Source organism: Chelmon rostratus, chromosome 22, assembly GCF_017976325.1.
Source record: "Chelmon rostratus isolate fCheRos1 chromosome 22, fCheRos1.pri, whole genome shotgun sequence".
NCBI lineage: Eukaryota > Metazoa > Chordata > Actinopteri > Chaetodontiformes > Chaetodontidae > Chelmon > Chelmon rostratus.
The window spans coordinates 19,174,327-19,237,397 of NC_055679.1; the positions used below are offsets into that span (position 1 = coordinate 19,174,327).

The following is a 63,071-nucleotide window of genomic DNA, read 5'->3' on the forward strand; positions in this document are numbered from 1 at the left end:
AGCGGTGTGAAGTAGCACAACATGAAAATCCTCAGACACAGTAGAAATACCTCAAAATTGTACTTTCGTGCAGTATTTGAGTAAATGTACTTTGCAGCACTGGGATGAAGGACGAGAACTTTGAAAACATGAATTTGCTTCGTTATTGTCAGCTGGCCTTTAGCCGACCAATAAAACCGAGTACTTTTCTGCAGGTTATTTTTGTTGTTGTTGACTTTTTTATCTGAATTTATCATATTTTTGTTGTATTTTGTCATCTTTACTCAACCATAAATATAAATGAAGTCCAGCATTAAAAAGCAGTGAACTGTCCCTTTTACTCCAGAAACCAGCAGAGGGAAGAGCTGCCCTTTGTTTTCAAACCAAACTTTATTTATCTTCAGGTGCATTTCGTAACACAGTTTCTATACTTTGGCAGGTATAGAGGCAGATTAGAGCTCCAAGGTTCTTCACTGAGAATGAATCCTCTTTTTGAGCACAAGTATCTTGTGTTTAAATTAACAGCACATCCACACGTGTCCGACAGTCTGAGTGTAACATCCAGCATTAAACACTGTTCAGCCGTAACACGGCGACACGATCAACAACGACTCCTTTGGTATAAAAACATTCCGATCAATAAATCGATCAATAACTAATCAGAAATATAAATATTGAACTTTATATAAAAAATTTAAATATGTTCTCAAATTAAATAGATGAATAAATAAACGTATAAAAGTTGTCAGGATCAAAGTTTGATAAATATGGCGAGCAGAAGCGGCGTCAGTGAGCAGCAGCTTCGTCTGTCGAGTTCCTCGGCTGGATGCAGAAATCCTGCAGGTACGTGAACAGGATGTCGATCTCTCCCACCGCTTTGACGAGGCCTCGCTCGCCCCCCATCTGAAACACACGGAGGGAAGGATGTCAGCCACACATCTGCAGCGACACACACCGCCCACACACACCGTCCTGCTGCCACAAACACTCGCTACAGCACCGAATGTGGATTCATCCGCCGCTGAAAATAGTCCCAAACAAAAGCTCTGGTTCCTCCTGTTTGTGCGATAAACTGCAGCGAGCAGCTGTTTGAGGAAACTACTGCCGGTGTGACTGTCTGTACTTCTGTTTCTCTGAATTTATATACTTATATACTGTTGTTTTCATTAGCCATCGCTCTGCTTTCTCTGATCTATGGACTGAAACACAAAGATGTTCATCTTATTGTCACATAAAACAAAGAAACTCTGCGAATCATCAGGTCTGAGAAGCTTTCTGGTATTTTTGCTTAATTAATGAATGAACTGATCAATTTAAACTTCAGCCCAACTGAATGCATCTTGAAGGCAAATCTGCTGAATAAGATCAGGGAGAACTAATTGATTTCATATTTCAGCTCTAGTCGACAATATGAGAAAATAGAATAACAGCAGATGGTTTCATATAAATAAATGGTCGGTTTTTATATGAAATATAAATAATTCTTGACATACTGTAAGGCCGTGTATGGATATGAAGCATAGTTTAATAAAGTGTCATTATTGTCAGGAGACAGGTTTCTGTATTTTAGAATGAATTATTTATGTCACGACTCCTAAAGCCCCAAAACAAAGACAGCAGCCACAGCGGCTCTGTGCCTCTGTACCAAACTCTGCTTGAAAAAAAGACATTTATTGTGACGACCTAACTGGAGCAGCCTTATCGGTTAATCTTACCCTGGTGAGCTTCCTGCGAAACTCCACGGTGTGCTGATGGTCGTGGTAATGCGTCACATTCTGGAGAGGCAGACAGACACTGGAGGTTAGCTGTTATCACTTCAATCTATTCTCACTCTGTGTGTGTGTGTGTGTGTGTGTGCGCACTTTCCCTGACTTTAACCACTGAAAGTCATTATCAATTTTATGATAAACCACACGGCCACCACACACACCCACACACACACTCCAATAAACAACAAGACAGAATAAATAAGTCTACTTCTTTTTCTTTTCTCTGTTTGTGAGTTGCAATGATTTTAGCTTTGATCACTAACGGACTCATTATCATCGCTAACCGTCCATCTTACTGAATCTTAAAAGAACTGTTCCACATTTTAGGAGATACGCTAATTCGCTTTATTGCTGAGTGTTAGATGAGAAGATTGATACTAGTCTCGCAGTAAAAATGAAGCTACAACCAGCAGACGGTTAGCTTAGCGTAGCATAAAGACTGGATGCGGCTAGCAGTGGAAGCACAAGCGTAAAACAAAGTCCAGTCCAAGAAGTAGTCCGGCACATAAACCCCATAAAACTGTACACTTCATAGCTGTTTCCATGCTAGCCGTTCTTTATGCTAAGCTAAGATAACCGTCTGCAGGCTCTAGCTTCACATTAAGCACGCTGGATGCAAACCCGGCGACACTCACGCAGCCATGAGCCTGCAGGTCCTCGCTGACCCGGGTCAGGTCGATCTTCAGCCTGTGCATGTGAGGATGGTCGTCGTCACGGCGATGCAGGATGTTGTTCAGGTAGAAGTCGAGGATGTTGGCGTGGAGGCAGCAGATCTTCATGTGGTCCTGGAGGAGGTGGGGAGGTCAGAGGTCAGGTTGGGTTGGGAGAACGTCACCTGAATGTTGTTCTAACGGGACTCTGAGGTTGTTCTCACCTGGGAAGTGTTGACTCTGGGCATCAGTCTGGTGCTGGAGTCACTGTGCGTCTGCTGACTCTGAGCCTGAAGACACCGAAAACCAGATTACGATCACATATTAACAGGATGTCTGCGGCGACATCGGAGACGTCAGCAACACGATAACATTAGTGCCAAAGCAAGCAGTACTTTGCCGCAGTACAGTGTTAAACTACAATTCTTAGTACTTCACAGACAAGTATTGCACTCTTTACTTCACTACAGCTATTTGACAGCTACAGTTTTAAAATGTGATATGTTTATAAAATATGAAGCATTTTTACAGATTAAACCACAAAGCAGCAGATAAAGTAGTTAAAGTAGCTTCACCAACTGCTCACAGGTTCAGGGATAAATAGTAATAATCCAATCATACCATAGATAATGTCCTTTGACCTCTAATTAAAGTTGATTAATGTAAAAAATTGAATTTGTCTAACAAACATTTTAATTCAGACTTTAATTCAGGATGTGTCTGATTAGCCAGATGTAGCTAACGGGTTAAAGTTAGGAACACTTGTTTAAAGTGAGGACTCACGTGTTGTGACACTTCCCAGACAGCCTGGTACGTCTCCGGGTTTCGTAGCGGCTGGCTGAGCGGCCGGTCGACAGGGTGCGCCGCCACCTGCTCGGCCCAGCCAATCAGAAGCAGCGGCAGGAGAACCAGCGTGGCGACGGCCGGACGGAGGAAGGAGACGAGCGTGGCGAGCTTCATCGCTGAGATAAACGATGTTAATCCTTTCAGGGTGAGGAGAGAGTCAGAGTGTTTTCACCTGCGGGACAGAAACAGATCAGAAACTCTAACAAACTGTTTCCTGCTAAACTTCTGCAGTGAAACATGAAAGTGTTCAACGAATCAGCTGCTGAGTGCTCACCTGTGAGTGGATGCTGCAGTGAAGACGTCTCCGTGCCCTCTCTCTTTATACAGATCAACCCTCCGCCCCCTCTGCAGAAATATAGGACAGATAACCATCGAAAAAACCCCAACACACACACACACACACACACACACACACACACACACACACACACACACACACACACACAGGTCACTGCGGAGCTGGTGTGTGTTTACTGTCACTTACACAAAGAGGAAATTAACTGTCAGTCAAGTTGTGACGACAAACTCTAATAATGTTTGTCATCAATTTGCTAAAAGAGCATTTTAATTGTACTTCTGCAGTGACATCATTTCCTCTTTTGTGTGTGTGTGTGTGTGTGTGTGTGTGTGTGTGAATGTGTGTGTACTCCCTGGTAGGGCTGGAAGTCCACTTTGTTATATAAACTTTCCTTGAACAAAAGAAACTTGTGCAACCAGCTCGTGGCAGCAGCTCTGCTCCGATCAAATGTTCATTTATTTCATATTGTGAAACACTGAAAACAGTGTCATCATGTTTAATCTCAGGCCACTTCAAATGAACAATAATGTGTGTGTGAGGATTTATAGTTAGAGGAAATAATTTTGTAATATAAATCATTTAGAATTCGTGTTTTCAGCTGCAAATATTAATAATATATATAATATTTTTGAAGAGATTTCAATAATCTGGAACCCAACTGACAACAAGCTGCCTCAAACAACCAACCACACAGATACAGAAATAGAAACAGAGAACGATAACTGCTCAGAAACATTATTGATTAGTGAAGCTGTTTATTAAAAAAAAAAATACAATCTCAAGCTGCAGTTCCTTTAAAGGGCAACTACATGATGATTGAAGTGTATGGGAAAAGCTGCCTCTCCAGAAATCCAGAATTAATGTATTTTTCACACAGCTTTTAATTCTTTGTGATATTTGTTAGCATGTTAGCATGCTAATGTCTGCTAATTACTAAATACGAGCACAGCTGAGGCTGGTGAGCGTGTCATTGGTTTTTGCACAGAATTTCATGCTAATCCAGCCACCAGTTCTTGAAATATTTCAGTCTGGACCAAAGTGCTGGACTCACCGACATAGAGGCATAAAGCCATGCTGCTAGCATTGTACGTGTAGTGTAAAATTTGTGATAATAGCCACTTTAAGATAATTGACAATGCCGATCCCTGGACTACTGGCAGGGAAGCAAATAAATAAGGAATGAAAAATGACCCAGGATTGACCCCTGGGGGACTCCACGACAGAGCAGTTTGACCGGAATCAGTTACGTCAGTTACGTTCAGTGATATTATGGTAATGTTTGCGCCTGTGAGGCCATAATGGAAACGCCCACTCTGCTTATTGATGCCAACACAGAAACGTCAGTTCATTCTCTCTCCGAGCTTTTCAGCATCAGCATTTTCCTGTCAGGATTTTCCTGTTGGAATTTTCCTGGCAGTTATTTCCGGGCGTGAAGTGAGGTATCGAGTGGCCGGGTCCTTTTTAAAATAAATTTCTCATTTATTGTGTTGGATGTTGGTGTGTGAATCCCTCGAGACTGATAGCACGATTAAAGGCTTTACAGCTAGAATGGAGCTGTCATCAGCTGACACCTCAGACCTCCCGAAGGGGAAAAAAACATTTTTACTGTATTTACATGCAGCTTTTTACTCTGAATGAGCTCAATCTGAATTAAAATGCTTCAAGCCAACACCTCTGATTAAAAACAAATAATAGAATAATCTCATTTTGAATTGCTCACGTTTATTAGTCTCCCGTCTGTGGCAGCATTTTCTGATCAATCTGCAGCTTTTTGTACTGATGTTTTATTGGTTGTCATCAAACGTGGCGTTATATGCGTTGGACATCACTCGTGACACGTTGCAACATGTTGAACACTGCGAGGAAGAATCTGAAGAGGAACACCCAGTTAATGAAAAGGAAATAACTGCTGACGCAGACGATCTGAGAACTGAGCTGCTGGAAGATTTGACAGAAATCCCAACAGGAGATGTTGAGTCGAGCTCAGAGGATGTTTGGCTGTTTATTAATAATCAATCCAGTTCCAATATGTTTCATTTTCCATTTATTTGCTTATTTTATTGTAACATTTGTATTTGTGTACTTTTATTTGCTGTGCTGAACTTTTTTAAGCTTGTTCACTCTTTTGTTTTTCATCTTTCTGTCCTCTTTGAGCTGTGTGGCTTCTTTTCCTGTGCAAGTACATCGAGTGCAGGGTTTAATCTGGAGTTGAATTCCTTGTATGTGCACACATGCTTGGCCAGTAAAGCTGATTCTGGTTCGGTTTCATTAGTTGACATGACTTCAGCTTCATTTAGAGCTCTCAGAAAATTTAAATATGAAATGACAGAAACACTTTGATGGAGGAAAGATGTTTGAGTCGTTTTTCATTTGGTGTGAAGAATCCTTCCGAGACAGAAACTGAGATTTGAGGCTTTTAGGTCAGATAATAAAAACCTGAAGGACGACTTTATAAAACTTTTCAAAAGCAAAAAATCTAAAGCAAAAAATCTGAAAAAAACCCACAGTTACTGACTGAGGAATCCTATTCAAAGCCTTCTTTGCGAGGTCAACCACAGGCGATTGAAGGATTTAGTTTTTTCCTCTCTGTGTCGTCACTCTGAGCGAGCCGGACTTTCGCACATTAAGCTGAGGTGACAGCAGAGCTCACGCCCTCTCGCCGCCTCAGCTGTACACTGTTTGCTCTGACCTGCATATCGTTACGAGGGGAATTCACAGTGAGCTGGTTCAACAGTTCATACCTGGCTGCCGGTGTGTGTGTGTGTCGTGTGTTGTGTGTTTAAATAGTGTGTGTAGTGTGAGTCAGGTAATCTGTCCTCTTTGTCTGGAGGAAGTGGTGATGATGTTTGTTCTTCGTCCTCAGACCTGTGACATCAGCTCTTCATGATTTTTATTTAAAGAAGGACGCGGAGGGAAAATAGTAAACAGGAACTTTGTTGTTCCTGAATTTGTGAATTTCCAAATCAATAAAGCTGGTTGGAAAGAGAAAACAGCTGTTGAGGAACTTTTACTAATGAGTGCTGGAAAGTAACTGAGTACATTTACTCACATTCTTGAATAAATGTACTTAAGTTTGCAGGCAGGTATAGTACTTTTTACTGCACTGCAGACTCAGATTGATAACACAAATCATAGTCAGATAATACATTATGATGCCTTATTATATAAATAAAACTTTATTGATCCTGAGGGGAAATTCTCAAACTAGCCAGCAGTGTACGAAGTCATTAAGATGAGCTCCACCTTCACCAGCTGCAACATGAAAGTGATGAACACATGAACGCATCATTGATTATTAACCATTAATTAAATATATACTATTATGAAGTAGGTCATCTGCATAATGAGCACTTTTACTTGTACTAATACTGGTTTCATCACTGCACTCCTGACTCTTCATTAAAGCGCACAGCTGGACTCGTGTGGCTCCTGATGTTCACTGTTAACGTTTTCTGATATTTCTGCTGGAGGTGCAGAAACAAACAAACAAAAAGAGTTCATGGTTCAACTTCTGAAAAACCACATTTTTCTGAACAGACGTCGGCGGTGAGAAGAGTTAAAGTGTGTCTGTTCACGTCGTGTCTGTAATGACATCAAAATCAAAAATGAGCTGGTGTTTATGTCACTTTTATGACTTCATTCTCAGCAATCACACAGTGAGCAACATAATTAGAAAACACATAATTACTACAAACAAACATCTTTAACAAACTGCAGTGGAAAGATAATTATCATCACCTGACTTTCAACTATAAAAATAAACGATTCTTTCTATTAAAATTAATCTCTTACATCTATAAAAAATACATCAGTCCCACTAATTACTGTACAATGATTGATCCACTAAAACTCAAGCAAACAACACGCCGGTTTCCATAGTGACAACCGTGACCTGGCTGGGGTCAGAGGTCATCGCTTCCCCCAGAAGTCCTCTCGTCTCTTCTGAGCGCGCTCCAGCACGGCGGACGCCACAGAGCAGGAAGCTGCTGAACGCCACGACATCACTGACAGCCGGTTGTCTAGGCAACAGGAGGACAGATTTTTACAATTCGTAACAAAGTAAAATTGTGGGGGTTTTTTATTTTTTTTATTTTAATGTGCAGATAAGTTTTTAAATGTTCACCTTCATCAGAGCCGCAGCCTCCACCTGAACACTGCAGCTCCTTCAGCCTCACACCCAACTCACCTGAGGACACAGGTGACATGATTATATATCATGTCTACATTATTGATTAACACACACAGGGCTGGGTGGCGTGGATAAAATCTGTATCATAATCATGATAACATATATTGATATGTGATCAATGCTCTGGCAAACCAATTGATAAACTGATAATCAAACAGAAATATCTGCAGATCAGAATGAAAGAGGCTTCAGTCCTGCAAGCTGCTCTGTGGGGCTGTACTTTGAGCTACATGCTAATACCACCATGCTAACATGCTGCTGTTTAGCAGGTATGATGTTTATCATTTCAGCATGCTAACAGTTGCTAATCATCACTAAACACTGGGCTGTAAAGTTCACCCACATAATCAAATAATGCTGAGTTAGTTACTTTAAAAGTTAATGGGACGCACATTATGCTAAAGTTAACTTTTATTTTCAGAGATAATACTGGACTCAACTGGACATACTGCTTCTTTGACCTGATGGTGGCGCTAGATGAAACATCAGAAGATTATAATTCATCCTCTGGTGAACATGTCAATCAATCAGGGAGGATCACCGATCGATAATGAAACTGAGGCTCACCGTTGTGCTGGAAGTCGGGGTGTCTCAGAGTGCCTTGAATACAGTGGGGGGCTGGAACCAGAGGGGGCGGGGCTACTGGGGGTTGAGGCGTTCGCTTCGTCCTGATTGGTTTAGAGGGAGGACTGGCAGGTGGTTTGTGGTCGGGGGAGGAGCCAGAGGAGGAATGGTGGGAGTTATTATCTGGCCACGCCTCCTTCTGTTTGACAGGCACAGTGACTGAGGTCTCCGCCCCTGCTGCCATGGAAACGGCCGACCCAGACCTCTGAATGCAGAAACAGTCACCGCAGTGTCACAACACAACTCAACACAACACATATAATATAGAACAATTAACTGTGACATGTTTCAGTGTAAACTACCTGTTGTTTGGATGGAGAAGGTTCATCACTGAGCTTCAGTTTTCCCACCAGTATAGCGCCTCCTGGAGGGCAAACAGAGGTCAGAGGTCACAAATGATGAAGTACATTTTTCAGGAAAATGCCTGAAACGTTTCATGAGCTGAGCTTCATTTTTCACTTTTGCTGCAGTGAAGTGAATTATCGAAGTGTTGGCGGGACAAAACACGACACGTGAAGCTGTCACACAGCTGGTTCATCGTGACTGTGATGTGGATTAATCATCAGGAAATAATCAGCAGATTGATCCAGAATGAAAAGAATCACTAGTTAAAATGAAGCTCAACCAGCTCCAACAGTAAAATCCTGCTTTGAAATGAACGACTGAGTCACAGTAATCTGATGAGATCAGAGAGAACAGGAGAACAGATAGAACAGGAGAACAGTAGAGGAGGAGAACAGGAGAACAGTCACAGGGACGTTTTACTGCACTCAGTACTTTTACTTTAATACCTGATGTAACATTTTACTGATTATACACTTTTACTGAAGTAACACTGTGGTATCAGTACTTTCACTGCAGTGATGTGATGCAAATACTCCTTCCACCACTGGAACTGTGTGTGTGTGCGTGTGCGTGTGTGTGCGTACGTGTGTGTGTGTGTGTGTGTGTGCGTACCAGTGGCAGGTGTGGTGAGGTCATGGTGAGTTCTCTGAACAGGAAGCATCTTCAGCCTTGGAGTTGGTAACCTTCCCTCCTCCTCCTCCTCTCTAAACACACACAGTTTCAACTTTCTGAATTAAGAAAAAACATGAAATATGATTTTTTGTTCGCCTGCGTGGCGCAGAAATACGATCACGTCGGCGTGAAGACAGACTCTGCTGTGCTCTCTCACCACACATTCATCACACAGTCTGACACAGAATAAAACTGTGACGGCTGCTGTCACACCGTCTGAAGGCGTCTGTACTTTGCTGTTCCACAGGCTGGAAATCTATCCAAATATATTCAAGCAAACCATAACGAAACTAACTTCTGATGAAGATTAGATTGTGTGACAGAAAATTAGAAAATCAATCAGTCATTTTTTTTAACTATAAAGGTTTTGTTGTTTTGGCTGTAACAAAAATTCAGAGAGTAAATTTAAAAAATGCCCAAAAATGAATTTAAAAAGATGAAATGTTTGTTTGTTTTTTAGACAAATCAGAGTCAGAATCATTGAGTGTTTCTGGGTTAATATGTTCATGTGAAACAGGAAGAGTTTGACTCAAAGACTGAAGTGAAGACAGACACGTACTCGTCTGTGTGCTCTTCTTCTTCTGCCCAGGCCGGACGGCGTCCTGCAGGAGGACTCTGAGGGGTTCGTGCTTTTATCTGTGAGGTTTTGTTCATCTGGTGTGTTTGTCCTGAACCCACCACAGACGACCTCCTGCTGGAGTTACTGGAGTTACTGGAGTTACTGGAGTTACTGGAGTTACTGGAGCGGCTGAAACGAAACACAGGCAGAGCTTCAGAAAAGAGCTCAGAGAAGTTCTGAGTTCAGAGAGGTTCTCCCTCCACCCCCCGCGTGGCTCACCTGGCCAGGTCCAGGGCCTCCACACAGGAAGCGCTGCGGCTGTTTGGATGACGGCGGGGCTCAGACGTCAGGCGGGGGGTGGGGGGGTCTGTAGCTGAGTCTGTGGTGTCTGTTGGCTCCCACAGAGGGTTGTGTTCAGACAGCAGCTGGCTCAGATGGTGTCTGGAGAAGTTCGTGCCCCAGCCTCGACGGCGGTACAACGAGGCCTGCCGCCTCAGCTCCTTCACCTGGACGGCAGCAAACAGCAGGTCTTTACACGACTTTCACCAAACAGACTCGAGAAGAACGAATTAAAGTCAGAACCCAACAGTCTGCACGATACCTGAGGTGAGAGGGACACGTTTCAAAATCTAAGATTGTAGAATAACCAATCAACATGAAGGATCTTCCTCCTTTGTGCCTGATTGACGCAGTTTCTGTCGAATTTCCAACCGAGTCACCGCTCGGCCACATCTGAACACAGATTCATCTCATTCAGTCTGACTTCCAGTTTCTGTCACATGACCAATAAAAAGTGAGCGTCATCGCGTTTCAGAGTTTCCTGCGGTGTCGCAGCGATCCGGTGACAGTCGTCTGTATGTTCATGCTCACGCTGTGAGCTTACTTTTAATGGTGTTTGCCAACGAATACAGGCTAAAAACAGGCTCCAGCCGCAGCCCGCGGCTCAACTGACCGACACCACGGCAGCATTACACTTCATGTTGGAACAGACGAGCAGCAGGTTTGATGCAACGTGTCTTTGCTTCATGCAGGAAACAACACAGAGCCTCCGTGAAGCTGTCCGTCAGTCACTGCTGCATTAATAAAGCTCTGAGTCTGAAAACATCTGCTTCAGTCTGTAGCCAAGTTTCACTTCACTCTTCCTCTCTTTCACTCACTCGCTCACCTCATCCTGCTCTTTTTAGACTGGATGAGAAACTGACAACATAACGGAAAGGTCAATAAACACTACAGCAAACTCTCCTGCACTCAGCTCTTATTGATGCTAACAGCCGCTATGCTTAATGTGTGACTGAATGTGTACGCTGCTGGAGCAGCCTCAAAGTTTGTGTTAGAAAGTTCTGCAGTAAACCATTAGTTTGCAGACACCGTCCAGCTTCTCACATGTGAGGATTTGCTGATTTTCTCTTTCATTTAACCTGATGAAAGTCTTCGTCTCGGCCTGTTTGACCTCTCGTTGGACACAGACGTTTGTGGTTCCCAGAGGTTGATTCTTGGTGACTTCCTGATCTTTCCTCTGGTGCCACCATGAGGTCACATTTTAGTCTTTGGTGAGAGACGGTGACCACTCACAGAGCTTCACTGAATGATTGTAAAGCAATAAAGTGCTAATAAAAAGACTCAGAGGCTGCAGGCGTGCTGACTCGTCACTGAACTGAAGAGCTGACAGCTCACAGTTCGCCCTGACCCACATCAAGTGTTTAGCTGCTCAAACACCTGCCAAATGAGCTGAAGCTGAAGCGGAGCGAGGGAGGATGAAAACGTGCAGAAGCCATGTTGTTTTGTTGCATGTGACTGACTGAGGAGCCAGCGCACGTGTCGACACAGCAAATACGCCGAGATAGGAAACGCTGAATTACAAGATTTATGAGAAGACATGAGTTAAAAAGGTTTTCCATTTTATTTCTGCTGTCGAATCAACTCCGCCTCGAAACGAGTTCAATTTAAGGACAAATCATTCAGTCGCACTCTGCTCGACTACTCTGATCCTGTTATTTGTTGCAGCCTTTAGAAAAGCTCAGGCTGGAGAGTCTGATGACCCTGACGGTAGCCTGAGCCCGACCCCGGTCTAAACCCTGGATAACCCCGGCCCTCGACGCCGACTGCCAATCTGCTGAAGGAGCCTGTGAAGGTTTTGTCATTTCCTCTGAACATACGGCGCCTGACGTCAGCTCACAGCTTCCCTCCACACACTGAAACTCTTCACAGGCCAGAGTCACCGCGGGGACGGAAAGTTAACCGGACGATTGCACGCCCACAGACTCATTCACTTCATTTACCTAAAAGAGATCGTGTGCAATTACAAAAAGCTGCAGCATCGTTAGATTAAACCTGCCGTTGGCTCCATCGGGACAAACTCACGTTGAGCATGTGTGCACATGTCAAGAGCAAAAAGCTGCTGAACGTCACAAAAACGCACTCAGCTGGCTTTTCGTTCGGTACATCAGGCTGAAAGTAAGGAGGTCTAATACATAATCATCAGTTTCTGTTCAATCAATGAGGGCAGGAGGCAGCAGCTTTGTTTCAGAAGCTGGAGCAGGGTTGTTTTGAGGTTGTTCAACCACATAAAAGCAGTATCAATGCCATTTATTTACATATATTTAGACGAATTATCAATTTACAATGAATGCACTGATCCTGTAAATGATGTTTGGTGTCATTAAAGAGCACGAACATCTGTCACAACAATATAAAATAAATCAATAAGTCTAAATCCTTTCAGGCTGAAACAGTATAAATCACTGAAGCACACTGTACTGTACCTCACAAATACAATTACACAGGACCGCTTCTAAAATCTGCAGATTTCATTTAGAAAAGTCGAAAAGCGTCATTTTGCAGAAGCGGCTGCCCCCCTCCTCAGAGACACTTTCCACAAGAGTGGTGGGAATGTACCTGTGTGTATGTGACTAACAGTGAGTTGTTTCCCTGAAGTGAAGCTCTGTGGTTTCACCGCTGACACTCAGCACTCGGGTTTTCCATCAGCAACACACACAAACACTCACAGTTTAACGAGCAGGCATTGCGCAAATCCGCAGAATACCACTTCAATCAAAGTGATCAGGGGCAGACTGATCAGTCAGATCAAACGGTTTCAGGTTTTAGTGTCAAAGTGCTGCAGCGTTTAATTCTGGCAAATAAAAAGGAAATGGGTCAAATCTCTCGTGAAGATCATGATAACCACAAGAAAAAAGTGAAATATTGTCAACAAATCCAGTGAAAAGATCAAAACCAACACTGAATGTGTCTATTAACAATGACTGAGTGTGTGACAGGCTGATAGATCCTCCTCTGAGCCACAGAGCTCCATTAAAACACATCAGGGAGCCTCACACACGCTCCTTCATCACCATGAACACGATTAATCCGCCGCTGAAAATAGTTCCCAACAAAAGCTCTATTTCCTCCTGTGAAATATAAAGCTTCTTCTATATTTCTCAGGAGTGTGCTGCCATTTTTCCCGATGATATGAGACTGTTCACACCTGCCACCACCCGGATTCACCAGATCAAATCCTTTCACACTGTTTCGCATAGTTTGGTTTCCATGTTTGAGCTGTGTAGCTGAGCAGCTTGTTAGCAAACGAGACAAATATCAAAATCAGATTTTTGAGTTGTTTGGAGTATTTTCTCTCTTTAAGCTAGGCTTCCAGCATCCATGCTAAGCTAGGCTTAACATGACCTGGACCTTCTTCTGTACCGATAAGAAACTTCTCATCTGACCTGCAGCTTGATTAATAAAGACAGTGAGTGACCCCGTCCATCATTATGAGGCATGTTGAGCAACGCTGACCTGAGGGGTGTCGCCGTCCACAGCTCCGCCTTCCTCCGGGATCCTGCAGAGAGGAGAACGAAAGCTGGACTCATACTCTGTCAACATCCTGTCAGACAGACAGACGACTTCATAAACGCGATGAACTCACAATACACGATAACACAGAAACACACGAGCACAGACACACACCTGCGTCCTCTCTGCACCTGAGGAGGAGCAGAAGGGGGCGTGGGGGAGGCGGGGACATCATGTTTGGGGTGGGGCTTCTTTTCTGACTCCTCCCTCCTCTTTCTGTTGGTCTGGAGAGACAAAGGAAGGAGGAGGAAAGACAAACATACATCTCAGCGGCTCGAACATGAGAACGTTTATCATTACTAAAATAATTAAGTGATTATCAAAAAAGTTCCAGATAAATTTTATGATGATGGACAGTTAGTTGATGGTCGCCAACTAACTGCTGCAGATCTAAAGACAATTTAATGTGTTGTTTTATGATTCAAAGATTTAACAATAAAGGTAAATAAGTGTGTTAATAATGCAACAACTTGAGAATACCATGACTGTAACACGGCTCAGGAGGGACTTTTATTTCCTGGTCAGTGTTGGTCACATGTTGTCTGAAGAGAGTTATTGATCTATTTCTTATAGAAAGCCAAATATGTGATGTCACTTCCTGTCTAGCCTCTGTAGCTCAGATCTCTTGTTTCTTTCATCGGTCCACTTCAGAATTTTATATTAGAAACTGAAACCTTTGTGAGTTTAACTAAGTTAACCAACAATTTCTTTGCAAGCACAGAAAACCTACAGCTCCCATGAAAGAACTACAAGCATGGAGTGCAGGTCATTGTAGCTTCTGTGAAATTAAAATCATTTTTCGTTCGCTTCTCTCTGTCCTGCTGTTATTAAAGACTGTCTGAACTGACCACGACTGAACTAACTGGACTCGCCTCTTCTTATGGGAAATGGTGTTTGATAAAGGCAGCCAATGGACAGATATATTACATAAACTATGATATTTAAATGATATTAGACGACATACTCCTGAGAAAGACTCTGTTCCAGGGCTGGATGTTTAGTTATTGGTGTTGTTATAAATGTCAAAGGGATTCTGAAGGAGGTTTGGGACCAGGACCCAGAAGTTCTGGTTTCACTTCAGCTCTCTGTTATCCATAGAAATAACTCGTCCTGAGCTCTTTAGTTCAACCTCACTGTTGCTGTTTAATAAGGTGCATTCATTTAGAATGTAAAGGTGACCAATCAGACTGTCCGGTCACCGAAGGTTAATCCACACCTGCCAACCAATCAGAATTTAGAATTTATGTGGATATAAATAAAAAATAAATCAGCGCACAAACTTTTTAAAATTCCTGGCAAAACCAGGACTGCAGCTGAACACAAGAGAGTAAAAGGAAAGAGTACAAATATAAAGTGTGACATAAAAAGTATTTTTCAGCCACACTGAAGCTTAGAATATTACAGTACAAATTCAAGTATCCTGTGTTTGTATGACAGGACAGAAAAGTCAACAGCAGGGGGCAGTGGTCGGTCATTCCAGACACAAGTTAACTGTCAGTGTGTGTGTGTGTGTGTGTGTGTGTGTGTGTGTGTGTGTGCAGTATATACCATGTGTGTGTGGAACAGTGGGATCCTCTGATGTTCCAGATGTTTCCGAAGGCGGGGCTCAGTGGGTGGGACCTGACCCAGGAAGCTCCGCCGATACTCCGTTTCCATGGAAACAGGGTTCTTCTTAAAGGGGGGCACAGACCTGCTGCTGGAGTGGAGTAACTGCAGGGAGGGTCAAAGGTCACTTTGATACGAATCAATAAAATCAAAGAGCAATGCAGTGACACAGTGAATGGCTCATTAAAGCCCATTCATGACTCATCAGCTGAGTCATCACTTACATCAGTAAGAACTAAAGGCATCAGTTACTCTTCAGTGACGTTAAACCAGCAAATAAATAGTTTACCTCCACCTAGTGGACAAACCGCTGCACTACAGGTCTTAAAACTACACTCACTGGTCAGACAGTACTGCTGCTGCAGCAGGTTCACAGTAATACAGTTCTTAGCAGTATTCAGTATTGCAGCCTGACAGCCTGTACAGTACATACATGTTTGATAGCAAGCACTCGTCTTCTTCCTCAGCTTTGTTGGAGCATTGCTGTGTTTGTCAGTGTTTGTGAGGACATAAACTGTCGCAGGAACACCCCCGCAGACAGTCAGTATGGATTTCATATGTGGTAGTGGTATATTAGGTAGTATTTGGTATCATGTGGTAGCATTACCCAGTGCTCAGTTTGGTTATACTGTACCTGCTCCACTGTCAGTGTAAATAGAACGTGGTAGTATTTGTACATATTAGTTAGTAGTGTACCTGATCTGCAGTCAGTATTGGTGAAGCAGTGGCTGCAGGTTTCTTCCAGCTGAACTGTCTGTGGTACTCTGACCTTTGACTTCCTGACCTTTGACCTCCTGACCTTAGCCCTGCCCTCCACCGCAGAGCATGATGAACCTGCAACACGGGATGGAGGCAACACTGTCATTGACATTTTCAATTCAGGTATATTTTACAGAGAGACACACCTGTGGTGGAGGTACGAACTCAGTTAATCAGTACGTTTTGGCTCACCTCATTGGCCGAGGGCTGCTGTCCATCGGGTGCTGCTGTCACAGGCGGACTGAGCTGTGGCTGGCTGTCAGTCTTGGAGGGGCGGGGCTTCACTGGGGACACAAAAACAGCAGGTGCACCAACCAGGACATTAAGGTTCAACCAGGACAGAATCTGGACAGAAGCGGTCCAGAAACAGAGGGTGTCATAAGTCGTTACATTTTAAGACCCCCTGAGACAAAACAAAGAATTAAGATGTGTGTAAGTAAGAAGATAATGAATGCAGAGTTATGTGACATGTGTGTACCAGATTTTCCAGCAGCTCCTGGTTCTACTGATGGTCCTGGGTCAGCAGCAGGTCGTGGTCCTGCTGGAGGTCCTGGGTCTGCAGCAGGTCGTGGTCCTGCTGGAGTTTCAGGCTCTGCAGGAAAACCAGGGTCTACACTGGCTCCAGGAGGTGTTGGAGGTTTTAGCTCCTTCCTGTGGGCTGAGTGACTTCTAGAGGCTGGTAATGAAGAGGTGGAGAAGAAGGAAGACATTTCAAGAACGCCTTATTAGCTTACATAGGATGTTAACATACTAACATGCTAAACAGCCGCTTTCTTTGCTATTTTAATGTCATAATTTCATGCATGTTATCATTAGATATGACAGATGTATCTTAACATATTAGCGCTGTTAGCTTCACAAACTGCATGCTAGCAGGGTCACATGTTAACTGTCCACCTATTAACTAGCTCATACTAACTAAGCTCAAAGCACAGCTGAACCTGAGAGCAGCTGATGCTGCTGATGGGTACACTTGTGAGCCAGCCGTGCCCGACAGCTCTGAAACATCCTACGACTCCCACCATACACATGATAAACCTGCTTCATAACAGTACTTTAATAACTTGATTGCGTTCTTGTGGTTCCAACTAGAATGTCTTTATGAGAAGATTCTTATGAGTTTGTGATGAAGACTTCCTACCAGCAGGGGGTGCTGTTCTGTGTGCATGAGGAGTCAGCTGAGCGAGGGTGTGCTGTGGATCGGCTGGACAAAGCAGAGAGCTGCAGGACTGAGCAAGACCACCAGGACTGAGCTTCTTCCGGCGCTGCAGACCTGGTTCTCTGGTGACACCTGAGAAAAAAAGATGTCAAGACTTTTAGAGTAATCATGATCAAATTGTTTGTTTTTCTTCTCTTCATTATTTGTAGATCAGCACTGGCTTTTGTGGAGAAATATGTTTTGTACTGAAGTCTTCAAATATCATCTCAGCCGTTTTCATTGGTGAGGTGAGAAACTTGATGTTAGAGCTGAAACTTTTAAATCATCTCAAAATGTATTTGATGGTTATTTGTGTGTTAATTTCGACAAGTAAGTCAAAGTTCCAGGATGTTGTAACGAAAACTAACTCTTCTGTATCTGGAGCATGTTCAGGCTAAAGTTGGTCCAGTCCTCCTGTCCAATCAGAGCTCACACCAGGGTTCTTACCCATCTGATCTGAGCGCAGGCCAGCCAATGGAGCGCAGCGCTGAGGAGACACACTTCTGGACCGGGAAACCCTGTAGCTCCTCTGGTATTCACTCTGACACTGAAACAAATACACAAACATACAAAGACAGTTGTTTTTCATGGCTAAAACAAAACCCACGGAACTTCATTTTAAATTGAAGTGGACAACAGAGTGTTTCCTGAGATACAAAATATGTCAGAGTAAATTTAAATGATGTGCTAATAAAATGATGCAAAAGATACATCAATAATGAAAATAATTGTAGCCCAGAATATCACAAATAATGGCAAATGTCCATCAAAATTTCTCCAAAGAAGAAAGCTAAATGATAATCAGTACAAATCATATCACAAATTAATCATTAATTTAATAACTAATATCAATAACGGAGTGGCACTGATGATGCTTCACTTATTCTAATGTCAATAGTAGTTATAACAGTAACTCTAAAGATAGTTGTTATTGTACTGACAGCTGAACGTTAGCTCACACAGACAGTCAATCTGAAACTGATTAGCTGGATTAGCTCATTACATCATTAATCCTGACTGTGCAGTCTCGTGCACGGTTCTGTCCTGTACACCGGGTCAGACAGGTCATCTAAAGCTAAAGCTAAAAGTAATTTGCTTCCTACCAGTTCATCAATCTTGCACGAACGAGCTAGTAAGCTACGGTCGTTAGCATTAGTTTGTGTGGCTAACCTGTTGTTCATGCTAACACCTGTTGCATACCTTGAAGCGGACGGTCATGGCGCTCTCAACACTCACAAAACACCGCGAGAGGTCACTCCATTGTCATTATGCACCGACCTGAGTTTGTTAACTAGCTGGTTAATATCGTATAACTACCTAAGTAACATGACCAGCATGCTAACCAGCTGCTCCATTCTCCTTAGCTTCAGTTACGCCGCCGCCGTTGCCATGACAGCTCAGTCTTACGCATGCGCGTTAGTGCTAGACCAACGGATGAAGTGTTCCATCAAATCTTCAGCAAATTCTTCTCCTTCAGCAGACGAAACTTTAAAAAGCCTCTTAAATTAACTGGAAAATGCAGAAAGATGTAAACAGGCTGTTCTGAGCTCATCTATTTTATAGAATATGATGCATCGCTGTAGATTAAATCAGCCAACAGGATATAAAGTAGTTCAAATGAGCTCAACCTGAAACATCTACAGCAGTAAAATGCAGCATCCACATTCATGCAGCAGGAATATTAATCCACAAAAATCAGATATGATAGAGAAACACTGACAGGAACATTTTACTAATACATCAACACTTTTACTTTAAGTACTTTAAGTACATTTAGCCAATAAAACGTACTTTTACTTAACTAAAGGATCTGAATACTTCTTGCACCACTGATTTTTCACTGTTGGTTGATCAAAACAAGAAACTTAAAGATACCACTGTTGTAAATTACAATCTCCTTTTTTACTATGTTTGACATTTTTATAGACAAAATGATTAGTTGAGAAAATAACTGGCAGATTAATCAATAATGAAAGCAAGCATTATTTTAAGATCTATTAGGTGTGAACAGTTCATTTTTGATTTTGGAAAGTGATTTAACAAAATATTTCTTAGATTATTTTTGTCAAACTATTTTAACATTATTGTCATATACGGTCATTACATTCCATCAGTTGTTCCTTAAAACAAATCTTCCAGTATCTAACTCTGTACTGTTGATTTTCCGCTTATATTTCATTTGACATTCTGTTCAGTAACAAACTCTTTATAACTTTATACTTTGTTTGCAATGTGTAGATGTTTTATTTACTGATCTTTCTTGTGTTCCTCTCTGCCCTGGATTCATCCAACTTTCTTATTGATTACACTATAATCATACATTATACAAATTGAATATTGAATAATATACATTCTAACAAGAAATAAAATAAATACATAGTTTCTGCTGTGGTGTGATGTTAGAGGCTGCAGAATTTTACTCCGCCCTCTGGTGACTCCGCCACCAGAGGGCGACATGTGTCCATCTGTCTGTCTGTCTGTCTGTCGTCCAGAATGACTCCAGGTCGCAGGTTGCTGTTACAAAATTGCACCACTTTTATTCATTTAAGGCTTTTTAGTTTTTACTTTACATTTGGCTTCACCCCCCCTCCCCTCCCCCACCTCCCGCTGCTGCTGTGGGTTTCTGTACTGAAGAAACCAGTTCAGACCAATTATTCCAGTTTAACTCCAACAGCTGAGCCGTGACAATTCAGCTGAATGAAAATGGGACTTTAACCTGATACTTCACTGGTTGAACTGGTTTCCTTTACATTTCACTGGTCATCATGCCATACAGAGAAAAAGAAGCAGATTTATTTCAGTAACGTAAAATAATTTCTTCTCATTGTGAATGCATTATTTCAGTTTGCATTTGGCTGCAGTTGCAACTCATCACTTCAGTGCGACTTCTATTCATTAAATGAGCCATTTGCTTTTTACAGACACTCAGATGAGAAGATCTCAGCCAGTTTAATCCAGCACATAGACAGGTCCAGGATGTATTAAGCCTACTTTAGCAAAATGACAGGAAGCAAGGGGAAACTGCTAGCCTAGCTCTACAAAAAGAGAAAAAAGTTTGCCTTATAACACCTCTATTTACCATAGACATGAAGGTCTCTGCATGCTTCAAACTACGAGCCCGTCAGACTGTCTGACTGCAGAATCGGGAGGACACTTCTCACAATTTTTGTGACTTTCCAAAAAAGACAATCCAACAACTGCACCTCCTTTAGGCAGTCAAGAGTGAAAGTAAGTCTGAGTTTTAACTCTCTCCAAGCTTTCACTCTTCACACAATAACTTTCATCACTTTTCATGTGTACAAACAGGATGCAACACAAGAAAGACTGTCCCAAAACGTGCACCTTCCAGGTAACAGGTGAATGAACCAGCAGATATATCGTTCAACCTACTTGTTTTGAGGCAAACTGAGACCTTTAAATCTGTCACACTCGATGGTAAAACTATCCACGTTACCGTCCCAGAAGTCGCATGAAATGACGGATGCCACCACAGCCTCTGTTACTGTGGAAGGCGGAAAGGTCTGGCTGCTGCTGCGGCCGGGTGTTCATTTGATTGGCTGTTCTCTTGCTGAGCACAGGTGGGACATCCAGGTGCTGCCATCAGCCACCGAGCAAAATGTGCGCTCTCATCACAAGATTCTCAAAATTTTTTTAGTATTAAGTTTATATATTTAGAAATCCTTCGTCACTCTCTGTGACATCTGAGCATATTCCATTCATTGATGAAAGCCAGTGAGTGGAGAGGTAAGATATTTTTTTTCAACATGTCTTTTCAACACATTTGTAAACACTTTTAAACCCGAAATGATTTGTACATGTGTATAAACAGTTAATAGCGATTAAATAGTAATTACATATCTTTAAATATGATTGCTTTGTTCTTAATCATTCATAAACTGTTTATACACCAGTTGTGGAAATGTTGTAGAAGCCGATAAAAAGGTTAACAAACACTTTAAAATGCTTTCGTATTTCTTTACAATTACATGACAGTGGGTTATAAACCATTAATTCAATGCTTATGCACTGGTTTTAATACTAAAACGTGTGGCTAAGTGTTATTCAGTTAGTCCTCGTCCTTGCAGTCTTTTCTCTTGTAAAGCTGAAAAATACAGTTTGAAAACACTTCTGATAATGCAGACATCTGTTCTTGAGTGAGGACTGGACTCACAGTTGCCCCCCATCCATTACAACTGCAGTTCTGACTTATCTGTTGAGGGTGTTTTCTGCCCTCCAGCCACAGGGGGGCAGCAGTGAGCCCATTATGGCTTGACGAGCAAGACTTCAGCAAAGAAACGCAGCACTCAAACAGTATGCTTTATCATCGGGGTTTTCGAGGAAAAGTACAAAGCCATTTCCCTTAACTTTTCAACAGGAATAATCTGGGGGGGTTTGTAGCATTAGCTTTCCTATTTGTTAGCATGCTAACAGTTTTAGACCAACAGGAACGCCCCGCCACAGCTGCAAACAGACCTTTCACCTGGAAGCTTCTGCTCGGCATGCAAACTGTCACAGCGCCTCCTGGAGATCAGGCTGCGTACTGACAGAAACATCAACATGCTACATGACTGAACGTACTGGAGGAGAACCAGAATACTGACAGCAGTACCACACTGTACCGCAGTACTCCTGATAGTACAACACTGTGCACAGCAGTACTCACAGAGGTCACTGGTCCAACATACTGTCTGTAAGATGACCACTCTCACATTACAAACAGAAGACAGATATTCGAAGGTTTTCTGTGGCTGCAGCTTCACAGGCCACGCCCCACACAGGTGGGGGCGGGGCTTCAGCTTCAACCTCCGCCGGCTGGTCTCAACCTCAGCCGTGCTACTGTTCAAAAGAAACACTGACATTTTAATTCAACTTTCTTCTTTAACTGATTTCAATACTGACACCAAAACCATCCATGGGTCAGTGGTTCTCCAGCTAACATGTTAGCTTTAAGCTACTATCACTCAACCCAGTGTATGCTAAAGTGTTAGCATGAAATACTACACCCATGCAATGGGTATGGAGGAGTCTGGTCCTCCATGCCTGGATGGTTTAATATACGCCCATCAGTTAAAGAGAGTGTTGACCATCAGGATGTTCGACCAATAATTCAATGTTTCCGTCTCTGATGCTTTGTGTTAATAACATTAATAATCAGGTAATAATATGGTTAATAATACAGAAACAACACCTGCGGGCTGCCCTGCTCACTAAATATACCCCCCTGATCTCCCCCGGGCCAAAAGGTCATCACAGAAACTGGCCTGGTTCACTGTTGTTATGCAGCTCACTTACACTCACAAACACACACACACACACACACACAAACACACACACACACACACACACACACACACACACATAAGGTACTGGACCAGTGTGAGTCTGCTGTCTAAAGGCAACATGTCCGCCCTGAGCAGCAGGTCTGAAGTCAGCTCACCGCACCATTACGCTAACAAGTTAGCACGCAGCTACTATCATTTCCTTGTTTCTTTGAGATTGTGGCATTGCTAGCATCTCCTTACAACATACTAAATACAGTATATTGCATTAGCTGTTAGCCATCAAGCCAGCCCCAAACTAACGGCATCCATTGCCATACTTGTTCTGACAGATACACTGGCATCCAAAGTTTTATTGTTGTTTTGAAACTCATGTTAGCATTGTCACCTTTTACTAACCGACAAGCAAACTCACAGCTAGCTGACTATCTATCTCACAGTAACCATCACCTATTTGTTTTTTTGTGAAAAATGCATTTTACTAGCTGCTAGGCTAAAGAGGTAGCCCATAGCTATAAGTACACATTAATTGGACAACAAGTTAGCCCTTAGCCAACAGCTTCTATCAGTTTCTTTAGGAATATACAAATAATCCTAACAACTCACAAATTTGCTCACATTGTTTCTAATGTATTTAACTAGCTGCTAGGCTAATAAGACAGCCTAAACCTACGTAAGTTAAGGACACATTAACTTATTTAAAATATGCTCATCAAGTCAACACCAATCAAAGAGCAAATTAGGATAATTAGCATTATCTCCGATTGTTGCTTATTCAGTCCTGTAGCTGTCAGCTAACTTGGATTAGCTCAAAGATTCCTGCGCGGTGAGCAGACTGGATGACCTGCTGCGCCCCCTAACCCCCCACCCACACCCCAAAAATCCAAAACAAAAACATTAAGTGACTTTTATATCTTTTCACACAGAAACATAATAATAATCACTGTATAATAACCACTGTATGGATCCACAGGTTCTACCAGAGCCAAACACACAAAGTCAGCCATGTTAGCTGTGACATCACCGGGGTAACCGTGGCAACAACATGGCTGACGGCAAAGTGGTCAAACCGCGTGTAAATGGCTTGGGACTGCTGGAAAATAAGTGAAAGAAAAAGAAAGGAAAGAAACATTTAAAATTAAAAGCAAGTCGCCACTTCCCAGCGCAAAATGGCCTAGCAGAGAGCATGATGGGAACCGTAGCTTCAATTTGGGCAGTTGTTTGGACAGCCCCGATTCCTGCAACAGCAGAACTGTTATCATCTTCTTCATCATCATCATCATCATCATCATCACCGCCGCTGCAGTCTTTTGATGTTTGGTCTTAATGTTTCCAAGGCAACCGTCTCCGTCAGACAGTGTGGTGAGGGGATGGGAGGTGTGGTCGTCACGGGAACAGAGGTCAGAGGTGGCTGATGTTGATGATGACATGGTTGTGTTAAATGGGCATGGCCAGCTGGAAGATGTGGTGTGATTGGTTGGTTGGTTGGTTGTCGGTCAGGTGAGCAGAAAACTGGAGAGAGAGAAGAAAAATGTAAAGTTTGTATAATCGCGTGTGTCTGATGATATACGTGTGAACTAAAGACCTACCTGTCATTAGAGAAGCTGACAGGTGGACTTTTTGCGAGCTTTCCCAGGAACTGGACTCTTCCTGTTAATCTGTCGCACGAGGTCATAGAAGATCTGCACACACACACACATTGTTATCTTGGGGTAAATATCTGAAGTTTAAGAAAAAGTTTTAAACTTTGGCACATTGCCAACTGGCGACATAATAATGTCGCCACGCTAGAGCTAAGAAAGAGTCGCTTGGATCCACTCGGGTATTAAACACACTGACACACAGAGACAACCGGACCCTCCCTGGACCCTGCAACAATATAATATTGGACCCAGCACCACTCGGGTCCTGGGTTGGGTCTCAGTTAATTACCTGTGAACACGTCTGATGTATATGGAAACAAAGTGTGTGTGCTCACCTCGTTGACGTTGATCTTGCTCTTGGCTGAGGTCTCCAGGAAGGCGCAGGAGTTCCACTGGCGGGCAAGGCCGATGCCCGACTCTTTGGCCACGACACGCTCCACTTCCAGGTCGCACTTATTTCCAACCAGGATCATGGGAACCTGCAACGTCACACCGGATATTCATATTCACACTCATGTGTTCAAACACAGGTTGGCCAGCAGATGGAACCATTTACACTACATTGCACTCTTTGACCCGATAAACCAGGTGGTTGAATGGTCTGGAAACCTTCATAAACTAAAGCTGTTACCTGCTGGTCAGATAAAACAAGCACTTTATCGATGTGATTGAGGGAGTTTTGATGGGATTTTTGGACCCATTTTTTTTTATTTTATAGACTGATTAATCAACAAACTGATGCGATAATGAAAACAGATTTTTAGCTTTAGAGCATGTGTTTAACAGTTAGATGTTATTGGTTCATGAGGTTAGAAAACACTGCAGTGCTGCACATTAAAAGCACCACAAAGCACTCAATGTGCAACATAAACAGTCAACATGAGGTGAAGTCTCTGGGTGCCACTTTACTGGATTCATCACTCCGAGCTGTTCGCCCTGCATCCTGTCTCATCTTATAAACCTTACATCCAGCAGGGGGCAGCAAAAAGCTAAAACTCTGATTTGTTTAAGTTCTGCCAAACTAAAACAAATGCATTCTGTCAGAATAACCCCATATCCCATAGTCCCTAGATCTTGGCAGCCTAAACCTCACGGATCTGATTTGTCTCATCTTTTAGAAAGTCAACCCCAGGAACACGTTTTCGACCGATGACAGAAATGCTGAATGGCAGATTGTGCTGAGTTACAGGAAGTGGAGCAGAAGAGAGACAGGAAGTGATATCGTGACTCCGGCTCTCTACACTGAAAGGTGTTTCTGATGTGTGTGTGTGTGTTTGAGCGTGTGTCGTACGTCCTCGGTGTCCTTCACTCTCAGGATCTGCTCTCTGAGGTCCTGAAGGTCGTTGAAGGTGGACTGAGCCGTGATGGAGTAGACCAGAGCGAAACCCTGACCGTTCTTCATGTACAGGTCTCTCATCGCCGTGAACTGCTCCTACAGACAGACAGGTCACACACAGACAGACAGGTGGTCAGGGAGGCACTATGTGGCCAAAGGTATGTGGACGCACGTGGATGCGTCAGTTTGGTCTTTATCTGTTTTTCCTGGTTTGGACAATTAGGTCCAACTAAGGGAAGTCTTAGTGGGCAGAGAGACAGATGCAGCAGGTAGACAGATCTTACTGTTCCTGCTGTGTCCAGGATCTCCAACATACACTGCTGTCCATCAACCTCGACTTGCTGGACAGAGAGACAGGGAGAGAGAGACAGACAGGGAGAGAGAGAGTCAATGCTTCGCCAAAACATCACCCACAACCTCTTTGCCAAGATTTCACAAGAAATGTCAACAAAACTTTAAGCGAGTTAAAGCAGCGCCATCTTCAGGTCAGCACTTTGGGTGATGACCTGCAGAACTCCACTGGACTTGACTAATTAAGCAAATGTTAGCATGCTAGCACGCTAACATGTTAAAATACAATGGTGAACATGGTTAATATTATACCTGCTAAACATTAGCATGTTAGCATTTTCATTTTGATCATGTTAGCATGCTAACATTAGCATTTAGACTCTTATTAAATAAACTTACTATCTCATCATTTCAACTTTAGGTAAAAATTTCAATTATTTTATTTTATTTAACTTAATAAGTGATATTTTAGTCACATGATACCTTCAGCATTTTTAATTTTATCACAACATTTCATTTGTTTTTTTGTCTTGTTTTTTGGTGGAAATTGGCTTCTATATTCTCCTTCTTCTTCATTTATTTGTTTTTTTTTCTATTGATTCATCTTCTCCTCCTCATTCTCTTTCTTCCTCTGATTATTTTTCTTCCTGTCTTTCTTCTTCTTCTTGGTCTTTTCCTCCTCATGTTTTTCCCTTCATATCATGTGATAGGATGGTTAGCAGCTAACGTTAGCATTCGGTCTGTCCCTCGGGAACCAGTGGTCTCACAGCACTCATGACGGGGGAGACAGACAGGCTGAAGCTGTCTTACCTTCCTGTAGGAATCCTCTATCGTCGGGTCGTACTTCTCCACAAAGATTCCCTGAACAAACTGGACAGTCTGAAGACGGACAGACACAGACAGACACAGAGAGACAGAGAGACAGACAGACAGACAGAGAGAGAGACAGGCAGTGAGATAAAGAGAAGTAGGCCAGTAGTGTTAATGGAGCTCTGTTCTGTTCTCTATTGGAAGTCATTAGAATGGAATTAATGTGACACACTGACACGTCTCCATTATATCATCTGGAGTAAAGCACTTCATTGTAGTGAGACTTACACCAGTGTGTGTGTGTGTGTGTGTGTGTGTGTGTGTTATGGAGGGAACAGAGCGATCAGTCTGCTTCCATTTTCTGGGGGAATTTCAAGTGAAAATGTTGCAGAACCCCTGGAGACAAACTCGTCCTCACACATATACAAACACAGTTTTATCTGTAAAAAGCAGCAGTTTACTTTGGTCAGACCCACAGAAGAGGTTTAAAAACTTCACGTACCAAAGTTTACAAAGATAATAAATATGTCTGTATAATATTTCCATCTGATGAAATGACGCAGGCAGAAAAATCACAGGAAATCACAGAAAATATCATAATGGAAGAGTGAAAGACGTGCACAGACTAAATGAACGATGACGTCCATGACGCCTCGGAGATAAACTGAAAACATCACTCATGTGGAGGATGAGGAGGCTGCAGCCTTCCTCACATTCAGACTAACAGAAAGATTTCCATCACGTTTTCCATCGTTTGAGCTTTGACTGCAGCTCTTTTAACGACGTCGACTCGTTGAGTCCTCTTCTTCTGTGGTGGCATGATGGCACCGTCTTGAGCGTTAGCGCCATGAACCGCTTCCTAATATTAGCATAACCGTCTCCTGAAAACTGGGTTAAAAGCTTCACCTTCACTGAAGAGCGGAGCAAACGTACATACAGAGAGTGATACTGTGAGACAGAGTGGATCATCATGATTTTAACGACCTTACAGCTACTTAACGCGAAACACGTTAAAGGATTACTGCAATTGTTTGGGACTATTTTCAGCGGCGGATTAATCCACATTTGGTGCCCCACTGAGATGTGTTTTTAATGGAGCTCAGAGGAAGAAGATCCATTCAGAGCTGGTTTGAGCCCAGACTTCAACACAAACAGCAGAAACGGTGAGTTTGGTCACTTACCAGAGCTGACTTGCCGACTCCTCCTGATCCTAAAACAACCAGTTTGTATTCACGCATCCTGACTGTGTGTCTGCTGGGAGAGAGACACAGAGACACAGAGGGAGAGAGAGAGAGAGGGGGGGGTAGCCATGTTAGCCACTTCACTCCTGGATATCATTACCCAGCAGCCAATCACAGAGCAGCATTACTGTAAGCTCCGCCTGCAGCTACGACGCACCTGGAGCTGCAGAACTATCAATTACACACACACACACCTGTTTTCATCACATGTGGGGACATTACATAGACTTTGAATCACTTCCTGAAGGTTTGCCCCTAATCCTAATCCTAATCCTAATCCAAGTCTTCATCCTAAAATATACAAACACACACACACACATACAAATATACAGATGAAGCTTTCCTCTCTCTCTCGCTGGGGGGTAATGATTACCCGTTATGCATCTGAGTGTGTTCATTAAAACAGAGGGGTCACATGATTACACAGCTGGTGGTGATGTCACAACTGTGGAATCCTTCCTGGTTACTGTTGCTATGTGCCCTCCTGTGTGTGTATAAATGTGTGTGTGTGTGTGTGTGTGTGTGTGTGTTTGTGGTCATGTATTGCTCATGTTGTGGGGACATAAATCTGTTCACACAGTCACATTGTGGGGACTCGCTTTCTTATGGGGACAAAGGGTGAAGACTTGGGTTAGGGTTAGTCAAATACTGGTTATGGTTCAGGGTAAGTCTCCAGGAAATGAATGTAAGTCTATGTAATGTCCCCAAAAATGATGGAAACAACTGTGTGTGTGTGTGTGTGTGTGTGTGTGTGTGTGTGTGTGCATACCAGTCATGCCTCGCCGTGTCGTTGCAGCAACAAGAAGCAACATGACGGAGACAACACACACACTCATCTCTGTTAATGAGGGTCTGCCAAGGTTACCATGGCGATGAGATAAGTATGCCAGCGTGTGTGTGTGTGTGTGTGTGTGTGTGTGGTTAAGCAGGTGGTGTGAGGACCAAACATTAACATCTCGCTCTAACTGCCATGTTTCCAGGGCGTTATTTTACCCAGAATCCTCAGCTTCTGCACAGTCGGGATGGCAGCAAACTGCAGAACAGAGCTGGATGACGAGCTGACATCAGGAGTGTGTGAGCTCGAGCCACGTGAGCTTTTTCACAACCTCAAATAAAACCAAAACAACCTGGACTTCAGAACTGATGCTGGAGACAAAGTAGGCCCAGACAGAGCACGCTCACATGTCCGTCAGCTGACGTCCGAGCTGCCACTGAACAGTATATCAAGATATATATAGGATACATGTCTGATATTGAGCTCGTTTGTCTTTCTCTCTGCTTTGGAAACACATCTGAGGAACTGGAGATCACACAAATATTCACTACAAATTCTCACGGTAGTGAGCAAGTCCAAAGTTCAGTTGACACAAGTGTTTGTTGTCATTGTCTTCCTCATGATTCATGTATTTAGATCTCTGCTTATAAGTGAATGATCTCCATTTGATAAGAATCCTGATGCTGTGGATGCATGAGGGTGGAAACGGAGTGGAGTTTTGGCTGTCCAGTTGCAAGTGAACGCATCACCAGAGGTGGATTTCGTGCCTGCAGGGCTGAAAAGGGCCGCCTCGCTACGTCTCTCTCCAGTTTGATGCAACAAGCCCGGACGAGTTCAGGGAATCGCAGGAAGTCACAAACTGAAGCAGCCGCAGGCGAGGCTGATGAAGACAAACTGTTCACGTGTTTCGGTTTGATCCAGATATCTAATTCTCCAACTTTGACCCTTCATGACTCTCCGGTCTCGACCTGAGCGACCCTGGATCTGGATCTTCCCCTCACGGGTCACGACACATTACCTAAACATGTGCACTCACATGCATGACACACAGTGCAGGGGTACCGCATTCAAAGTAAGACGTCAGAGTACTCTGATTACTTCTTTTGTTGTAACAGGTACTGTAATGCATTACTTTTTCGATTCAAGAAATCAGTTATTTAGTTATATTTTCAAACAAGAAAACAAGTTACTGTGTCTGTTATTCCTGTTATCAGCCTGCAGAGTTACAGATTATGGGCTGTAGGTGAGGCGGTGCGTTCAGAGGTGGATGCTCAGCAGGCTGCGCTCCATCTGGACAATAACCAACCTGTGCAAGGAGTCGCAAAGGAGTTGCTTTACTTTTCTCAGCAGGTAACATAACCCACCGCTGATGATGCACAGCCTGATGAAGGTCAGTCCAGTATTCTCCCTCTTTTAGCTCTGTTTTTGGTCTCCTCCACCTCCTGAGGGAAATGTCTGCTCTTCAGCTGCTAAAAGCTTCACTATGTTCACCAGCTGCTCTCTGACTGTGTCTGTCTGCTGCTTGCAGGTCGCAAACTGTGAAATTATCACAGTTTGATTGGTGAAAACAGTGAAACTGAACCAAAACAAGGAGCTAAATGAGGCTGAAGAGCTCTGCCGAGCTGCAGAGTCGGGCGATAAAAAGGAGCAACACTTTCACATTACACAGCATCACTACAGCAAAGTCTTCTCATTAGAGGAGCAACGACAAACTTTAGGTTAACCGTCACTAAATAAACCGTCTCTTTCCATTCGGCTCAGATCAGATTCATGAGCGCTGAACATGAATGGATACAAAACAGACGGTTGGAGCAGTCGGAGGTCTCAGAGCGTCACCAAGGCAAATACAGCTATTTAAAACTAAACATGAGGTAACAACAAGTCGAACTGGGCACCACACGTTCACACGATTTCATCTAATTCAAACAGGAACAGACAAAATAAGATACTGGCAGAACGTTCAGCTCTAAGCTATGCAGAGTAGAAACAATCAGTCGTCACTGCTGTAATGATCAATTCATCATCAATTTTTCTGGCAAAAATGTGAAATATTCTCCGGTTCCAGCTTCACAAATGTGAGGACTTTGTTTGTCATATATCATATAAAATGTAATATTTTGGGGTTTTGAACTGCTGACTGGATGAAAATAATCAAACGATTATATTACTCCACGACTGACTCTAAATAAGGTTTCAACCTGTCAAATAATCAAGTCTCGAGTAAATCAAGGAGCAGCAGGACGGCTGTGATGGAGTCAGTGATGGAGCTCTACATGGCTGCAGCTCATACATGTTTTCATTATCGATGAATCAGATGATTATTTTCTGAATTAACAGATAAATCATTTTGTCTAAGATGCCAAAAAAAAAACTCAACTCAACATGTTCTCGGTGTCCAGGGTTACATCTTCAGCCGTCTGTTAGTCCTTCAGAAATTATTTGATTTGAAAGGCAGGAACCAGAGAATTTGTTCTGTACCTGTTTAATATATTGATAATATAGTAAAACATCAGAAACGATGGCCTCAGAAACTGGACAGAGCGAGCCCACAACACATCTCACACACGGCTATCGGGCCGATACTGAACACAGTAACTTAATATTGATAAATATGCAATGAATGTAGTGTGTGTGTGTGTATTATATACTTATTTATCAATCCAAGAGGCCACAAGATGATTAACAGGATGAAAAACTGAAAAATGTATGTATGGGTTTTTTTTCAGACTTGCCTCTAGTATTTTTTTTTTTTTGTCTTATTTATTACAAGAAACAAAATAAGGCGTCTAAAAATGACTGAAATAAAACCAGAAGCCACAGAAATCTGTCTTTACTTAAACTGGTAGACACATGAGTGTCTTATTCATTCATTCATTCATTATTCACATGAGTCTTATTCAAAGTGCTTCTAATCCTCAAAAGGTCTTTGATGAGCCTGCAACTAATGATTATGATTTATTAATCTGCCGATTGAGAAAACAGTGAAAAATATCCTTTATAATATCCCACAGTTCAAGGTGACAGCTTCAGATTCCTTGTTTAATCCGACCAACAGTCGAATATTCAGTTTATAATCACATAAGACAAAGAAAATCAGCACATTCCCACAATCGGAAAGCTGGAACCAGAGATTTGCTTTTGCACTTTTGCCTCAAATGCAAATGAAGTGTTAATTAAATATCAACATAGCTGCCGAATGCCAATTAATATCTGCTGATCAATGAACAATTAATCATTTGAAGTCTTACTGCAAGTAGTTGGAGCGTTGTTTCAAAAGCATCACAAGGTGAAAGGTTTGGGAAACACTCACTTCTCATGGTGCATTTAGACATTTACACAAAGAAATTCTAGAAAGTCATAAAGGTGGCAGTCAAACAGGTATTCAGTGTTCATGTCATTCGCATCACTTTAAACAGCCAAATAATGTCATAAATTTGGGCCAAAGAGCAGAAGTGAGAGAGAGAGACAAATGTTACACTTCTAGTGACACTTTATCATATTAATATTATCATGATTTATCACCAAGCTCAGCAGACCTAGACTGAGAGGTATTCTACTCCTTTTATTTGTATTGCTGTTCACAAAGTGTTTAGTTCTGCTTTTTCCAACAGGCCCCGAATGCAGCATGATGTTAATCTACTAAAGTAAAGTTGGTGGAGGAGAAAGATGGACACACAAACACACACAGATCCCTGAGTCAACCAGAACTAGGTGGGGCCTGTCAATACTCAGTCTGTGTGTGTGTGTGTGTGTGTGTGTGTGTGTGTGTGTGTGTGTGTGTGTGTGTTTGTTGCTGACAGTACAACAGCAGAGGAATAAAACCAAGCCTTGTCTATACACTACAGGTAGACAGACACACAAAGAGTGAGACAGGTTCCTCCAAACTCCTCAACTCCGCAGCTGGTACTAAGTTACTTCCTCTCTTTTTTCTCCAGCAGAGCAGCGGGAGTTCCGCAGCTCTGTAACCGCCTCAGAACGCTCCCTGCACGGCCAGCTGGGGCAGAAGGCCCCGCTGCCGGGAGGACCGGAGACAAATGGCAAGCCGGAACACACAGACCTTTGAGGACGTGGGACAGGCAGACGGACGGACAAACAGCCGCCATGATGTCCCCCAGCTGTCTGTCTGCATCAAATATTAACAATATTATTATTAACGGTGCTACTGTCTGTCTGCCGCTCCGTCCGTCTGTCTGTCTGTCCGCCGGTCGCTTCCGCAAACCCAGCCCAGCTCGGCACGGCACCGGCCTGTCTCCCTCCCTGTCTGTCCCCGTCTGTCTGTCACGATGTGTCCCAGTCCGTCCCGGATAAAGCTACATCTACATGATGGAGGGAAGAAAGAACAGAAAAGAGAGGAAAAATGGAAAGAGAGAAAGGAAGCGGTACTCACAGTCATCCACCCGTCCGCTCCGCTGCTCTCTCTCTCTCTCTCTCTCTCCCACTCTCTGTGTATGTCGCTCTATCAGAGCCGCTCCCTCCTGCTGCCGCTGCGCGCTGACGTCAAGTTTGACGCGCTGAACGTCAGCGCTTCCTGTCAATTCTTTCAAAATAAAGTCCTTAACAAGAGGATAAAATAATTGCAGTCCAAAGTAAAATGATCAGCCCATTCGTAAATAGCGAGAAATTACACTGATGAAGACTATGATCTATGGTTGAAAGTCTGGGAAAAAAATAACAAAGTGAACCTGGAGTTAAGATTATTTTGTCAAACTAGTAAATCCAAGAACTGAACTTTCATGTTCACAATGCTCCAATCAAACGAATTTCCGGTTAGTACTTTCAACATGATGGCATACAAACATTCATTGCAATAGAAAATGAGATATATTTAGTACTTTCACAGTACATGAGATGGAGAAAAGGGAAATAATTAAATTATTCCAAATATGCAATTAACGGCATAACTTCCGCCAAGTATCACAATAAAGGCCCTAAGTGAATGGTTCATGAGTCTTTCTGAGCACAAAGCCAAATGGGCTTTTATGTTGAAAGTTATCCATCCGTACTTCCTCTAACCTCATTTTGGTTCGACTCTTTTCTTTTCTTGTGACGTTTCAGCGTCGCTTCCTGCAGGGCAGAAACACTTGAACATTTCTTTACTCTAGTTTCTACTTCACTTCGAAGAAAATGACAAAAACGTCACTTTCATGACGTCACTTTCGTGGCGCAGCAGCAGTCTCTACTGCTGCCTTGCTCAGCGGTGCCAGGGCAGATAATAATGTATATTTGTATTTTATATGTGACATATTTAGAAATAAATATGTAGCCATAGAGTCAATCTCCCAAGAGAAAAACGTGTGAACTTTGAGACTTCCTCTGTGGCTGAGCTGACTGATTTCCTGTTGGTGTGAAAATACTTTCCTGAGAGAACTTTACAGATTTGATTGTACCTTGTTTGAGAAATCTTTCTTCATAATTTTCCATCTGTTCCTTTTTTTCTGATTGCATGCACCTCTTTTATGATAGGCCACATTGCTTCACCCCCTTTAGCCAAATTGCACGAACACACATTTTATTCCAATATATGACAATTTCAACAATTTTAATGAAACTGAAGCAAAAACATTGAGGAAACTGACAGCTGAGGGAGCTCTGTCTGTTAACCAGTGTCAGAGTGGTCGTTTGGCCCTCGTTATGTGTGATGTCATACGATGTAATCAGTGTTTTCCTCCCCTTTTCGCTGGAAGAGGTGTCTGCTCACACCGGAGGAGGTCAAAGGTCGAAGCGAGTCCTGAGGTCGGCAAAGAGATCCAAACATTAAAACAACCGAAGCCACAGAGTGTGTGTGGGTGTTTCTGTAGAGTCAGAAAGCAACTGAGCATGTCTGAGCGTGTTGATGTGAACACGCCTCGACACACACACACACACACACACACACAGCAGTGTTTACTACAGTCAGAGATACAGTGTTGTGAAGCCACACCCAAACAGGAAGGAGTCACCAAGAATAGAGTCACCCCCCACCCAACCAGCTTCCCTTTCACTGACACACACTTCCTCTATATGTGAACTCCAATGAAACTTCTGGTATTTTTCTTAAATAAAACTGTTATTCCTGCTGCCTGTAACACTTGAATTTCCCCCGCTGGGGATTGTTTGAGTCTTATCTTATCTCTTAAAAGTACATATTACTGCTGGTAAACTACTAAGTGGAAAGTACTTCAACTCAAAAGTACTGAGTGAGAACGTTTTCCTCTTCAGAAGTGCTGAGGCTGAACTTGTCCACAGGAAGTCACATCAGCCAAATAGCGGCAAAAATGAGAGGAAGGGTGTCGATTATGTTTAACCCGAGCATCGGCTCGCAGGTGATGTACAGAGTCATCTGTCGCTGCAACAGTTTGTCTTGTTTTTTATCTCAAAAATTCACAACAGAAGGTTTTTAAACAGGCCTGGAAAATAAAAAAAATAAACAGTTTCTTCCTTGATTTTTTAAAAATGTGAATGTTGAGATGAACTGAGGTTATTATTGTTGTTTTACCTCCCAGACGGCTGAAACCGTTTTGTTTGAATGTTTTGGACTATTTGTTGTGTTTTTATGTCATTCTGTTGTTGGGTGTAATGTTAATGTTAATTACATTAAAGGTCTAAAGATGGTTCTGAGCTGTCCTGGTTAAACTGATGAGAGTTGACAAGTTTGAATTAGTTGTCCGTATTTTAAGTTCATGCTTTGTTTATTTATTTGAGTAAATGTACTGATTTTATTTGTTTTTGGTCTCCACCACCAGCTCCTGAGGGAAATATCTTCTCTTTATCTGCTAAATGCTGCAGCGTTCAGCAGCTGTTCTCTGACTGCGTCTGTCTGCTGTTTGCTGCCAGCAGGTCGTGATCGGGGGCTTTTTACAGCTTTTTCTCTGAAACCGACGCCCTGAGAGTGAACCACAACACTGAAGTCGTATCTGACAGATTAACGAAGAACTGAAACTCAATGCAAAGCTCCGTAAAGCCCAGCTGATAATTCTGACACACTCCATGCCACACATTGGTTTCACTTTGTCAAGTTAATAATATCTATTATAGCGGCTTTAAAGAGTGCTGGCTGGTGAGCTGCAGATGGGGCGCTCTCATTGGCTGGTGGGTGATGTGCAGGTGAGTTCTGGTAGATGGCTCTGGGAAAAAGACGGTCATCCTCCACCTGACCAGGTGTCTACATACAACCAGCATCTTGTTTTACTTTCTCGTCCATCATTCCTGTCAGATTTGTTTTTAGAGGTTTACAGCATCACTCGCAGCATCATCGGCGAAGAATACATCACTGAGCATCAAAGAGGAAAAATCTTCAGCATGTCAATGATCAGCCCGGCTGCAATACAAACTCATCAATTCAGCTGTTGCTAGGAGACAGAATGAATGAGCGTCATTCGCTTTGTTTGCTCTCTAACGAGTTTCTGCCTCATTGAAGCAATCGCAGCAGAGCTTAGTGCTCCAAACAGAAAGGTGTTCATTTTAATTCTTACCTGTGTGTCTGGAGATACACCTGGAGCCAGAACATCACAGCAACTGAGCTGAGGCTCTCAGGTGAACAAGAAGAACCTGGAAATCTAAGCGCAGGGCAAAGGTCAAGGCATGTCATACTGCAGTGGTGAGACCTCTCTACTCTGAAGAACTGCATTCTGGCTCCCCCTGCTGCTACAAGTTACCCTTCAACTACTGCAAACTGCGACCACCTTCGAGCCTAAACTGTCTTTAAGCAGTGTAATCTAGAGGTGGAATGTAACTAAGTACATTTACTCAAGTTCTGACATATATATTTGAGGCAGCTGAATTTTACTTGGGTCTGATTGTTATATACTGCTTTACACTTCTGCTTTACTACATTTTATAGAGAAATTATTTAATTCACTACATATATTTAACATCTTCAGTTACTTTGTATAATATTTTCAAATAAAGACAAAAAAAAAGAAACACTGTACAAAAAGTTAGAATGAGTAATAATCAACCAATAATAGAAAGTTTAATAAAATAACACTTGTGGGAGTAATTTGTCTGCACACTGAGTACTTTTACTTTTGATACTTTGAGTACAATGCAGATTTGGAATTTTTACTTAAGTACAATTATGAATGCAGTACTTTTACTGGGAAAGGAGCAGTTTTACATTGTGGTTTTGCTACTTTTACTCAAGGATCTAAATACTCTAAGAACTGGACTCCGAGTCTGTAGCCATGCTAGCAGCTCTGAGAGGCTGTATTTTGGCAAAGCTAAATGCTAACATCAGCATGCTAACATGCAGCTGTAAACAAGCTGTTCTGCAGGCTACAACTTGAGCTAATATTTGTTTACATTTTGAACATTAAATGTGGCCTAATGAGCTGTTAGCTTCTCCTGTTTGCAGTGTAACCACAGATATACAGACGACTGTCACTGGAAACGTGAGGTTTCCCAGGCAACTTCTGCAGTTATAACAAATATCTTTTTCTGAATTCTAAGCAGATTTATGGCGTTTGTTCACGATGCACATCTGAGATAATGACATCCCCTGGAAGCATAAGTCACACTGAATCTAAAAATATGTGTTTTGTGTCGCAGAGGATGTGAAGAGCACTTTGAAGAACACTGACACTACAGACACAAAAAGAAATAAGACAGAAATCAGAGTATGAAGGCAGGCAGAAATGGACCTTTTATTTTTCTTGGGCGATAAACAAAAGTGGATTGTCCTGACCAGACCGGACCGAACCAAATTAAACCAGACTGGACCTGGTTTCACCAGATCAAACCAGACTAGAACACAGTAAATGAAACAGGTCCTGATCAGACTGAACCGGCCGGAAACAGTTTGGGAAAGCCGGCCTGACGGGAACAAATTGATCACATTATGGTTACATTGTGTTACACACTGCGTTACCGTGGCAACAGCCACACAGGACATCAGTATCGTCCAGTCAGGTCTGGTCAGGTTCAACCTGGTCCAATAATCTCTCCTCGTTCCCTGCTTCAGAGGAGTGAAGGGACCGAGGGCGGGTCTATTGAAACAGGTGAAACAAAGAAGCTGATTGGTCCACAAACAGTAAAACCCCGCCCATCTGACGTCACCCCCGGGCATCCTATAGGGTGCCTACATCATTTGCAAAAACAGAGCGAGCCCGTCTCCCATTGGTCACCACAGCCTCAGGCAGAAAAGGCTGTTTTTTTTTCCATTGGTCAGTTTTAACACGCCAACTGTCAGTCACTCAGCAGCGGCCAATCAGGTTACAGAACAGTACCTGTGGAACTTTCTGGAATAACGAAAAGAAAAAAGAAACAAAAAGAAGAATGATGATGAACAGAGAGATCAGCCAATCAGATGACCTCGCTGGAAAAACAAACAGGAAGTGGGAGGAGCTTCCAAGCCTCATATGGAATTTATTTTTCTGGATTTTTTTTGTTTTTTTTTCTTTGTTTTTGTCCTTTTTGTCCGTGTGTGTGAGCCGTACATCAGTCTTCTTCCTTTCTCTTCCAACAGCTGATTTCAGTGCAATGCATCATGGAACGATCGATCGCTAGGAGAGGGTGTGTCACTAAAAGTGTGTGTGTGCGAGTGTGTGTGTGTTTGTGTGCACGTGTGTGTGTATGTATGTGTCTGCGTCCTGTTGTCATGGAAACATGCTGCAGGGTTAGCGCTCCAGCAGCGGGGTGGTGCCGTGTCGCATCATGGGAATTCGTTTGTCCATCTCTTTAGCTGGTGTCCATGGACTCCATGTTGGCGGAGCTCGAGTCCCTCTGGATGGAGTCGAAGATGGCCGCCAGCTCCTGATTGGACGAGATCTGGGACTGGAACTCTGACATCAGCGGCGACTTCTCGGCCTCGGGGATCGTCAGCAGGGCCACGACGGCTCGCATCGCCGACCGCTTCAGCTCGTCCTGCTTCTCAAACTCCTGCTTCACCGAGTTGGCCTTCACCTGCAGAGACACAGGAGACATTTTTACTCTTCTGCTCAAAATCTGGACGCTGTAAAGAAATTAATTAATAAAAAAATAATAAAACAGCAAAACTACAATTAATGCCTGATGGTTGTTTGCCTCCACCAACCAGTAAAGTTGTAGTTTCCACACTGAGAGTAATGGACAGGAAAGAGTTTCTGCACAACACGGTGATGTCATCAGGTCATCCTCTGAGGCTTGGGTTCAACTGATTTGCACTAAATCCGAAGAACCTCCCTCAAGGCGTCACATTCAGGCATAAAAACCGTGGATCCTACAGTTACCCATGATGCAACCTGACACTTCCTGTGCTGACTCTGACATGCGATGTGCGTTTAGGCTTTGTACCTTGGTGGTGCAGGTGGCTCTCAGTGGCTCCACCAGTCTGTCCAGTCTCTGTAGGACAGCGCTGGGACACAGAGACGAGAGCCTGGCCAGCATCAGGAACGTCAGCATCTGAAAACGACAGCGACCATTAGGAGGAGGAGCTCAGCGGAACAAACAGTCGGTGTGGGCGTCGTTTAGACTGAAGCTGCTTCCTGAACGTCCCTCACTCAAATCAAACAAAGAGCAGCGCAGGAGAACAGCTGCTCCCCATGGGGTCCTCATACTGCATTTACAAAACTTCAATGGAAACTACAAAAATACACGACACGTAACACGTCTGCACAAAGCGTTGTAGATTCCAGAGTTTACCAGGTGCACCTGAAAGCAGCATGAAGACACCGACAGACTGCTGGTGGATTTACTCGCCAAACAAAATCTCTCTGCACTGCCGGTGTTTTGACTATTTTCTGATATTCTATAAACGTGAAATTGATCAATTAATCCAGAAACTTGTCAGTGTTTTCAGGCCTGGTCCATCACAACAAAGGACCCTGGTATCGCAGTAATAGCAGCAGGAGTAGTCGCGTGTTTCGGTGTGTGGTCAGACCTTGATGTCGTAGTGGTCCTTCAGGCCGTCCTCTACGTGGTTCAGGAAGGTGAAGATGTCGATTCGGTCCAGGCAGCTGTCCAGCAGAGTGTACATGCACTCGAACGCAGCCTTCCTCAAGTCCAACCCATCATCCACCGTGTGTTTGAACGGACCCATCTCCACCTACAGACAGACAGACAGACAGGCAGACAGACAGACAGACAGACAGGCAGGCAGGCAGGCAGGCAGGCAGGCAGGCAGGCAGGCAGGCAGGCAGACAGACAGACAGGCAGACAGACAGACAGACAGGTTAAACACTATCTGTGTCTGTGTTTTTATATTTCAGTGTCTTCCAGGTCCTCTCACCTCTCGGATCAGCTCCTTCCTGACTTTGGTCTCGTTGTACAGTTGCGGTAAAACAGAGTCCAGCAGCTCTCGGATCAGACTCGGCTTATTGTGGGCGGCGGAGTTAAACGTTACCAAGGCGACGCGACGAACGTTCAGGTCCGGGTCCTCCAGCGTCTTCAAGAAGTCACCTGAGAGACAAAAACGAGCAAATCAGAGACGGAGCAGGACGCGAGCTCCTTCGTCTCTCTGCGCTGAGCAGAAACAGCTCAAACTGTTACGACCTCATCAAACTTTAAGCTTCCTGCACGTCTTTCTCCTCTGCTGTTATTTCAGTTTTCATCCTCAGAGCCAGCTGAGCTAAAAATAAACCTTTGAGGCTCAAAGTCCATTTTCACCTATGCAGTTCTTCAGCAGCGGGTCGATGGGCTGTGGCTGGTCAGAGATGGTGAACTTGACTGCTGTTACCACGGAGCTCCTGGCGTACGACGAACCTACACACACACACACACACACACAGACACACACCATCAATAAATCAATATCTCACATCAATCACCAGATGCCTGTTCAGGTTCAGCAAATGTTTCAAAACTAAAATGACTGATTCGTTCTACTCTGTAAACCAGAGAGATGCAGTTTGAGAGGACGGAGGCAGTCTGACTGGCTGGAGGAGCCGATCAGATTATTGATTACCTGACAGCAGGTATCCTTTGAGGCGGGGCAGCAGGGTTTCGGGGTCGATCAGCGTCAGTTTGCCCAGACACTCGGCCACAACGTTCCGGGTTCCTTCCTCCTGACACTCGCAGTGTTTGAGCAGCAGAGACCAAACGGACTCCACGTACGGCTTCAGACCGGAAACCGACGCCGAACCTCAACACGGACACACACGTTAAAACCAGAGAAGACGCACACACAGATTTATTTACAGACCCTCTGAGCTGCTCTTACTGATGATCTCTTTGAGCGAGTGCAGCAGCAGGTACTGTCTCTTGGAGGAGGAGATCTCCTGCAGGACGAAAGGCAGATACTCCGGAAGATTCCCCACCGCAATACTGCCCAACGCATAGGAGGCTGCCGACTTCACCTGAGAGACACACAAGCACGGAGAGAGGCGGTTAAAATCTACCAACACATCGCTAAAACAGACTTTGATAAGCAGCTTGTTGTGATTCTTGTTTCCCTGAACACCCTAAAGTGTTAGCGTTTTGCTCAACACAGTACAACCTCACAGAGCTGCTAGCATGACTCTCAGCCTGGTTATAAAGGCACTTCCTGTTCAGACAGGCAGCTGCTACCTCTTCACTGGAGGAGGAGAAAGCATCTAGGATGACTGTCTTGAGCTCTGGTTGGCTGCTCAGGTCCACATGGTGTCCCACCTCGCCCAATGAGAGCAGAGCGAGCAGTCTGATGGAGTCTGTGGAGCGGCTGTTCTTCACGTCCTATGAGTCGGGCAAAGGAAAAAAACTTTGACATTGAAACCTGCTCTGAGATGTTTAGAGAGTCCTCACATTCATCTGGGCAGAGCTGCAGCATCTGAAGGACGGACGGACGGACAGATTACCTGGATGAACTGTCCGACCACAGCGGGTCCCTCGGTGGGACAGGCTCTGGTCAGAGCGGCGACACACTTAGCGATGGAGCAGTAGGCCTGTTTGTGAGGCAGAGCGGCACTCTGGGAGTAAACCGGACCGGTCAGCATCCTCAGCAGGTCCATGTAGCCCAGACCAGGAGTCTCTGTAGCCACTAAAGCCTGAACACACACACACACACACACACACACACACACACACACACAGTTACTAATGTTATTCATGGATTAAGAAAAAATACATCAAGGTGAAACAGCAAACCAAACCTTTATTTGTTAACAATAAAAGAGACAATTTGTTTACTTTGTCAAATTTCTTCTCTCACCAGCCCCCACAGGCTGTGCTTTGTAGGTTTGTACTGAACTAATCTAATTCTCTGTTGACGTACAGTCAACTGAGTGATATAAGATACGTCGTCATATCACACGACAGAAACGAAGTTATCTCTGACCAGTCGTATGACAGTCTTTTAGGAAGTGACCACATCCCAAACAGGCACAGAGTTGGTCAAGGAGCTAAACGTGCTGTCGTTGGTTTGAGCACAGAAAACGTACGGCGCTGTTGTGGATAACCATGGTAACAGACGTCAGTGGTGCGAACCACAGAGAGGCTACAACAGTCCAACTTCAAGTCAGACATGAAACAGACCGGTGACGGATGTTTACACAGACAGCTCAGAGTCTGAAACACCAGTCATTAGACTCCTCCCTCAGAGAAACATCCAGCAACAAACTGCGACGTGCTCGAGAAAATAAACAGATTTAAACAGATTTTCTGTTTGTCGCTCACATAAATGTAAAGTTCTGAACTGATGTGAAGCTTCAGGGTTTCTGACTCATTGTACATATTAAAGTTCAATTTAAAACATCTTCATACACAGTTTTCCTCCATCACTCTATATTATATTACTAACAGCAGTCAAATAAAGAAGAGCCCTCTGTCCATTTACAGAGACTCCTCAGGATATTTGACCTCTGGTGGTTAAACCTCTGAAAGCTGAGACCACTGAAGCAGCAGCAGGAGGAGTAATGTGAGAAAACTTCATGTTCAGCTTTATGGAGAGTTTTGTTGGAAAAGCCTGCTCAGGTTCTTCATTAATCCGGTTCTAAAACCTCAGTGCGGCTCCTCAGAGGCAGAACATTATCAGATATTCTGGTCTTTCTTGTGGCAGGAGGATCTGAAGGTTTACAAAAACTCCTCCAGGTGGACTTTACATTTAAAGTGGAGACAATGAAAACTGCAGGTCTTCCTGTTGTACCTGGTAGAAGTCCAGCATGGCGGCGAGCGCTCCACCCTGCAGCAGCGGGGATCGAACCAGCGCGATGAGCTGCTGGAGGATGTTGCCTCCGCTCAGCTGACCCAGCGAGGACGGGTGAGTCACCGCCAGCGTGGACAGGAAGCTCAGCGCCATCTGAGACACGTGCATGTCGCTCTCAGAGATGAGAGGGGGCAGCTCGGCGAGGACGGCGTCCACCATGACGGGAGTCACCGCAGAGCTGAAACACACACATTCAAACTGTGCTACTGGCAGGAAGGAGTGGGTGGAGCTGACCGCTGTGGGCGTGGCTGACAGGTGTGCGTGCTACCTGTAGTTTCTGAGCAGGATGTCGAGGGCGGCCAGCGTGCAGAGCTTCAGGGCTCGCTGGTTCTTGCGCAGGAAGGAAGCGAGGATGGGAACGGCGTCGGGGAGAACCGGCCTCAGATCAATTTTCAACGGTGAGCCAGCGATCAGCGTCAGAGCTGCGACAGAAACAAACACCGTCAGGACCTCAGGGGAGAAAACTGTGACTGCAGAACGCTGTGGCAGCCATGTTGGTTCGGCGTGCTGTGAACACCGTCACCTGTGTTCACAAGAACACGAGAACAGTGCCGAACGCAGCCTGGAGGGCGGGGCTTACCCTTCACTGTCGTCAGTCTGGTGATCTCGTTCTTGAGGCGTTCAAGGAAGATCAACAGCGTTCCAGGAAGTTCAGCAGGCAGCCGGTCACCTACACAAGCGGACGAGAAGTCAAGACGACAAACCAGTGAGTCAAACAGGAAGTTGCATCACTGCTGACATCACTGCGACTGACGGCCGGTGGTTACCTAGGTTACAGATGATCTGTCCCATGCAGGAGATGGCTCTTTCTTTGACTTCCTGGTCGATGTCGGCGGCTTTCAGGCGTTTGATTGTACAGGTGAACAGGTCGTTGATGTAGGGGGAGGGGTCAAAGCTGTCTGCGCCCTCTGATTGGCTGTCCAGAGGTCGGATCACCTGGAGGAGAGAAACAGTCGAATCAGCCGCAAACTCATCAGGTGACATCAGTGACGGAGGCTGCAGGTTTGACTCCCACCTTGACGAGCTGCTGGGTCACAAGCAGAGCCTCAGAGGTGATCTTGTAAAAGGGGTCTCCCACACACGCCACCACGGGCGGGACGAGGGCAGGGACGTGGGCGTGGAAGGCGTGAGCGGGATGTGTGACCATGATGACGTGGAGACAGGCCAGGGCGTCGATTTTTAGGTTGGAGCTGCTCGACTTATCGTTCAGAGAGAAGATGATACCTGAGAAACAAACACTGATATTATTAATACTGACACGAATAATACTGTAGTACTGCTTATACTTAATAATATCACAATATAAAGTACTGTGTGTGTGTCACAGGCTGATAGATCTTCTTCCTCTGAGCCACAGAGCTTCATTAAAACACATCAATGAGCCTCACCTGTTCCTTCATTACCATGAACACACACACTGTAGTTTATTCTGACTCAGGTGGTGAGAAGGTGTGAGGTTATGACATCAGTAGGAACCAATGGGCTTGAAGTGAGAGCAGTGGCGTAGTATTACCTGGTATTAGTACGGGGATGTGCTGAGTCAGGGCTCCCGGGAGGACGTTCACCAGCTCAGTCAACATGTTGAAACAACACTGACGGGTTTTGACACTTTTCTCCTTCAGCTGCTTGTGCAGAGCTTTCACTATCATGGGGACCTGCAGAGGGCGAGAGACATTAACACAGACACAGAGAGAGAGAGTAAGAGAGAGGAAAGAGACCACCACGACTACTTCCTGTTTTCTGCGGTTGACGGTTCAGGATGCTGAGGGTTTCCTGTTACCGTAACGACAGAATTTAACCAGTCAAAGCTACAACAGCGACATCTGCTGCACAAAAACAAAACTGCAACCAGTGAGGAGCAAAACATGAACGGATCATTACAGGACGAGGTCCAACCCAGAAAATACCACGGTCCTACACACAGTACGGCTGCAGATCGTGTTTATCAACTAATCACCAGTTACTGTGTGGATGAAGTGTTTGGTCTAATGTGTTGGAAAATGGCAAAAAATCGAACTTTTTTTCAAATGTCCAGAACTGAAAAATATTTTGTTTACTATCATGTAAGACAAATAAAATATGCAAATATTCACAGCTGAGAAGCCACAATTAGCAAATTCTTGGTTTACTTTTAAAAAACAAAACTTAAACAATTATTCAATAATCAAAATGTTGAATTAATCAACGTATTGAGCTCTGAAATAACTGAACATCCTGTGAGTGACTGACACTAACAGTGACTCATCATATGATGGTCCTCCAGCAGACTGTGATGCGTTTTACACCTGAACCCACGATAGTTTTCATTTTCAATTAATCAATTACCGTTAATTAATGTTTGAAAATAGTGACATGTTCCAAGAGTTTAATGTGATTCTACAAATGTCTCGTTAGTCCAACAAACAGTTAAAAAATGATCAATTTATAACGATTCAAAGCAAAGAAAAGCAGCTGGAAACGGATCACGTTCGAGTTCATGAATGACTTTTTTTTTTCTTTTTCTGAGGATCCACTGATCGTTTCAGCTCTAATGAATTCAACAACAGAACTTTATGTGGAATAAACAGAAGGTTTATCTTTTATACAGAAATAAATTGCACTTCACAGCTACCGCTGCGATTATAATTCAAGTTTGAAATGTACTTCAGTCTGCGATCAATAACAGAGACGATAATTACTCAAACAGCAGACTTCCAAACAAAACAGCACGATAAGACAACAGAAAGATTTCTGCCGGCTGAAGCTGCAGCCGATCGGTGGTGTTCCAGCGTGGCTTCTGATCAATTTTATACTGTTCAATAAGTTATTTTCAAACCTTTTTTTTTTTATTTCAGGTGAGAATAGATTTTTAACTCTATCGACGATTTAGGTTGTTTTAAAGTCAAACAAATCTGAAACTCTTGAGTTGTTAATGAACAGTGAATTTGCTGAGTCGTGGTCAGCAGTTTTGTTCTTATGGCTGTTTGTGGTATGAAAACTGGATTTGTATTTGCTTAAGATATATATACATACATACATATACATACATATATATGTATATATATACATATATACACACATACATACATATATATATACACATACATACATATATATATATATACACACATACATACATATATATATACATACACACATACATACACACATGCACGCGCACACACACACATATATTAGCTTTCCACAGACAAGGTGACATGTGGGATTATAAGGGAACAGAATCATTTTACACAGTAAAGCAACTGCAGCTGTGGTTTGGAGTATAATCGATTATTATCAATCCCAGAAACGTATTTCTCCAAACTGAAGTCTTCTTGTTTCCAGCGCAGAGCGCTGACAAGTCCTCAGACAGAGCATGGTCACCGGGTACATTACCTGGCTCTGCAGCATAGTCAGCGGGGTCTCGCCCTGCTCCATGGCGTCCGGATCAGCCAACCAGCTCTGAGCCGGTCGGGTCTGTTTCAGCAGCGACAGGTAGGCGTGGAAAACATCCGCCTTCACGTTCTCCTCCCTCTCCTGCAGACAGACAGGTCGGTCCAGTCAGATCGACAGGTATGGGTCACATATAGGAACGCATCAGTTTCACTGGCACAGTTTGGATAAATTCTGATCCTCCTAAAACCGCTACTGTCAAAACGAGTTAACAATCAGATCTTAGTGACGAGGAGAAAAACACAAAGTGAGAGAGTCAGGAGGTGACGGAGGAGGACGCAGTGAAGCGGCGGCAGAGTCTGACGGTACCTTGAAGCGACAGACGAGCGCAGGAGAGACGGAGCGATAAAACTCCGGCAGCATCTCGTGACGCGTCGAGACGACGGCGTCCAAACACTTGGCGGCCGCCCGTCGAACCTTCCAGCTCATGTCGTCGTCATCGCTGTACTCATCGTCGCTGCCTGGACACAGAGACAGAGCGGCTGTTATTATCCACCCTGCAGGCTGGAGACCTACCACCCGATGATTTATTCCCAGGCCCTGAACACAGCTCCTCACAGCGCCGCTTCCTGCTTCAGTTCAAACAGGTTTAGTTATTTCACCAACAAACGTGGGTTCACTTAGAAAAGGTTTAGTCCTGTGGACCAATCAGGATTCAGAACTATCTGAATAAGAGTTGCTTGTTAGTTGCTTGCTGACTCATCGCAGCTCTGATGAGTTTTGACAGTTAAGCTTAAATTAACTTAAATACAAACTAATGATGAAATCACAGCTGATGAAATATTTCACTCAGAGCGACCATCATCATCATCATCATCATCATCACTGCTACAATGACTCATTGCTGCTAATGCCGCACCTTGGTAGTCTTCGTCGTTCTGCTCAGCATCCATGGCGTTATCGTCCTCGTCTTCATCGTCAAAGTTGTAGTTGGGGTCGTAGGTCAGGTAGCGAAGGCAGATGGAGATGACCGTGGGGACGTGAGGGTAAACTTCTTTAGGACACCTGCAACAACAAGACGACGAAGGTGAAACAGGCACAGTTATGGCTGCTGCAGTACTGGTGGTAGTATTACTGCGTGTTTTACCTCCTGACAAAAGACTCAAAGGCCTGGATGCAGTACTCCCTGAGCTCGTCATCGTCAACGTTACAAAACTTCACTACCAGAGGAATGATCTTCTCCAGATACTCTCCTACAGACAGACAGGTAGAGACAGACAGACAGGCGGTTAGAGGTGATGCTCAGTTTGGTCCTGAAACCTCTTTAGTTTGTGATTTAGCTGCTCAGACGTTCACATCTGAATCCAGAAGACCAACAACAACCAAACATGGACGTGAAACACTTCTGCGCCACGTTCTGGGCTTTCAGTCTCGCCTCACCGATCCTGTGTCCGGCCTGTCTGCTGATGGCCGCCGTGCACTGGATGTAGGTTCTGGTGGTCGACATGTTGTCGTTCCTCCCCAGCTCGGTCAGAAGGTGCTCGATCAGATCGATGAAGACCAGGTTCCCGCAGGACATGACCAGGTGGCCCAGAGCCATGATGGTCCTCTGAAACGGTCACATGTAAACAGCTGAACACAACGAGGCGATGAATGCACACCGGACCCTAAAAGCTTCGTGTCGAGCTCAGCTGTACCTTTCTGACGGCCAGTCTGGGGGAGGTGAGCTGAGGGAGCAGACAGCTGAGGATGGAGGGATGGAAGTTCACCAGCAGACCTCCCTGTCTGCAGAGAGACAGACAGACAGGTAGACAGAATGATCGGCAGTGTGGTGGAGACACGCCGGTCCAGCTGATCGTACACTAACATACATAAACTTCATCTGGTTAATTGTGTTGTTTTCCAGAGAACACACACTTCCTGGTTCAGTCTGTTCATCAAATCAAAGGCAGCCACAGTGTGAGGTAACTTTTTCCATATGTACGCTGTTTTTCAGGACATATCCTGACATAACCTGTTCTGCAGTCATCATACATGTAGACGTAACAGACAGACGGGCAGGTGGGCGGGTAGACAGGTAGTGTACCTGCAGAGCATGTCAGCCATGATGTCGAGCGCCTCCAGCTGGACAGACACGTCTTCCTGTTTGGCGATGGCGCTCGTCAGACGACCGGTTATCTTCTTACAAACGCTGGCAGCTAGAGCAGAGCCTGAGAGACAGACGGGGAGAGGTTAGACAGGCAGTTAGACAGGCAGTTAGACAGGCAGTTAGACAGGCAGTTAGACAGGCAGTATTCAAAGTCCTGATATCTGTCTTTACTTCTGAACGCAGCTTAAAGCAAACAAATATGGTGACGGATCAGCAAAGAGGAAACAGAGACATGGTAGTAAAAGTATTACTGAATTCATCAAAAGACCATCTGTTCAGCTTAATGAATGAGTAGTAAAACACAGTAAGTCGTGGTAGTATTTGCTGTATTTTTACCACTAGAGGCGGGCGGTAACTCTCCGATCACAGTTTTGAGCCCGATGGAGGAAATGTCTCTGAGTTGTTCTTTGTCCGACAGCATGTTGGTGCACAGAGTGTCCACGATCGTCTCCACCTGGTACTCCTTCACCTTGCTGACCAGGGGCCCCAGGCTGACGAAAACAAACGCACCCACAGTTAAAAGATACACGATAGGTAGAACCAGAGAGGCAAACAAACACAGAGGAAACGCAGCAGAGAAGTTTTTACCATTTGACAGCCAGATTCTGAACTTCTCCGTTCTTGTCTTCCAACAGTTTGAGAATCATCCTCACCACCTGTCAATCAATACGTCAATAAATCAATACAGGGGTTTGTTCAAAATCAACAGCTGAACCGAAGATGAACTGACTGGTTTTTAAACACAACCAGCCGTGAACCAGCTTCAACTGGTAAACACAAACCGACCTTCCTCTCGCTGTCGTCGTCCAGCTTGATTGAATCTTTCTGTAGCTCCGTCATCAGGTCGTTAGTGGCCATAAACCTGCAGAGAAAAGGAAAATAACGAACACGTTTATGAAACGGCTTTTCAGAAACATGAAAACCTGATCTGGAGTCAGAAACATGAGGTGAAGGATCGAGATTCTTAATAAAACTAAAAACTAAACACGATCAAACTGATTGATGTGATTAATGAACAGATTCATCGTAAAACATTCTGTTAGATTTTAAGTTATGTTCTTTGACTGGTGGGATCGTTTCCAGGTAACGGCCTGACCGACAGTCACCTGAAGCGAGAGTCGGGTTGAATGTGTTGTGACAAACGATGAATTTCACACACAGTTCTGAATCTGACCCCCCACATGGCTGCTGTCACAGGACCTGTTAGAAAGTGCTGCGGCCTGTTTGAATATCATTGGAGTATTTGACGTGTTTTGGAGTTTCTCTGGGACGTGAATGTTCTCGTTCCTTTAAACGGGCGGACACAGAAATCAGTTTGAACTCACACCGACGCACGTGTGAAGAATTTCGACGCGTCACGGAAAGCTGACGGGGAAAGACTTTCAGTTTCGTCTGCTCAAACAGAAGATCACGTGTGGAAGCACGACGCTGAAACTAACTACGTCCAAACTCAGAGAGCCACACAGAGAAACCTTCTCAAACAGAGCCCACAGCTGTGGACGCCTCTCGGCCATCTGCGAGTCCGTATTCTTCTTCCTGCTTCCTGTTCAGAGTAGAATACAAACACAGTGACGCTGCCTTTGCCCATTTGCCAACATTTGGAGGACGACCAACGACCAATCAGGGTCCAGCATGTTTCGGTGATGCAGAAAAAGCCGATTAAAACATTTAGTGTGACTTAACGAGATGTATGAAATCACGCAGCGTCTGCTCTGTCTAACATTTACCAGCACTGGATAGACTCAGCTTAGCTTCTGAGCTCGGGACTAAAAGATAACTACAGCTACATTTACGTTATGAGCTCTTAGTGAAAAAATATTGACTGTTTCATGCTCAGGTAATGACTTCTGCTTACAGAGATGAACAGGGAGGAAGGAAAATGGGGACAAACAGAAAGTGATGTCAGACTTTCTTCCATCTGGTGCTCAGAAGAACGCCGTCCATTTGACCACAGGACGGTAAAAGTAACGTACACAATGACACAAGCTGTTTGAAATCCCTCATCAGAGGACGGTCACATCTTTAGAAGAATGAAATGTTGATCCAGCTGGTGTGACAGACAGGAATTACTTCATACACAAACATGTTCCTGTCTGTGGAAATCTGATTTAAAAGAGTCACTACTTCTACTAATAATAATCACATCTTATCTGGAAAATGTGATCATTATCATTATTAATTCACAACCTGAATCCCATTTTTCTTGTGAATTCTACTAACCATTGCTGCCTGAACACCAATTACCTGGTCTACAATTCTGCCTGCAGAATGAACTTAGATACCTGAATATACGGCTAAACGTCAGGTTTGACTGGATCATCAGCCGCCACTGACTCACAGCAGTTTCACATCAAACTTCAGCCCCTTTGCTCCTAATATTAAGTCATTAACCAGGTTAATTAGACCCACTGTAAGTTACCGCTACCAAAGTTAAACCTTTCCCGTCACATGAGGGTTGATGTATTGATGAGTTTAAATTATGATGTCATCCGTCCTGCAAATGTACCATGTGACACACGACAAAGCCCCGAGCAGCCGATTCACAGCACCCTGGTCCATACACTGCCATCTGAACGTGAACACGATCCTGAACGTGACTGAGTCCTGTCAGTGAATGCTTCCAGTGTTGGGGGGCTCCGACAGGAGGCGGAGGAGTTCATTCTCAGCTCAAGAATAATATGAGGAATGTTGAAATCATTTTCCAGGATATTTGACCTTCTCTCTCATTTTTCGTGTGTTTTCTATGACTGGAAAATTGGTCAACTGTTTTCCAGGACACCAGGGTGGGAACCCAGTCAAATAATTTGCCCCAGATCCGAGTGCTTTGATACGGAGTTATATCTGCAGAGACCGAGTCTGATCCAAGATTCAAGATTCAAGATTCAAGAGTCTTTATTGTCATTGCACATGTCAATGAAATTTTCATTGCAGTCCAGTATGTGTGTGTTCCTCTGACACAGCCTGCACAGAGCGAGCACCTATTAAAACCAAACAAGCAATTCAGATATGTTTGACAGCTGAAAATACGGTGAGAGATCAGTGGCAGAGACACATCGCCTCAACAGAGAGTGAAATCATCTCTCCTGCAGAGCATCTGACGGTATTAAAGCACACAGATCACGGCTGAAATGACTCTTTCTGCTTTTCTCGTACAGGTTCAGCCGCAATTTCTACAGCATTGGGAGCGGATTCTGACAAGTCTCACAATTTCACGGATTTCTTGTACTGAGAGAGCTGCTGTCAGAAGTGATGAAACTGATTAGTTGTGCTGCCAACTTTGGTTGTTATCGTCCTCGAGCAGCTTACAAAGGAGGGCGGTTTGCTCTGAACGTGATCTGTTTAACATGAGGCTTTTTTTAGGACTAAACTGTCTGAATCCCACTGTCCTTTGCTTCTTTATACTCATTTCTAGTGTTCGCCATCTCCACATTCACACAAGTCAAGACACATTGAGCTGCTTGAAATAATTATCACCATACTGATGAGGTTATTCTCCAATATCAACATTTAACACAGTATGACAGAAATACGTAACATCACATAAAACAACCATTGTTTTCATCACAGATTCATCTGGCGATTCATCATCTGGTCCATGAAACACAGTAGTGAAAAAACATGATGACCAGTCCATTAAAAAATGTCTGGTTCTGTTCAACTAAATGTCTAAAACCTCAAAATCTTTACTTCAATAATCACAAACGACTGAGAAAAGCAGGAAATCACACCAGAGCAGCTGGAACCAGAGACTATTTGGCATTCATGCTTAATAAATGGATAAATAAATTCATTTCTTGCTGATCAACTAATCAGCTCTATTACCAAACTGATGCTCAGGACGATGAATTATGTTCTAGTAGAAGAATAAAATGATAAGATCCTATCATCATCATCAACCATAACATCTTCACATTGGCCAGTAACACTCACACTGCCGCTCACTGACACATCATTGGATCTTAACGGAGCTCCATCAAGTCAAGCACTGATGCCAGAGTGTTTGTATGTTTCAGACCATTAAACACAGAAGTCGTGTGCTTCCTGTTTCTGTTCATTATTTCAAAATCATGGATCAAAACAGAAAAAAAGATCAATACATTGTACCGACAGCTTTCAATAAGCTTGATTTAACAGAGCAACATGTTGATCTGACAGAGGTCTTCTATTTTCAAATCATGCCACCCGTTGTCGACTGATTAATACTTCTTCTAAAACCAACACGCAGAGTCTGCAGACAGATAATCACGACCAGTGAACAGCTAGAACTAAAGTGATATGAATGATGGCAGACAAACTACAAGGCCCAATGAATCCACCAATCAAACAGTCCTGTTGACCACATTCAGTCATGGCACCCCCTGCCCCCCTGTTACTTTCCATAAAAATAATCCCAATGAGTTTGACACAGTGACGTATGCAGATGTTACATTCAGGAAGAATTAAACACTGATGTCGGATCAGTGCAGTTTTGGCAGATTATCCTGATTGAAGCACGGGGAGAGAAGAAAGTGGTGGCAGACTTAATTTTTTAACAACATCACTGCGTTCCCAGATCTCAGTTATCTGCTGAGTACAATGTTGTTATTACTACGGCTGCAACTAACGCTTATTTCTGTTCATGTGCACATTATCTTCTTGATTAATGGACCAATTATTTTGTCCATAAAATGTCGGAAGACAGAGTTTCCACTGTCCCGCACACTTTCCTGATGGTCCAGATGATGTCTTCAAATTTCTCATTTTTGTCCAACCAGCAATCTATAACCTGAAGATGTTCAATTTCTGATCCTATAGGACAAAGCAAAGAAGCAAATGCTCACAAAGAAGGAGCTGCAACTGTGGCATGATTTGCATTTTTGCTTGAAAAATGACTTCAACAATTATTTGATCATGAAAATAGTTCCGATTCATTTCCTGTTGAAAGACTAATCAATATATCAACCTTTCAGCGGTAATTAGGACTGATAGACATAAATAAAACTGCAGAAATTTGACCAAAATAAAACAGAATTGTCCTTTAAGCTGCAACTCAGAACTCTGATTACATGAAAACACAGATAAGTTATGAGAGCTTTGAACATGAATGAACTGCTGCAAAGAGTGAACATGAAATGTAATGGACATGAACAGTTTTAACACTTAATTTATTTTCAGTTAATTATTTGGTCTATAAAATGTCAATGAAAAGTGATAATGCTCATCACAAGATGATGTTCACATGTTGCTTGTTGTGTCTCTTTGGTGGATCTTCAATTTATTATCATTGTAGACCAACAACAAAAAAAACAATAAATATGAATCATGCAAATCTGAAGAAGCTGGGAACCGAGACTCCAGCATTTCTGCTGAAAAGGTGAGATTATACAACAACCAACGGTTACATGACGAAATGTTTAATGAAATAATGGCTTCAGCTTTAAAATGAACTTCCTGATATGACAAATTTGGTATAGATAAAACAAACAAACCTGATCTATACGGTTTAATAGCAGAGTGCAGACGGAGTCTATCCAAAAAAAGATGACATGTCTGTCTAATTAATCTTCGTCAGCTCACGTTGGTTTAACAATGGAACAAGCCAACATTAAAAACAGTCTCTCCACCTCACAGCATTTAAACACACTTCTCACCTCAAACTGATTGATTACACATGAAGCTGGTTGATCTAGAAATAAGTACACCACTTAAAATGTATGATTCTAGCATTGACAACATGCGTCTCAATGGTGCGCTCAAGTTCCAGTCTGTTTACATGTTGTTATTACCTGAGCTACCAATGCTACCACACCCCCAAAACATCATGCTAGTTAGCCGACACGACACACTAACGTTACTAAACTACATCAACTGTTTGCAGTTCATCTGTTTGCACGACTGAGTACCAATTAGCTGACATGCTAACTTCACGTTTAAATCCACGGTGCAGCATGCAGCGCAACAATTCATACACAAACGATGGCTGACATCACGCTAGCTTGCGGCATGACAGAAGTTAGTGCTGGCAATGAGCTAGCCAGCTAGCAAGCAAGCAAGCTAACAGCTAACTGGCGGTATATTCCTGCAACTCAGCTGCCAGTTTAGCCTGACGTGCCGCAGCTTAGCTTGCTAACCAGCTATTAACGCTGTCGCCTTGTTTTAACTGCTGTCAAATCAATCGCTAACGAACGAATGCTGTAGCTAACTAGCCATCGATGTGACGATGATCAGACAGGTGGCAGGCTAGCAGTTAGCATGACAGCCTGAGGCCTGACACAGCCATCATTAGCTGTCCAGCCACTGTTTTTAACACATAAGACACGCATTTTCAGCTGATAATACAAGCGGTGCAGTTAGTGTGTCTTGCTGAGGCTCTATTTTACCTGAAATCCTTGTCGCTGGAAGTCATTTTCTCCAGCAGGTTGGAGATGTGGTACGAGGCGCTCGCCATGTCGGTGCTGTTAGCTGTTAGCCTCCTGCTAGCAGACTGCGCTCAGTGTGTGTGTTCCGGCTGCTGATTGACTGGATGTCTGTGTCTCTTGCTGTCTATCTGATTGTCCTGATGGTCTGATTTTTAGGTAAACTGTGTGTTTCTGGCTCTTTTGCTGCTGCTGCCGCCTTTCTCTCTTTCTACAGCGACTGTCGCATCCCGGGGCGCGGAGTTTGGTTTGTTTGAATGGAGCTCCCGTTCTCTCTGCAGAGGGGCGGGGTTAGCAGGATGGACGCTGCGGGGTCGAAGGTCAGAGTTTGAACAGTTTTTTTTCTCTATCTCATGGCCAGGCTCACCACAGTATCTCAAAATATACTTATTTACTTAAATATATTTGGAAACATTTACATTAACGCACATTTTTGCAAGAAGAACGTATTTCACATTATTCTTTATTTAATAGTTTGTATATTCTGTCCTCTTCATTTTAAACACTTCACAGCTTTTTTCATTTAATTTAATTTAAGAGATATATTTTACATTTTTATATTGTAGATTTTATTTTATATTTAGGATTTTTGACTTTGTGGAACTTATTTTTTCTATTCTCTGACCGTGTTCAATGTGAACAGTAATAAAAGCGTGAACACACACACACAATAACAGTCACAACCTCTATGTGAGTAGTTAAGTGAAGCTGTGTATTAACATGTGAATACACACACTTGCGGTGTCAAATCAGTGCTGACAGGAGCGGATTCTCATAATGATTCTTTTGACCTCACAGGAAAAGGTTAGGGGTTTTCATGTTTTCAAAGTATCTGGGAGTTTATTCCATTCATTCAATGAGGAGGCGGGTTGTGCAGAGGCAGTGCTTCTACTCTCCACTTCAAGTCAACCTTGAAGCTTTGAGTTTGTTCAGAGAAACGCTAAACAAAGCTTTACAGTAGTGGAGCTGCAGAGTGGTGAGATGTGTTCAGCGCCAAACAAATATCTGAAAACAAAATGAAATGTTCTGTGATGAACATGTTATATTTAATAATTCACGCTCACGCTCCTCGTGGCTACAGCCAATGTGGTTTCAGTATGAACAATTGGGACAAACAGTCGTCATTCTGAGTAATGATAAATTCTACAGTTCAGGTGAAGCTAATATGAGGCTTCAGCCGTCTGAGTCAGTCAAATCAAATCTTCCAAAGTTAAAGTTTTCGTTCACACTCAGTGGATTCACTTTGTTTGTGTACCTTCTCCTTCACCCTCCCACTGCAGCTCAGCAGAGAACACACAAAGAAAGAAGTCCATCAGGAAACACTGTCATTCCTATTGCACTTCTGCTCTTGTTATTGGTTTCAGACAAACAATGTAATCATTGTAATTAGACTTAGAAGCCTGATCTATCAAAGCCTTCTGTGAAAACAGCTGTAGCAGAAGATAATGAAGCTGAGCGGCCATAGATAATACAGGAGCAAGTGTTGGAATGTGCCTCCATGATATTACATTCACTTTAAAAAGGAAAGAAAAAAGACAGATAAATTCACAAATGATGGACGTTCAGGTGGAATGTACAAAATCTAACATTCACATCTTTTGAAAATCTTGTCCCGTTGCAGTCTCAGAGTTTTTTCTTTCCCTAATAAAGATCTCATGGTAGCATCTGTCCAGTCAGCAGCTGTAGCTGTTTGTGCTTTCAGACACGTTGCAGTAACAGAACAGGTGTCTGACACAAGAGGTGACCAGAGTCTCCGCTTTAAATGTAAAGTCCACCTGGAGGAGCTTTTATAAACCTTTATGATCCTCCTGCTGAAAAGACCAGAATATCTGATAATGTTCTGCCTCTGAGGAGCCACACTGAGGCTTTAGAACCGGATTAATGAAGAACCTGATGAGGCTTTTCCAACAAAACTCTCCATAAAGCTGAACATGACGTTTTCTGCTGTAGCTCACATTAATCCTCAACACTGTTCTCAAGTCCAGTACTTGAATAAATGTACTTATTTATGTTTCACCACCTGAAGCTGCAGTGTATAAAGTCCAACATGTTTTCACCCTGCATAAAGCTTTCTCACTGTTTGCACCATAGAGACAGTCCCTTGCTGTGTAGATAGAGGGCGGGCCTGTGGGTGCCTGCATCTTCTTTGCTCTTGTTATGTTCTCTAAATGTTCTCTAAAGCACTTTTGATCAAATAAAGTGCGCCTGAAATAAGGCCGAGTTGATTTATAATCTCCTGCTGATATAAATCATGGCATGCATCACCTGCAGCAGGTGTCTCTATTCAGAACGCTCAGTGAGAGCGACTTCCTGTTTGCTGGATGAATTGAAGTGAGAGAAAATCGAATACAAATGTATGGAGCTCCTCGTCTTTGTGTGTGTGTGTGTACTTAGAGCTATATTGAGCACATTATCCTCTACTTAATAATGAATCACCCACACACGCACGCACACACACGCACGCACACACACACACGCACACACATACAGGGACATTAAAACACACACAGTAAATTCATACATTCAGGAGAGAGATTCAGGATATTCAGGAGGCTGTTTTTGTTTATTCATGCTGGTTGAATGCTTTCAGCCAGTGTGTGTGTGTGTGTGTGTGTGTGTGTGCGTGTTTGTGTGCATGTGTGTGTGTGTGTTTGTGTGCATGTATGTGTGTGTGCGTGTGTGTGTGTGTGAAATGAGTCACAGATCAGTTGAGTGGGATGTTTACAAACCCCCAGGCGCTCTCTCTCTGTTGACACATAATGCAGCCACTGACATATGCATGCTGTGATTCGTGTGTGTGTGTGTGTGTGTGTGTGTGTGTGTGCATGTGCGTTAATGCATTGACAGCATTTGACAGTAATCTATGAAATGAGGCTCCAGCTGCATCACTACACTCACAGTCTTCTTCAGATGTCTCACAGGAAATGATCATGATTATGATTGTAAAGACGATGAAGATGATGATAGAAAAGATATGATGAAGGTGTGATGAATAAAGATCTATTCCACTCGAGTCTAAGCTGGCAATGATGCTGATGATACCCATGAATGGCAGGGTGATGAAAATAATGGAATCATGAAGGAAAGGATCATGATGATGATGATCATCATCAAGAGGAAGATTATTCTGCTGCTGATGCTGATGATGATGATGATGATGATGGTGGTGGTAGATTTCTCGATGAAAGTCGGGTGTCACATACATCATGTAGCATTTATGTATCTGCAAATATTTTGTCAAATACTTCAAAGTTATTGTATAAATACTGTGAACTCGTAAAAACAGCCCGAACATAGAATCTGTAATAAATGGCCAAAAGTATACAGACACCTCTGTCCACTTTAGTGCACTTTGTGACCCTTTGGAGGGGCCTGGCCCCTCATGGTGGAAACCACTGTGCTAAATAATAATATAACATATTAGAAGAGGCTGTTAAATCTAGTCTGTGGATTAGGCCTCCACCTTTAGCACCCTCTAAATTTTCTACCCCCTACCCGACCCAGGGTTTGTATTCCTACCCCGCTTTTATTGGTGCAGTTGGTGAGAGGCAGGGGTAGATGATGGTAGTGTGGCAATCTGCAGTTACATGTGACATCTAGGCCTGTGGTAGCATTGTAGCAGCTAACAATAGCTAAAGCGATGATAGTATGATAGTATCTTAGCAGTTAGTATTGGCATCTAGCAGTTAACATTAACAGTATAGGTGAATCTAGCTTTAGTGTCTTCTTCTGTTCCTCTTAGCAGGTAGCGGTTAGCATTTAGCATTAGCATTAGCTAAATGGTAGCATCGGAACTGTATTGTCTTCTTCTGTTCTTCTTAGCGGTTAGCATTAGCATTAGCTAAATGGTAGCATCGGAACTGTATTGTCGTCTTCTGTTCTTCTTAGCGGTTAGCATTAGCATTAGCATTAGCTAAATGGTAGCATCGGTACTGGCCACTACCTGGAGCATCTCCTAAACAGGCCTGGGTCAGTTGAACGTGGCAGTGCTGTTTGGATTGTGTAGGAGCAGTGTGACTCTGGGACGCCGGAGTTCACCGCCTAGCCTCCTGGAGGTGTCGTGGGACTGCTCTTTGGCATGTATAGAGGCAGATTAGGGCTCCAAGGTCCTTCACTGAGAATGAATCCTCTTTTTGAGCACAAGTATCTTCTGTTTAAATTAACTATGATTATGGAGTATTTTTACATTCAGTATTGCTACTTTTACTTCAGGGTTTCAGTACTTCTTCCACCACTGCTATGCCATACAATAAATGGCCAAATGTATGTGGCCACCCAAGTCCACACTGTCTTGGTCTGGGTCTGTCCTTCCTGGTTTGGTCTCCTTGGTTCCGCTGAAGAGCAATCTTAAAGCTACAGCATTCAGTGATGTCTCAGACATTAGCGTTCCTCCCACTTTGTGTCAACAGTCGGCCTTTGTTTCTTTCCTGTTTCAACATGACAGTGCTTCAGTGCACTCGGCTCCACACAGAAATACAAAACTTAAATGATTCCTAAAGGAGAAACTAGAAGTTAGACAGCTCACAGCCACAGCAGTGTAACACTTACACACCAACCAACACACATCTCGAGAGGACGGTAGCGTAGCTGAGGAGCCAACCAAGCCGCTAAATTAAAAAATCAATATATCAATACAATCGGTGGATTAGTCAATAAAATCAGACCAAATGTGATGCACCTAAAACAGGACCAGTAAAAACAGCCACTGAACACAAAATAAAAGCTTTAGGATCAAAGAAAAATAGAATTCATGTAAAAAAAATGAGGTTGAAAACACAAACAGGACTCACTGACACTGAAATCACCTCATGAAAGACATTTTTTCATAGCCAGTAAACAATCACAGCGACCAGTGACTCTTTCAATGCACATAAAGAGCCTGTGAGTGCTATTAAATGTGTTTAACATGTCTCACAATTCTGCTGCTAAAAAGCTTTGTTCAGCTTTCCTCTAAGCAAATGATCAAAGCTTTAAGGTCGACATCAAGCAGCGAGTGAAGAGTTTCTAAAAGGAGCTCTGCCTCTGCACAATCTGCCTCTTCATTTAAAGCCTGCAAAGAACAAAACCGCTCCCAGAATAAGAAAGAAATCCGTGCTCCCAGTGTGGAAGAACTTGACAGGGCTGCACAGACCTCAACCCCACCCCTCACCTTTGGGAGCACCTGGAGGGCTGACTGTGAGTTGACCTCACTGATGCTCCTGAATGAAGAAACTCTGTGCAGGTTTGGTGGTGGAAAGTCTGAAAGCAGAAGATAGAAGGATAAAGGTCACATCTGATCTGACGTTAACGTGGAGTGTTAGCCTGAGAGAGCGGCGCTCAGACCAAGCTGCAACAGGTTTGAAGTTTGTACTGAAGTCTGATCCTTGTTGTGGCTCTGCTGGGTCGTTCTTGACAGAGGTATTCAGGAACAGTTGGTAGCAGATCTCGGCTCTAGGGAGGCAATGCTGGACGGCTGGTCAGTCCTCCACTTTGGTCCAGACTGAAGTATCTCAACGTCTACTGGATGGATCGCCATGACACTTTGTCAATCATTCATGTTCTTCTCAGGATGACTTGTGATAACTCTGGTGATCCTTTCATGTAGCGCCACCATCAGGTCAAAAACACCTGTTTGGAACATTCCACAGGTTCATTGGTAACAGGTGATAGTATCATGATTGGGTATGAACGGGGCATCCCTGAAAGGTTCAGCCGTTCACAGCGAGGATGGAGCGAGGTTCACCACTTTGTGAACACGTGGTTGTATGAAGGATATGACCACATGGACTCAGGAACACTTCGTAAACCTGTTGACGGTGTTTGGAAATGACTGATTCTGGTTTAATTTATATTTTACACAGACTCCAGTTCTGGAATCAGGTTGTATCTGCAGAACCAATGATAGCCTCAGCTGTACCATGTTTAATGCTAATTAGCAAATGTTAGCATGCTAACATATATGCTAACACATCCTAATATTCCACATTCTCAGCATCAGCATCTTAACATCGTTCATTGGTCATATTAATGACAGTGATGAACTGCTGTGGATTTTAGTCTGAACGGTGGAATCATCACGTCTCTCTCTCTCTCTCTGACTGTATGTGTTTGTCTCTCGGCCTCTCTCTCCATATTGAGGTCAGTCTCTGCTTTTTGTCTTGTAGCCTGCAGAGAATCATTCTTCCACTTCGCTGCTTCTTTTCCTCCACCCTCTCTCCACATCTCCACGGGGCTGAAAGATGGCTGCTTGTCATGTTGAAGGCTGTCAGACAATCACTGTTGTTGTCAGACAATTAATCTGGTGTTTAAGATCCAGTGGTTTGGATCCAGTTTGTTGTTCCACTCATTTGTCATTCGGTTTTGTTTGTTTTTGTGTGCGTGTGTGTGTGTGCGTTTTTACCATCTGTCAAATCATCAGAGCCTGTCCACTGTAAAACGTAAGCCAGTTTATTTGTCCAGTAAATTTAAGCCTAAACTTTACATCCTATAACGTGAACAGAAAAATGAAAAATCTGTAGCCTGTACTCACCTGGAAAACTATCGCCTGAATTATTTTACATACAAAACATGTGATCTGGAATAAGCTCTATCATGCTAACAGGTCAAAAAGACAGTATCCTCACCAGGGTATGATCCCTCTAGACCAGTGGTCCCCAACCTTTTCTGTACCATGGCCCAGTTTAATGTCTGACAATATTTTCACGGCCCAGTCTACAGGTGTAGCAGATAAAAACAAAATAAAATGATAAGATCGGCATTAAAAGCTGTGGTATTTTCTCTTTAATAATAATAATAACAATAATAATGAACATAAATCCACTTTTTAATCATGTCAAGAGGACCTGGCTGCAGACTGGCACTGTCAGGCACCTCCTGTTTTTCAAATTATGTGAAAAAGCAAAATAATGGAAATTATTTTTTCTTTCTGTGTGGTACCAAATGACCCGCGGCCCACTAGTGGGCCGTGGCCCACGGGTTGGGGATCAATGCTCTAGACGACATGTAACACTAAATAAACAGTATAGTTTTTATAATGCAGCGTAGAACTAGTTAGTTTAGTATAAGTAGTTATTCATTATAACTACGCTCAAATGTAAGATCAGACTCTTCTGTTGCTAGCTTCTATTAGCTTCACTCTGACCCTGATGCTGCAGTTTCTGGAGTGTGAACTTATCCAAATACAGTGCAGAGCAGGACAGAGCTGCTAACGTTAGCTTAAATTCTGATCCAGAACCAGTTTGGAATGGCTAGAACATTGTTGTACTCCACGTAGGGCTGCTTTGTCCTGGATCAGAGCCGGCAGCAAAAAGTGTCAAAGGTCAGAGGTCGCAGCAGAGAGAGGCACGGAGAACAGACGTTCGTGTTAGCTGTCAGTCAGCGGTAATAGCTACTGTACTGCACTGTGGCATCAGCTCCACGGCTTTGTTCTCCACTCGGACTTCAAAAATTAAAGACTGAAATTCTGCAGAATTCCCCTTTAATCCACAGCCAGGCGGAGTTGGGGGTGAATTCCTCAGAGGCGAGTCCAGACAGGAACCAGACTTCAAATACCTCCCTGTGTGTGTGTGTGTGTGTGGTTTCCAGGTTAATGTGTCTGCAGGCTCGTTACTCCAACACAGCAGATTGTTAATTGACAGAATCTGAAATGGCTCTTTATGACGTATTCTGTATTATTATATTTCACCACTGCTGGAGCTGAAAAACATGTTTGTTCATATTCGAGTAGCTGCGGGATCGTCATTTGTGTCTATTTGTATATTTTTGTCTTCCCATTATGAATACTTTAATAGAAAACTATGTTTTATTGCCAGCTTTCTAACAGTAGTGGAAGAAGTACTCTTTACTTAAATAAAAGTAGTAATGTCACACTGTTGAAATACTAAAGTTACAGCTAAAAGTCCTGCATTCAAAATTACAGTACATGTATTAGCTTCAAAATATACTTGAAGTACCAAAAGTAAAAGTACTCCTCATGCAGAATTGTCCATTTCAGAATAATGTTGAGCTGGTCGAGGTGGAGCTAATTTGAACTCCTTTATATCCTGCTGGGAATCTGATCTTATTAACACCTAATGATGCATTTGTTGATTAGATTTTGTGTCATTAATCTGAATTTGCAAGTAACCAAACTAAAGACATGAAGAACAGGAAAAAGTGCAATACCTCTATCGTCTGAAATGAGTAGAAGTATATTAAAATGGACATACTCAAGCACTCGGTTACTTGCTTTCTAAAGCCGTAGGTGAGTGGTGAGGACTCCAGGTGTATGAGAGATTTCTGTAACTATGTTAAGTGTAATATACAAACAACATTTCAGGTTTTAAATGAGTATTTCATCATTATCACACTGGGAGAAAGTGTGATCTACAGGGAGGACCAAACTGTTCA

The 63,071-nt window shown here is 43.4% G+C and overlaps 4 protein-coding genes across 6 annotated transcripts; all 4 read right to left on the bottom strand.

The window, feature by feature from the left end:
- Nucleotides 1–390: 390 nt before the first annotated feature.
- Nucleotides 391–3,529, bottom strand: LOC121625951 (interleukin-24-like). The gene is made up of 6 exons (XM_041964284.1): nt 3,519–3,529; nt 3,182–3,416; nt 2,623–2,688; nt 2,384–2,533; nt 1,695–1,754; nt 391–882 (listed from the first exon to the last, which is right to left on the bottom strand). Exons 2-6 carry the CDS (start codon nt 3,356–3,358, stop codon nt 766–768), a joined length of 570 nt encoding a protein of 189 aa, XP_041820218.1. The 5' UTR covers nt 3,359–3,416; nt 3,519–3,529; the 3' UTR covers nt 391–765.
- Nucleotides 3,530–6,732: 3,203 nt separating this feature from the next.
- On the bottom strand, nt 6,733–18,759 carry mdm1 (Mdm1 nuclear protein). 2 transcript variants are annotated; one of them, XM_041964132.1, is made up of 16 exons: nt 18,543–18,759; nt 17,790–17,889; nt 17,286–17,435; nt 16,623–16,820; nt 16,337–16,428; nt 16,082–16,219; nt 15,329–15,490; nt 13,895–14,004; nt 13,724–13,766; nt 10,211–10,437; nt 9,932–10,120; nt 9,313–9,404; nt 8,658–8,719; nt 8,299–8,560; nt 7,666–7,728; nt 6,733–7,561 (listed from the first exon to the last, which is right to left on the bottom strand). In XM_041964132.1, exons 1-16 carry the CDS (start codon nt 18,558–18,560, stop codon nt 7,452–7,454), a joined length of 2,016 nt encoding a protein of 671 aa, XP_041820066.1. In that variant the 5' UTR covers nt 18,561–18,759; the 3' UTR covers nt 6,733–7,451. The 2 variants fall into 2 exon arrangements, with proteins under 2 accessions (XP_041820066.1, XP_041820065.1); XM_041964131.1 differs by having other exon boundaries at nt 13,724–13,811.
- A 1,358-nt stretch (nt 18,760–20,117) lies between these two features.
- On the bottom strand, nt 20,118–33,168 carry LOC121626113 (ras-related protein Rap-1b). 2 transcript variants are annotated; one of them, XM_041964473.1, is made up of 8 exons: nt 33,105–33,168; nt 27,883–27,955; nt 26,702–26,770; nt 25,885–25,941; nt 25,556–25,696; nt 24,600–24,743; nt 24,211–24,303; nt 20,118–24,133 (listed from the first exon to the last, which is right to left on the bottom strand). In XM_041964473.1, exons 2-7 carry the CDS (start codon nt 27,937–27,939, stop codon nt 24,217–24,219), a joined length of 555 nt encoding a protein of 184 aa, XP_041820407.1. In that variant the 5' UTR covers nt 27,940–27,955; nt 33,105–33,168; the 3' UTR covers nt 20,118–24,133; nt 24,211–24,216. The 2 variants fall into 2 exon arrangements, with proteins under 2 accessions (XP_041820407.1, XP_041820408.1); XM_041964474.1 differs by having other exon boundaries at nt 27,883–27,952; nt 33,105–33,154.
- Nucleotides 33,169–37,314: 4,146 nt separating this feature from the next.
- On the bottom strand, nt 37,315–54,970 carry cand1 (cullin-associated and neddylation-dissociated 1). Its single transcript, XM_041963960.1, has 26 exons — nt 54,669–54,970; nt 49,096–49,171; nt 48,898–48,965; nt 48,646–48,800; nt 48,247–48,370; nt 47,858–47,945; nt 47,601–47,769; nt 47,308–47,413; nt 47,080–47,225; nt 46,530–46,681; nt 46,164–46,304; nt 44,302–44,443; nt 43,804–44,012; nt 43,556–43,724; nt 43,369–43,458; nt 43,057–43,210; nt 42,729–42,966; nt 41,443–41,631; nt 41,177–41,320; nt 40,830–40,965; nt 40,575–40,751; nt 40,277–40,372; nt 39,900–40,069; nt 39,552–39,716; nt 38,966–39,073; nt 37,315–38,596 (listed from the first exon to the last, which is right to left on the bottom strand). Exons 1-26 carry the CDS (start codon nt 54,734–54,736, stop codon nt 38,372–38,374), a joined length of 3,705 nt encoding a protein of 1,234 aa, XP_041819894.1. The 5' UTR covers nt 54,737–54,970; the 3' UTR covers nt 37,315–38,371.
- Nucleotides 54,971–63,071: the final 8,101 nt, after the last annotated feature.

Coding starts and splice junctions, on each gene's coding strand:
- LOC121625951 (XM_041964284.1), bottom strand. CDS start 3,358: ATGAAGCTCGCCACGCTCGTCTCCTTCCTCCGTCCGGCCGTCGCCACG. Junction 2,534..2,622: donor CCAGAGTCAACACTTCCCAG/GTGAGAACAACC, acceptor CACCTCCTCCAG/GACCACATGAAGATCTGCTG. Junction 883..1,694: donor TTCGCAGGAAGCTCACCAGG/GTAAGATTAACC, acceptor CGTGTGTTTCAG/ATGGGGGGCGAGCGAGGCCT.
- mdm1 (XM_041964131.1), bottom strand. Junction 10,438..13,723: donor TGGACGGCGACACCCCTCAG/GTCAGCGTTGCT, acceptor GCTGCCGTCCAG/GTGAAGGAGCTGAGGCGGCA. Junction 8,720..9,312: donor CCTCACCACACCTGCCACTG/GTACGCACACAC, acceptor TTTGCCCTCCAG/GAGGCGCTATACTGGTGGGA.
- LOC121626113 (XM_041964473.1), bottom strand. CDS start 27,939: ATGCGTGAATACAAACTGGTTGTTTTAGGATCAGGAGGAGTCGGCAAG. Junction 25,942..26,701: donor TAGAGGATTCCTACAGGAAG/GTAAGACAGCTT, acceptor CTCTCTGTCCAG/CAAGTCGAGGTTGATGGACA. Junction 24,304..24,599: donor GCAAGATCAACGTCAACGAG/GTGAGCACACAC, acceptor GTGTGTGTGCAG/ATCTTCTATGACCTCGTGCG.
- cand1 (XM_041963960.1), bottom strand. CDS start 54,736: ATGGCGAGCGCCTCGTACCACATCTCCAACCTGCTGGAGAAAATGACT. Junction 47,414..47,600: donor ACAGGCCGGACACAGGATCG/GTGAGGCGAGAC, acceptor GTCTGTCTGTAG/GAGAGTATCTGGAGAAGATC. Junction 44,013..44,301: donor CATCCCCGTACTAATACCAG/GTAATACTACGC, acceptor TTTGTTTCTCAG/GTATCATCTTCTCTCTGAAC.